This window comes from Perna viridis, chromosome 7 (genome assembly GCF_037379345.1).
Source record: "Perna viridis isolate PV_CMFRI_1.1 ecotype Kerala chromosome 7, ASM3737934v1, whole genome shotgun sequence".
Classification (NCBI taxonomy): domain Eukaryota; kingdom Metazoa; phylum Mollusca; class Bivalvia; order Mytilida; family Mytilidae; genus Perna; species Perna viridis.
This window is the reverse complement of record NC_142451.1, coordinates 41,541,604-41,600,398: the sequence shown is the minus strand read 5'-3', so window position 1 is coordinate 41,600,398 and position 58,795 is coordinate 41,541,604. Positions and strand designations below refer to the sequence as shown.

The following is a 58,795-nucleotide window of genomic DNA, read 5'->3' as shown; positions in this document are numbered from 1 at the left end:
TTACATCAACCAGTTCCTTAGTAATATCTTTATCTTGTTTAATTAACTGAATAAAGACACCTCCTGGAGTTCTTCTTCTGGAGCCATCCTTAAAAACAAAAACAAACCACATCTTCCAAAACTAACAAGTCAATTATACTACAGGCACATAACAATATGCATATAACCTTTGATACACAATGAAGAAATACTAATTACAAAGAAGTGATTCATAAACCGAAGTATTTCTTTTCTGCAGGTGGCACTCTAAATATTTCAATACAAATCAAGCATAATGACTACACAAACTAGAGGCTCTAAAGAGCCTGAATCAATTACCAGGCTTAATTAGTCATATTTTATTTTTTGTAAAAGCAGCCATGATTTTCTAGGATAAAAATTCAAAAAAATAAGCTAACCCAATCGATGTCTGGAACTGCATCACACTACAGCTGTGATTCATAGTTGCCAAGGAAAATGTGACAAAAAAAGTGTAAGGGATAGTTGTATATAACTATAGAATTACGGAACATTATTCCCATAAAAATTAGAGAATCAAAACTTCCAAAAATAATGCACAACAACAAATGGTGTTATTGCTACAAGCCAAGTTTTATGAAATTCCGTTCCTCAGTTTTAGAGGAGATGTGATGACAAGCTGATTTATTATGATTCATGGTAAATTTCTAAGTTCAAAGGAAATAACTCCCATAAATATTAGAGAATCAAAATTTCCTGAGAATGTGCACAACTCGTATATTGTGTGGTGTTTTTGTTACATACTAAGTTTCCCGAATTTCTGTAGAGTAATTTTAGAGGAGTGGTCTTGACAAGCTGATACATGATGATTTATGGTAAATTTCTAAGCTCAAATGGGGCATAGCTCCCATAAACACTTGATGATTAAATTCAATGATGCACAACTTGCTACATACCACTTTTTATGAAATTCTGTAGGGTAGTTTCAGAGGAGATGTGATGACAAGCTGATACGTGATGATTTAAGGTTAATTTTTAAGTTCAAAGGGGCATAACTCCTATACAAATAAGAGAATCATAATTTCCTGATAATATGCACAACTACATATGGTGTTCTTGCTACATACTAAGTTTCAGGAATTTCTGTTTAAAAGTTTCAAAGGAGTTGCAATGACAAGCTGAAGTGTTATGGATGAACAGAAAGACAGACAGATGGATGGAAGAAATGAACCAACTCCTAGACCTGCTTCCACCTTTGGCAATGCAGGTAAAAATCAATCATATCAACATTCATTGAATTCTATCCAGTATGTTCACTAGAGAAGATTTTCAAAGTAAAAACATCAAAAATAGCACAAAAAATCTCAAACAAAAGGTTTTTAGTTCCAACATGGGTGAACAGATTTTCATGAAGATTTGGCCTCAGATAAATCTCATCTGAACATTTTAATCCCATGTCAGAATTCGGCTGAACCTTACAGTTGCTGAGATTTATCTGAAAAACTGCTGTCTGACCCCTATTTTTTTTAAATACGGCATGAGTGGTAAGGCAAAGAAAGAAATAATGGTAAAACAAGAATAATAAGATGCCATTATCATAAACTTGTTAGCACATATACATCTTCAATATATGCATAAACATATGAAGAGCTTTGTGGAGCACAGCATGATACAACTGCAGCATGCTTAACTCTGTTCATTTGGGACAAGTGTGGACATAATACCAGTTTTAAAGCATATGGACTTACAGTTCATTATGGACACAACAACCAACTGGTTTGGTCACAATATAGCACACAATTTGAAATTCAATAAAAAATTTTCAAAATTGGACCAAAAATAAAAAAGTCTTTTTTTTATTGTGGGCCCTTTGGCATCTTATAACTAGAAAACTGTGAGAGATTGAAAAATGCAGGCAGGGATTTTAATATGGAATCCAATAAATGTTCAAAATCCATTAATTTTTTCTGTCATGGCCCAATTTGTACCTCTTCAAACCCTAAACTGTTACAGATAAGCCTACCCTGTAAAAATTTTCAAAACAGAATTTCGTAAGAAATAGACTGTCATCTGAATCATAGAAATTGGAATATCGGAGTACTTACGATCGTTTGACACGTGTTTACAACAAGAGAAACAACTTCATTGTTCATTATAATACATGTATACAGAACGACTCCTGCCTGACAATCCAGAAAAAAAAGGACATCCAATAACCCCCCCCCCCCCAAAAAAAAAAAAAAAAAATCTCAGTCACAACGTTTTCAAACAGTCGGTTGCATGCGGGAATAAAAGGAATTTTTAATTTTGGCCTAACACATATTTTAACATGAGAACAACCAGTAAAGAAGAAATGTTTTTATATAATTTTAAATGACTATTTTAATATGTTATCCTAAAGTAGGGTAAGACAACTGATAAACCATGACAAATGTAAAAAAATAGATGGTCAAAGTTGCAATATCATAAATTGTATTTTGTCAACGTTTTGTTTTAACTCTTCTGAATCTCACTCTAGTTGTAGGAGAGTTTACAGGTCTGCATTTACAATAAAATTTTCTACTTGCAGATTCTACATCTCTTTCAGACTTCTGGCCATCACAGAGATGTCAATTTGTAACTCTAGACTCAGATTAGATCTGCGATCTATTATCAAATCCCACTGATCAAAATAATGAAATTTAATGTGCACTGAAAGTGTATGCAGTAGACTGATTTCATAAGCAACTGATTAAATGTGCATTGAAAGTGTGTATATCTACAGGCAGGAACTTCTGATTCTCTGTCTGGCCCAACTGACTTTCGGTGCATGAAGTTTGGACTTATAAATGTCCTAATATGCCCTATAGGTTTAGACCTAGAATGTCATTGCTGCTGATTCACAACTAAGGATTTTGTTTAGATACTGATGAATTTAACTCTTTGTATTCCTTCTCTCGCCTAGCAAATGTCTCTGCAATTACCAATGGAAATATCAATGTAGCCTCTCCATACACCTAAAAAATGTACATATGAGTTGAATACTGTGAAAGTACTTTTATTTGTGGAAACCAATTTTTGTGGATTAGGGATGAAATATAATTTCGTGCATTCTTGAATTTGTGGTTTTGAGGTTTTCACTATACACATTAACGGGAATCTCCTTTTTGTTGGAAATGATATTTTGTGGTCTACCCTATCCACAAAAACCACAAAAATTGGTTCCCCATGAACAATAGTACTTTCATAGTATGTGTACCAAAACTTTATAACAATCAATGAACGAAACTAAGCTGTTGCTCAGGATTCTATTGACTACAGTCAACAACATCAGAGTAGCCAAAACAACAATACAAAACATAACCAACATTTTGTAATAAGATTCCTGACATATTTTTCAAATAAAACCTAAATTTGCATCACCATTAAATGTAGATCACATGTAAATCATGGTAAAAAATTTTGAATTTAGATGAATCAGAAAATAAATTGTCAAACTTGAAACAGGCAATTATGAACTCGTCATCAAATAGCCTGACAACTTTCTTGTTTCAGATGATAGTGGTATGCTTGACACAATAAATTTAGAACATAGTGTATATTGTATAAGACATGTTTTAGATATCCACCAAATAATTTTTAAGCCTATAATTTTCTATAAATGTTCTTATTCCTAGAAAATTATGAGGATTTTGATGTTTCATGATAAAAAACTGTTTATAAACTGAATGATACAATGTAAAATACTTGGGGTTTTTACAGCAAGTTGAGAAGGACCAGTCCCAATTTCAAAACAAATCTTGGTAGGCTACTTAGTAGTTTAAATAGCTCTCTAGGTAGAAATCTGCCCTACATTATACCAATGTGTCCTACTTAACTACTTCAGAACACCTGTGTGACCTATTGGACACTGTCTTTTAAGTTTGAATAGCTGTCAATTATTATGAGCTTAACCTCTAAATGTCAAGTAAATACAACTCACTGAGGCCATTTAAATCATTGTTTAATTTTCAAAACTGGTACATTTTCAAGTTTATATCTTATAAAAACACTGTAAACCAAAAAAAAACCAAAAATTTAAAATGATACTAGTATTTACAATCACTTTACAAGATTTCTGTACTGATTTTTTGTAACTGTTTAATATTAAGAAGGTCGTTAAAAGGACTGGTGCATGCATTTATATTGCAAACTGAAAACATGGCCATTTTGCAAAAGAGTAATGAATGTTACCATAACTTTAAGTTCTTAAAACTACTCCAGCTAGAAAGAATCTCAGTTAAACAATGTGTGAGCATCAAATTCTTTATAAAAGAAATTTAAGCATTCAGTCCAATAAAGTAATTGAAACTAAAAATAGGCTTGGTCTATGAATATTTAAATAAAATTAACAGTGTCATCAAATCAGAAACAAGTAAATCACTTGTATATAGAGTACAAGCTACCTAAACACAGTAATGGATGGCATTATATAGAGGTTAAGGTCATCATAATTGACAGCTATTCAAACTTAAATGTATCCAAAAGGTCATACAGGTGTTCTGAAGTAGTTAGGACAGACTGGTATAATTTATGGCAGATGTCTACCTAGAGAGCTATTTAAACTACTTAGTAGCCTACCAAGATTTGTATTGAAATTGGGACTGGTCCTTTTCAACTCGCTGTAACAGAACTGTAAATTGGGACTGGTCCATTTCAACTCGCTGTAACAGAACTGTAAATTATGTAATTATATTAAATCTCTCGATTGCAATATTTTAAAACTTGATAATTAATTGGAAAGAGTGAATAACCAAAATATGATTAAAAGTACCAAAGTAAGCACAGATTTAACAAGTGTGTGAAACTTGCATATGCTTGATCTTAATGCGTTCTTGGTACAAGTGTTTATACTTTTGGTTATTGACAATAACAAATTGATTATTCTATTTATCATATAGATTTTTGCCATAATTTATTGCTGTATTGCAACATAAATTTTCAATTTTGTGATCAAGGATTGATATTGTGTTGTTTTGGTAGAAGAAAGTCTGAGAATGAAATTTATTTCACAGTGTGAATTACCAAAATTTTTACACAGGGAACATTTGATAAATCACTGCTATCTGTATGAAATAAATATGTAAATCTTTAAATTAAATTATTCTTATTGCAAGCATCTGTCATTTTGATCTTGCTTCAAGCATATTGAAACTGATGCCAAACCTTAGTTTATTATGTCTTATCAAATTCCAATGAACAATTTCAAGAGGAGTTGCACTTACAAGTTATATGGACAGATAAGCTGGAAAGACAAACATGGTGATTTTTTTTATTGGAGTATCAACAATTTCATTGGGGAAGCTACAAACCTTGACAGGTGAGGCATTCCTTCTTATCTTTCCCCAAGAGATGGCTTCGTCAGGTCTAGCTCCTGAGTCACTCCCGTCAAACTCGGAGGCAGTATTGATAAACACACTAAAATCTGCACCATTTCTCTGCAACATATCAGATATATGATTATGTTATCAGTTCACTATTCAGTTTATTTTTTCAAGTACTGGTGCACAAGGTTTTCTCTTGATTCTACAACATTTTAAATTGAACCCTTTTGAACTATAGAATGTGCTTGGTTTAAACAGGTGTTTTATTAACACCTGTTCAAAATATAATTAAGTAGCAGTCTTTATAAAAATCAGACAGAAGGTGATTCATACATGTCAAAAACCCACCAATCTCACTTTTATTTCTTGTTCAGAAACAGTTACTGATCACATAACCAGTCTTTAGTCTTACATTTGGTTGTTACGCTTTTGGTTCATTTGGTTGATATTAGTGGGAGATGAATGTATGATCTTCTAAAAAGTGCAGATCTGAATGCAGAAATGATTATTGTTATGTGAAAGTACAGCATATGTAGACTGAAAAAGCATTGTTTGTTTAGTGAGTCTTTCTTCACCATGAATCACTACCATTGGCAGTGTCTGAATTTCATGTGGACTGGTACTTAAATGACACAAAAGGATTCAAAAGGTCTCTGCTATAGACAGGTTTTCAAATTATTTAGGTCTAAATTTGGACAGATTTTTACTGTAACTGTATTGTAGAAACAAAACTTAATACCTTTGAAGTTGTATTATGCAAAGTTGATTTTGCACTTGAAAATACAGACAATAACATGTGTAGTAATAATTCTGTTTTTGAAAAAATACACATAGTTTTATGGTCTCAATTGCCCATCATACATCAAGAAATATATTAAATCTTTAAAAATAAAGTATACGTTTCATTTTAAATTATTATAATGTTTTTTATGTACATGCACTGTAAGCCTGTGAACCAAATTTTTCATTGACTTCAAGTTTCATTTTTCGACATGTCAGCTAAACAAACAAAAACAAATATTATGAGTATTTAGCGTTACACCAACCCCTTGCCCAAAATAACTGTTGTCATCAACTTACCATCAAATTAGCATTACATATATGATGCTTCATAACCCCTCCTCCGATAATAATCATTCCAGAATTAAGTGCATATACAGCTTGGTTGTTCATTCTGCGGATATCTACAAATATTGAAAAAAAATTTTATATATGGGATTGTTGTATCATTTTTTTCACAAGAACATTTTTTCTTTAATTCTCTACATGGGGAATTTTTAGTTCAAACATAGTTTAATGGCATACACCAAGTTGAAATTAAAATATTCATCCATTTTCAGAAAATCACAGAAATTGAAATGTACAAATTACAGTTCTTTTACTGACATTTAGTGGTTTTAATTCATACAGAGAAATTCATAAAAGCTAAGACTTCTTTAATCAACTTCAAATTTCAAAAACCATATACATGAAAATTCCTTTGAGTGACATTTTGGAATTTTATCTATAACTGTGATACACAATAAAATGAAAGTTCAACGATCTGGAAGCATCAAAAATCAAACATGCTTTGAAGTCCACAAAACCCAATCTCTCTGAATTTTAACAAGACTTTTTTTACGAAACATACATTTGTAACCAGATCTTTAAAACTGAACAGGTTTAATTTGGTCAAGTGTTTGTACAATCCTAAAAGTAGTGTTTAATACCTTCCACCAGATCTATGACAAGGCCCGGATTTTTATATGAATGAAAGTAGATCATATCTCCAAGTGAACCATCAGTCAAGGCAGGACAGAATACAGGTATATTGTTCTACAACAAAGAAAATACATTATGAAAAATAAATAAACAAATTCTACAAAAAAATATTTTTTTATTCTAAGTCGGTGATTCAATTTCATAGAGGTTTCCTGCCATTTTACACTTTGCAAGTTTCCATCACATTTCTTGGGAGAAAGCCTATTCCAGATATTTAACATTTCTTTTATCTTTATAGTAAAATTAATATCTTAACATGGTTGCTGAAGCTCCCAAATAGAAAACCTAAATTTTATTATATCATTATGAGAAATAATTTAAAGAACTCATTATTGAAGGAAAATCTATAAATCTTCAAAATTAGAAATAAAATTAGTATGCATTTTTTTTTAATTTGTTATTCTACATAATTTGAACTGGTAGAAGAAAAATTTATTCCACCGTGTGTGATTTTTAATCCTTTGATATTTTTTCAGGGAATGTATCTTTTCAATACCAATAAAATTTCAGGGAGTTCCTATACAAAATGACGACACTATGCACAAATGACACTTTTGAAAAACAATCATGTATACTTATACCTTGTGTGTCCAGTAATAAACAGATTCAGGGTTGTCAATCTCCTTTCCAAGTCTAGCTATAACCTTTGACGGTGTCCAATTTGTACCCTGAAATTATGATGTAATTTTTTTCCATGATAAAGGTAAAGTTATCTCCATTTTAATATGTTTGATAGTCAAGTCTATATTTCTTATTTTTTTAATATTTTTTTGAGATTTTCTGGAGTTTTTTTGCTTCATTCAAATATAAATATTGTAAATATTCAAAGGATTAAAGATAGGAAGATATGACAAGATAAAAAAGGAAAGACAGGGAAACAAGCAGTACATCTTGATGCCCCTGAAGTTGATAAGACAATAATTGTTAAGTAGCACTCTAGATAAGAATCGTACAAAATGTGCTTCATGGTTGGAAAGCCTACTTATTTTTATTTTTTAATTTTGTTTAAAATGTTATAGTAAACCAAAATTAATCTGAGGCTTTTCATATAACCCTTGTTCTTTGGAGATTAAAATTATATAGACTGTACTGTAGAATTCAAAATTAAGGGAGATAACTCTGTAAATGACGCTAAAATACAATAGAAACTGTTGGATTTTTCAATGTGGATTATCTCCCCATAGCAGACAGATTGGAGTGAATAATTATACATTTCATCATATAGACCTATTAAGCAACTTAGTAACAAAAATGAAAATATGTAACCTTTTTAGGGTTTTATCACATATTACAGAATGTGCATGATTCTTAGTAAGACTGCTACTTAAATACTGTATCGATATGTTTCAAATGGCAACAATGTTTATGTTTTACTTCATATGTTCAGTTTTTGACAGAGTAAGAGCTATTCATTTATTCTTTATTTTTTGTGTGTATTCTTCAGTTTGACAGTTGATATATTTTATTTATGGTATTTTGTTTGTTTTCTTGACCTAGTTTTTATCTCCAGATCATGAATATTAATAGGATAATTAATTGGAAAGACTGAATAACTAAAATATTATCATGAGTGCCAAAGAACACCTAGATTTAAAGAGTGTGTGAACTTATTCCATGCACGGGTAAATCCTCAAGTGTTCTTGACATGAGTGATCATATTTTGGTTATTCACGATAACCAATTGATTATCCTATTTATTATATAGATTTTCTTCATAATTTATCGATATTTTCAACATGAACTTTATATTCTGTGATTGGCGGATTGATATCGAAGTTGTGACATTTGGCGGGAGAAATGCCACAGTGAAATTACTGAATTTATTTCAGAGTGTGAATTATCAAAATTTATTACACAGGAAACATTTGATAAAACACTGCTATCTATATAATAATATCCTATTGCTTCATTCTTAAGATAGTTGTCTTACTTTTAATTCCTTTTAAAAAGGTAGTGAAAATAATCATGTGCAGAAATATCCTTTCCTCAATATAAAACTGACCTCTGTTTTCTGTTCCTCTAACATCTTGTCAAGGATAGGTATCACCCAGTCTTCAAATTTACAATAGTTGTCATTGGGAACTAGGAGATTACCTATCCTGTTTATTCCCCTGCCTCGTAAATCTGCTCCTTTATACTTGTGAAAGTCACCAATATAAGTAGGTGCCAAGCACTTGATGATATCTTCCTCTACACCACCAGCAGTAGTAACCAAGCAGTCGATCTGTAAGAAAACTAAAACTACCAGCAGGTTCATGACAATACACCTGCTTCTCCTTGTATTATCTCCCTTTCAAAGCATCAGGCAAATAAATCAAATTACTAAATGCAAAATTATAGTCCATTTGACTTCTATTTAAAAAAAAATCTTTAACAATTAGATTTGCATCTGAATTTATTAAAATTTTGGCAAAGACATTTCTAACATCATATGAACTCAGAAAACATTTATTGAAAAAAAAAAAAACATCATAAAATAAAAAAGTTTCTCATTACCCCTAATGCAAAATTTTAAGCTAATATTACCATGTTCATTATAGCTTTTGAGCTCAGATACTGTGTATTCGTGGATACCAATTTTTGAGGATCAAGAAAGAAATACAGTATTGTGGGATCTTGAATTCGTGGTTTTGAAGTTTTTGAATGGGAATTTCTTATTCATTGGAAACCAAATTTTGTTGTTTAATCTACCTAAAAAAACCACAAAGTTTTGTACACAACGAACAATAGTACTTTCACAGTAAATGTAAACAAAAATTGAAACCATGTGCTTTTTTATGGTCGTCATCATGAACTCGTTTGTCTACCCTGGACTTGACTTTTTGATGAGCAAGTCGGCGGGTGTTTCTAGAAAAGCAGAGGACGCTTACCCTACCGGTGCACCTGGTCCATGCTCCCAGTTTTTAGTGGAGTCCGAGTTGCTCATTTGCTTTTGTTACTTTGTATGTATGATTTTAGTTACTTTATGTTCTTCCTTGTGTATGTCTGTTTTCCATGTCTGGTCTTTGTCCCTGGATTACATTCTTTTGATTACCGCTTTAACCTTGGTTCCCTTCATTACTCTTTTGATATATTTTTGTGTTCAATCTGATATATACATGTAAAATACATGTAGGTAATCACAGTTCATGCTTAAAATAGACCAAAAGCACATGGCTTTGTTTTTATTTATATTCAAATTACTATTATATTTACCTGGTCACTCCTACAAAATATATGGACATTTTAATTGGAAATTTTGCATAAGGGGTAATAGGGAACTCTTTTATTTTTACATGAACATTTTTGGTAATTGCTTCATGAGTTTGTACAATATTGTAAATATGTTAGCCTAATTAAAAAAAAAAGACAATACATGTACATACATGCATGACACCCAACCTTCAAATAAAGTTTGGTAAAAGATTCTTGTACATATTAGGTAGGTTTAGGTTTTAGGGTACTTTAAAAACTGATGGACATGGTGAATTTTCTTAGTTTTGTTTGCAAGGAATAAGAAAAAATGCTTCACTATTGCTTAACTATAACTACATGTACATGTACCTGGTCAGAATATACCATATACATGTATTTATAGAAGACCATATCCTATAGTAATGGTGAAAATACATGACTGTATCAGGGTAAAAGATCATGCCATCCAATCACTATTTTTAGAAATTATCCACAACAGTAAACCCTAATCTTTGTCATGATGGCAGTATACATGTAGGCCGTTACTACTCATGTCAGTGTCACCATCAATTTGCCTATTTTTTTTATATGGAGATTAAAATTTTAAGAAAGGAGCTACTTTAAAACACAAACAGAATGAGCCTTCTTAAGCATTCTTTGTAAAAATTAGACATTTTCAGCTGGAATGTGCTAAATGAATCTAGACCCACCTATCACCAATTTTTTTTAAAAAAGTTATAATTTTAAGATCATATCTTACCATATTATGCTCTGCTAGATATCTCAGCATCTCTCTAATACCTGCAGAGATCATATTGGAGGTGAAACCTAAGAAGATGGTACAATTACTTCTTTCTCTACCACATGGATTCATATTAATGTCATCTGCCTTGTCTTCAGGAATTCTTTCCATTTTCTTGTCTATCTGCCAATGAAAAATGTGCTTCAATTCTTCCATTCTTTCATTCCAAAATATAAAGTTCAAACTTTGTTAAATGGATGTGATAAAGATTCTTATAAAGAAAAACATGTAAAATTGAACAAAATGTGTTTTTTTGTTTGTTTTATTTGTTTGGTTTTTGTTCAGATTATCATTTCAATTTACTGATATATATTATTACCATTCTATTAATTTCTTCTACTGCCTTGCCAAAGTTAGTGGCTTGAAACCCACACTTTGTGTAGGACTGAAGTAATTCATGGTAGTTGATTCCATTGTTGAAGTCATAGCCTTTTACTTTCTCTGCACCATCAGGAATTCCTTCACTCTTTGCCAATACAGCTTCAGCTGCAACTTGGGGCAATTTTCCATCCATTCTTACTTCCCAATGCTCTGGCCCTGTACTGAGTGTACCAAAAATAGGAGATATTACTTAAGAATTCATTAAGTTCATTAAGTAAATATCTTTTATAACAACTTCAGTGGTGAACTTGCACTGAACTGTTGAAGTAACTATAGACTCAACATTCAAGTTTGATATAGCTCTGAACTTGTATTTTGATTAAATGTTAGAAAGATCAAAGGTTTCTGACACAGAATAAATGTGATCAAAGAACTTTGAAAAATTTGAAGTTAGAAATCTACCTACAGGTACATGTAAAGTTATTAAAATTAGTACATTGTTAGATTTAGTCTAAGCCTTCTGAAAAAGAATTTTACAATTTGTCATTTCCAATGTAATATGCTCAATAAAAAATTACTTAAAATTACTATATTGCAAAAGCTTAGTAGGTTTATACAAGTAAACAAAAGGATGGTCTGTTAAAATGGAAGTTTGTTTAAATCCTACCAATACCATTAGTCCATTCCCTTGTTTTTACGATTTAAATTTACACAAACTCCTGCAAAATCTTGACATCATGCTAGTCCCAAAAGGATTACACAAATGTAGCATTTCAAGAGTGGTCAAAACATATTCAGCGTCAAATCCCAAAATATTTCAAAGCTTTTGAAATTTGAACTGGATGAAACTCAAACACATACAAACAAATTAAGATAAGATTTAATAGGACGAAGCAGGACAGTGACGTATGTCACTTCAGGATTTTATGTTTCATTTATCTCTTTACAGCTGAGCATAACTTAAGTTAAGGTTAGCTCAAGATTGGGTCGAGTTGTCATGGCTCTGTTTGTGCAGGTACGAGAACACAATTAATTCCCCTTGGTTTTCGTTGTATACAAATATAGTTCCAACTTTGGTAGTAGGTACCAGTCAGTTCATTTGTCATGTTTACCCCATCTCCGAATTATATGTATTAATTTCAGAAAATGATGGTAAAATTTTCTACAATTTATATATAAAATCCTGTTTGTACATATCTTTAGGCCAGAGAAGTTTTATTCAGTTTGCGCTGGTGGAATTTTTAAAATCTGCTCAAATGTGTATATTATTGAAATGCACTTGAAAATTAATTGCGGTCTCGTGCCTGCAGATGAGCTCGAGGTGAACAACCCCCCCCCCCCATTTTGACAAAGGCATAACATATACTTGCGTGATTATTACCGTCAAAACAGGTGTGAATATCAATAAAGACAATAACAGCTGATAATTGTTTGAACAACGTGCTCTTGTGCAATATAAACAATCAATGTTGATTGGATCACGCCGGATTAAAGATTTGCTACATGGGTTCAAAACGTCGTCGTGATCATGAGTCAAATATAGTCTCCATTCGAAAGAATTTTTTGAGAAAATAAATTAACTTGTTTCTACAGCTTTATAACTTAATGCATAATGTAAAATTAATAATTTTTACTTCAAAAATAAAAAAATTAGGATAGATTTCCCAAGATAAAAAAAAACGGATTTCCATAATGTAACCACACAAACATAAAGATGTCGGCTACTGACTTGCTGCCGACTATGGACGAGAATGAAAAGAAAATTGTGAATGAATTTTGTCATGTTCTCGAGAAATCTAAACAGTTGTTTAATGGCCTTAGGTAAATATTGTTGTTGTGATATATCTGCACCTCTTGTTTTCTCAAATGCATGTTCATACACAGTTTTTTTATGAGACGTTCCAGGTTCAGATGTTGTGTTTTTCAGTTTACATGTATTTCGAGTCCATGAAAAATCTCTTTTTAATGTCATTATGTGCATTACTTGTTATAAATGTGACTAATCATACCATCATCGTCAGTTGAAAGGGTAGTATGTTTTGTGTTTTTTGTTACTGTCCGAGTTTCTTCGAGAAATACATGTTAAGTGCAGAAAAAAATGTACATTGTATTAATATAATATATGTAATATGGGGTAGGCATTGCCGAAATCAGCCAGCACCGTGAGCTTTATCGTACATATATACCGCCTGTGTGGGACTCGTAAAAATAATAAAGGACATTGCAAATGGGGAGGGGGGTGTTGATCTGCATGAAAATTTTTGCTTCGAAAATGGAATATTTTTATTATTTTTTAAGCAGCAAGCAAAGTAAATATTTTTTATTAAAAGATCTGCCTTGTTAATTGATAGGGGAGTTTTTTTTCAGTGAATGAATAACTTTTGAGAAAACGGTTTTTTAATTTTTTTTTTCTCCAAAATTCCAACCCCATACCCCCCTTTCCCCATGCTCAGACCCATCGAAATTTTTTTAAGCACATCTGACATTCGGTCAGACACAAGGTGATGACTTGTCTGACCGAACGACAATTTGTCTGACCGAAAAAAACTCTGAACAATTTATCGACACGCTAACATTTTTGATGGGGGGTGGGAATCTCCAAGTACATTTTATTATCAAGCTGATTTTAAAACTACTGGGTATGGGCTCTTGAATTTGTTAATTTGTCACCATTATTCATTTTGGCTAGAGTGTATCTGATGAGTCTTCATAAATGAAACATGTGTACTTTGTTTTGAGTTCTTTGTATTATATATTGTTGATTTTTTAAATTTGAAATAAAGTATTGTTATTAAATTATAAAATCTATTCTCAATCTCTGGCATAATACATAATCATTTCAAAATTCAACATTTCATCTTGATAGTCAAAACATTCACTGTCTTCATAATCATCATCATTGTCAAATGAAAATTTGTTTTATCAGATGTTCAATTATTAATCTTTATCAATTTCGATGTAAAAGAAATATACTTTATTATTTTTTTCATTATTATTTTGACAATATAATGACCGCATGTTTCACATGTAAACGAGTAGTGAGACAACGGAAGGGACAATATATCAAAGGACGAAATGACGTGTAGCGAATGAACCGGAAGTTGCATATTATTGTTTACAATCAAATTGATTGACTATCTCGCTAGACAGTAGACTAATTCACGTAATTATTAAAACGTTCTAGTTTTATTATTCACAAAAACCACTTCAGTTTTGAGAAAATCTTCTTTAAAGTAAGAAAAAAACATCGGACACCCGGGCCGACAAGCAACGTGTATTTACCGGACCCGGGACAATTTTACCGGACAGGTCCGACGGTCCGGCAGGTTTCGATGGGTCTGCTTGCTGTCAAAATGGTCTGTAACTTAATAGCTCTTTGCTATACTTAACATATTTTATCCCTTAGGGCATCTCTAGGTACATCCCTTTTAGTTTTGGTCCATCATATCAATCTGTACAGATATCGGAAATATTACAGTCTCCACAGATGGTGGGAATATTTTACACGTATCATGTGACGTAATCAAAATTCAGACAATAGCTGCTAATTCCAAGCAAGAAAAATGATTGCCTTTCCTAACTTAGAAAAGCTGTGCTTCAATTTGGATAACACAATCAGAGTTATGTTTTTCCCAAGGCAGGTTAGGTTCTTGACAACAGCGACAGTGGAACAGCTAAGATACGTACACGTACATCCACATGTTTCCCAATCTTTTTAAAAACATCATATTCACTTCTTTTAATTACTAAAAAAAAAAGAGAAAGACTCCAAAACTATCAGAAAAGATAAATTTATTTTTACTGAAACATAATCTTAACCTATATATTTTTATTTGTTTAATGTAAGGTAGTGAATAATTTTCTCTGTAAGGACAGTCACTTTTTGTTACTTCCGGGACATGTTTTTTTTCCCGTTAGTATATTGGGGAACCTTAAGGGAAATTTAGATAGTACATGTAATAATGGTAGAACTCACACCGGTTTGCTGTGCTTGCTATTAATATAATATGGAGTAGACATTGCCTATGAAAGCAAGCACCTTAAGCTTAAAAATATATAAATAGGGGTAGTCCTAATAACTATGCTGTCTTGGGAAGCTAATTTTTATTTTGCTTGGATGCGAGGCATAAAAGATAAACGTCGGATTAAAATAACATCAAAATTATTAGGATAACCTTATGGCAAGGATTTATATATATTATTATCTATGTTTAACTCCTTGCTTATTGGCAGCTCCAGGAACATCCTTTAATTTTAGCTGGTCTGATTAATTTGTACTGATTCCAGAAGTATTACAGTTTTCTACGGATGGTGGGAATATTTTATTCATAGGCATGACCTGTGACGTGCGCCAGATGACACAACTGACCGCATGCAAATTTAAAAAAGAAATGGATTGACTTCTCTATCTTAGAAAAGCTTCAATTTGAATAATACAATAAGATCTGTGTTTTTCCTGGAGGTAGGTTTGGTTCTGGACAACAGCAATAGAACAGTGGAGAAAGGTACATAAGTACAGTAAATCCAACTTTTCCTGAACTTTTAAACAGATCATATTCACTTCTTTATTAAAAAAAAAAAAAAATAGAAAAGACTGGACTAACAGAAAAGATGAAGTTATTTTTACTGAAATGTTATCTTCAACTACATGTATATTTTATTTGTTTGATTTAAGAAAATGTAAAATTTTCTCTGTAAGGACAGTCGATTTTGTGTTACTTCCAAGACATGACTTTTTTGTGTTGGTATAATGGAGAACCTGTAGTGAAATTAAAATAAATGTTACAACCAAAAAGCTCGTACCATTTTGCTTTGCTCGCTATGAAAATAATAACATTTAAATTCAAAGAAAAAATGAGTGAGGCATTCTTACCCATTTACATGTAAGCTTAAGGTTGCTGTGTCCTTTCAATTTCAGCACTTTTGTCATCTTTTGGTTGGACATTTCACTGAAGGTAAAAGTTGCTTCACTCTGACCATGCTGTTTGTTTGTCCGTTGGTCAGTCTCACATTTGAGTACCTACATTGTACTTCGAAAATCCATTATCAAAAATACATTATTCATGCAATATATTTGCACAGTGTTTATATTATATACTGATTGAAGATGTGTCTCACAAATTATCTTCAAGGGTTTTAATTAAATACTGATGACCAATGATTTTCAACTTTCTACTACTGTTGTTTCAAAGATTGAAAGAAATACAGTGTATATTATGCATTAAAATTTTGACAGAAGTCTTCAATCGTGATGTTTATTGTTATACAGGTCATTTTTTGTCATATGTACATATATAAACAAACTAGGAACCCAAAAAGTATAGAACCATTATTACTATGCACAGTGTTTATATACATAAAAAAATGTGCACCTCATAATATGGAGAAAATTTACCAATACTTCAATTTTTACCTTTTGAATTTAGTAATGTTTAACAGTTAATGATACAGGGGTGGAATAAGACAAAATGAAATAGTATGTTTATTCCCTATTACCCTCAAAATGTACCTAACCAATTTTTTGTTGTGTCTACCCTAAGCATTTTATGGCCATTTTGGCTCATATAAAATATTTTTTGGAAAAAATGAAATAATTCTCCTACTTGTACCTACTCTATTTTGTTTTGCTGGTAGCAGGCACAGGGCAATTATTTTGGGGGCCTAAAGCTAAGCACTTTCTCACAGGTGAGACAGGTTAGTCAACAGAGCTTGCCTGCTAGGCCTACTTATTTTGGGTGCTATATTTTTTCCAAGGCAACTAAAGGGCGCGTAAACTTCACCATAGGCCAATTCAGTTTCAACAAAAATTACCCATTCAATCAGATGGCACAGTGTTTTAGGATTTTTCAGAAATTGAGGTTTCCTTGGGAAAAATCTATATAAAATCAACTTTTGGACAGTCAGTGACTGCTTTCCTAACAAAACAAATCCTTACAGCATATGAAGTTTTCAACTTGCCACAGGAAAGTGTAACTAAGTACCTAACTTTCCCTGACCCAGATTTCACTTGCCCCAGGTAACAGGAAATAGGAATCCTAAAACACTGCCGGTGGACTAATTTTCTTATTTTTACCCCTATGATGTCATAAGTATATACTTTAGATAGTTTGAAACCTTCACTGTCTTCTATAGAAGATATTTGTTGACACAAACATGTACATGTGTATACATGCAAGAAACAATCATGTACATGTAGATCCAGACATGCTATTCATCTTCTTTTTTATACATCTTTGAAAAAAAAAATGCAGCTGTTGTCTTTGTTTGTCGCATGTAAACACATGATTTTCATTTTTAACTTTTAAAGTATTAAATAAATAAATCTGTATGATATCTAAATATAAGGAGCCTTGCTTTTTAAAAGAAAGGTTTGACTTAAATTTGGGTTTTACAAGTTCACGAGGAATTTTCTTAGAACTTCAGCTTGTATCATTAATAATTCACTCTAACTTGAATATTCATGTACATGTTTACATATTGTACACATTTTGCCTTCGTATATGAAAAAAAAATAACACAAAGGACAAACAAATCTACTATGAACACAAGGTTTGAATCAAGTCAAGGAGTTGGCCATGGGGTACCAGCCATTGACACTCAGGTATACTTTTGAATGGTCTAAATGAGGAATTATGATAAAACTAGGTATCAGTTGCTTATTTCTGGACAAAATTTAATAGAGAGTATATCTGAATATAAGTTATTTTCTGAACAAAAATCCAAGTTATTTGATAAAAAAAACCCTGAGAAGTCTTTATTTCGAATGACTTGATATACATGTACATGTACTTACAGTTCGTAATTGAGTCTGTTAAAAATATGTGATTATAAGGTATATATGCATCACCATAAAGTGTATTAAGACAGTGTTTGACATACACGTACAAATGTACATGTGTTTGTTCATTTAAATTTTTTTAAATTTAATTTTGATGAAACAAAATATTTGATTGGTCAAGCTTTTTTTGTTCATTTTGAAATATACACAATTTTCTGCTTAACTGTGATATTACACTTCATGTACATGTACATTGTTTGCAAAAAATTATTGTAATGTTTTTATTGTGTAATATATTAGAAATTACATGTATTAAACTTAGGAGTCATGGAGCTTATGAAAGGTTAAGTGTCCATTATTTTTGGATGTTATTCTGTTTCCAAAACAATGAATACATCAAACCCTTTATTTATGGAAACTGATTTCAACCTGTTGTCAATTGAGCAGGGTTCGACACTAACAGTAGTCCAGTAGTACTGTGCCTAACTAATTTGAGAGAGGACTCCCTTGAGATTTTAATTTGTAGCTATATGTGTACTTAAATTTATTCTTTAAATTTGATTGGTCCTAAGGACTGGACCACATAATTATTTTGAGGACTACCTAATTTATCTATCGAATAGTCCTGTGGGCTACCTAGTTAGAAAAGTTTATGTCAAACCCTGATCCACACATTGTGTGTAACTTTTGGATTCTTTCCAAATTTCAAATCATAGGATTGTTATATTTTGTATCAAGATTTAATTCTTTTTAATTTATTGTAATTTAAAATGATATGACAAAGAGATAATTATTGTTGGTGTACAATGGACATCAGCCAAGCTTGTGGTCTGGCTTGCAGTAAACTTTAAAGGGACAATGGTTTATCTTCAACAGTCATCAAGGTCAAAATTGAAAAAAAAATGTTTGTTTGCCATTTTCTTACTCGTCAAACACCTTCTGACTGAAAGTTTTCATTGATGATCTTTTATTTTCTCTTAATGCTGGAGTTTTTATAGTACTTTTTCTTCTTAAAGCTGATAGGTGTTACAACATAAACAACAAAAATGATTGTAAATTGATCCTGTCTGTCATTGCACCCATTCTTTTGGTTTCTTTGTAATAAATATGGAATCTCTCAACCAATTTTTATATGCACGTCAAAGACGGGACATATTATGGTATACCATTGTCCGTTTGTCATCTACACTTTAGTGAATTGTTCATATCTATTGACGTAAGCTCCCTTTCGATTTTTATAAATTTCAGATTTTTCGTTTTCGTGTTATGAATTTTTATACATAAAAAAAGGGAGTTTTCGTACAATTACTCAAAAAAACTTTCTCTAATTTTTATGAAACTTTGGTGAATTATACATATCCCTTCAGATTTGTATAAATATCAAATTTTAAGTTTCCGTGTTATGAAGTTTTACTCTTTAAAAAGGGCCGGAAACGGCCAAGGAAATTTCATTTCTTTGAAAAATTGTTTAAAACAGACCATTTGTTATGATGATCGACTAATAAATATAAAAGGTACTTGGTAACCTTGTCAGAAAAGTGTGTTTTAAACAAGATAGAAATGTATGGGTCAAGACAACAAACTTAGTTAAATTTGAGGTAGCCTTGATAGTGTCAAATTTTGTGTGCATTTTTTTTGGGGGGGAAGGGTATTCACAGTATTTCTAGTAACTCTGACTCCACTAAAAACTGGGAGCATGGACCAGGTGCATTGGTAGGGCAAGTGTCCTCTGCTTTTCTAGAAACACCCGCCCAGTTGCTCATAAAATGTCAAGTCAAGGGTAGACAAAAGAGGAAATGCAAACTATGGCACATTGAACAAATCAGTTTTCATGGTACAGATGGTAACAATTAACAAGCTCATGATGACAACCATAAAACTTCTATAGTGATGACTTCAATCTTGTAGCATCATAACCCTGTTACAGAAGCCTAATTTAAGAAGTCTAGCATGATACAAAAAGTCTGTGTAGCAAGCTTTGGCTTAACATATGAGTTGCGATATTAAAACTCCATACGCAGGTGCTGAAGGGATGTTGCCGCAGATGAAAGGAAAGTTGACAATTCTGAATGAAAAGTCGTCATGTTTTTCGTAAAGTTTGATCAATAGTTTTCTTTAACATCAATATCAAAGTGAAGGTCAAGATACGAGGCTGATTTCACAGTGTCTGTAGTCTCATTAATCTCAAGTTCTTTTGGGGTAGATGATCGGAATTCCGGAAACTAGGATTGTTTAACAATAATACGTCATTTATATAGCGGACACTGAGATTAAAGGATCTAGCTAAACAATGTTCTTTCTTTTGGATCTTATCAGCTATTAAGTCAGCCTCATAAGAGTGAAGGAATAGGCCAGCAAGTAGAGAAGCACAATTTGTTCCCATTGGAATGCAGACTGTTTGTTGAAAAACGTGTCCACCACACTGGACAAATATGTTGTCTGGAAGATGATATGGAATTATTTTTTACTAAGTATGAGGAATCTTTACCAAGAACTATATATTTATATCTTGGTGTACCATCTTTTTTGGAGAAACAATGATGTATTATGCTTTTGAGTCAGAATTTTAACTGAGTATGGGGAATAGAAGTATAAAGTTTTGAAACAGATTTCATCGTTCTTCTTTAATATTTATGGTGATATCCCATGGTAGAATTTCTCAGCGCTGGATTTGGCTTTCTTTCTAATCGTTGGAGTAGGAGTACATTTTCTGTATTTATGAATATTGTTCTTCCTATGTGCATACAGAAATTTACAATATTACTTCGCTATTTTATCGCCCAATCCTTTAATATATTGATACACATATTTTACCCCCAGTCTATGCAACTACATGTACCTTGTTCGTCCATTAGTGTTACTTTTCGTAACAGATTTTTTTATCTTCTATTAGAAGGAATCCTTAAATATTTGTTATATTGCTTTTGCATGATGACTTGTAGGTTTTCTTATCTTTTCTGGTTCCTTTGTCATCTACTTCCTGTTTACCGATCTTAGATATTTATTAAATTGCTTTTGTATGATGCTTTGTACAGTGTCTCCTCATTTCAGGTTCTTTGCTCATCTACTTCCTGTTTACTGATCGACTGCTTGTCTTACTTTCCCAAGTTGAGTGGGGGTATTCTTAGCATGACTTAGCGTGCTACTTCATGTTTTTTTTTCAGTTTTTCTTTAACAATCAAATTCATCACTCAATAAGGGCCAATGTGAAACTATACTTGCTTTAAAGTGATGGCATGCCCTTTTACCAACTTTGGCAATGCTTTCAGCATGAAATTTATTATGAGCCCAGCAAAACAATGTAAATTAATGCTGAAAAAGGACTTTTACATTTTTGCTACACTGGTCCTTAATTTCATACTGTAAACTGACAATCATTAGTCAATGTTTAAAATTAATCATATTCATAAAATGAGAAACAAGTCTTCTCTTACTAGTATAAAAAAAATATTTTAATTAAAATTTAAAATTTAAAAATTTAAAATGCATATTTTACTGTAATTTTGAAATGATAGGTAAAGGTGAAATTTAATCAGATTTTGTTTTCATAAATAATCCATTTAATATGGAATTGTTTGTCCAACATTCAAAGAATGTCAACAAAATTCTCTGCCTTTTGATACCTTATTTTCCAAATGTTGGCATAAGTTGATTGAACCCCCCCTTCCCCACTAAACACACCATTGTATGTGCTGTATCTAGGTCAGTGAATGAAGATATCATCCATTAGAAACATGAATCAATTAATTAATAAGCAGGTTCATAATCTAAACAGGTGTGACACAAAAATGTAAGATTGAACTGTTTATCTATTAATATAATTTGTAATTGAATATGCCTGATCATAATGAGAAAATAGTGTATTGATTTAGTTTGGTATTGACATAATTATCTGAAAATGACCTAGATATTGTTTTTTTAAGTGACATTAGTTTAAGTTAATTGTTATTATGAATATTTTAAGCCTTGGCCATTGGCACGTTTGATTTCATGGTTTGTTTATATTGTTAGATTCTAGTATTTCGTAAGTAGGACATCGGCAGATGGGTATTAAAATCAATTTAATGAAGAGGGTAGACCTAGGATAAGGGACACAACTCTTACAAATCATTAGAACATTTGTATTCAGCATTTTATATATCAATTTCGTGTAAGCATCAAAGTAATTTGGACTGATTTCATTCCATTTCAAATGAAAGCTTAATAGGCTTTGGTGAAATTGAATAGGATACAAACATATCACAGACTTCAAGAGTTATATCCCTTACCCTAGGTCTACCTCCTTATGATAAAGCTGATAATAAGTAAGGTTCAGAACTTAGATTTGTCCTGTAATCCTATATAAAATACATGTAGATGTTGATTTTGATACTAATGTACATGAACAATGTTTCATACAAGTACATGTAGATGTTCTATTTAACCCTGATTAATCTGGAAATCTGTATGAACCACACACTTTCTGAAGTCTCTTTATACATTGTACATGTACATGCACATATACACTTATCAGTATGAATGGATATCTGATCTGTATAAACTAAACTTCTGCTAAAACATGGCAGTAAAATTTAGGTCTTGTTCAAACAGGTGTTTTTTTGTATATTTACATTAAAAAAGTCTCTTGTGATGATTCTCATTTCGTCTTGATGAATTAAATCAACAATCAATCATCACTCGTCAATTTGTTCACACTTCATGATGACTGTTATAATGAACTAAAGTTTCTTGACTGAGCCTAAAGAATTTGATTTTATGACTATTGGTAGTATTAATGTGATAATCAACTGCTTCCTAGTAAGATTTTTTTTTACAAGGGAAAAAAAACCTTCGCTAGCCAAGGGTTATTGTCCTAGGACCTTAACCCTTTACTATTGAAGATTGGGAAAAAATGCTATACCAGTAAAAGAACAAAATGTCTTAGGAAAATTTCTGTAACTCAAAGTAACATATGTATTGAGTTACCAATGCCACAAGTTCCTATGTTAATCAAACTAGATGTATACCATATGCATTTATATCTTTCTTTTTTCTTTGTTGTTGTCAGAATTTACATACTTTGTTTCTATTATTTGTGTTATGACCATTTACTGTAAATGTATTAGAACAAATAAAAAATATTGAAATATTGTATTTAAGTTTCGGAACCTTCTTCAATTTATATAAATTTATTGAAATTAAAAAAAGACAAATGTCAGTCTATGGTTCCACAAAATTTGAAAAATTGTGCCTTTCTGAGAAAATTTTACTCAGTTGAATTATTAAATTCAAAGAATATGATTTGAGTTCTCATGGAAGTTTGGAATACTCTGTGACAAAGATATTTTCAAAGTTCTGTTACATCAAAACTATTTAGGCTACAACTCATATCATTTTACCACCACACATATAAGTTAGACAAACCCTTTAAATCAACATTTTTTATGTACTTTTCAGAGATCTCCCTCAGTATGGACATAAACAGTGGCAGTCATACTTTGGCAGAACATTTGATGTATATACAAAACTCTGGAAATTTCAGCAGCAACACAGGTACTGTAGACACATTTTTATACCCGGTCATGCTAAGTGGCAAGGTATTATGGGAGTTGTGTGTCCGTTTGTTCATCCCTCTGTCCATCCCCTAACAGTGTCCAGATCTTTTACAACTCGACAAAAGATCTTTTAGTTACTCTAATCAAACTCAATGGAACAACCTACCAACAACAGTAAGAAATTCCAAAAACTGCCAAATTTTTAAAAACAGATTAAGATGTTATTTACTCAGCAAACAGAGTTGATGTTTTTGTGTGACTGTATGTTAGTGTGTATTTTAAAAAAAATGTATTATTGAATTTTTGTATTTGTTTACTTATGAGGGCCTCAGGGTAGATTAGTGTATTTACTAACTGTGTTACCCTCTTCAAATAAAGTATTATTATTATTATTATTATTATTATTATCTTTTTCAAAGTTGAATCTGAAAATGATCTGTATTTTATGATATTCAATAACTATATATTGAGTATCATAAAGAATTTTGTGGATTAAAAAAAAAATAATGCAAAGCCTAAAAAATGGTTTTGTTCTTTTGTTCTTCGTCTGTATAATAACTACCTTTAAGGTTTTTGTTCATAATTCAGTCAGTAGCCAAAAGTAAAACAGGTAATTAGGAAAATTACCATTAGACGAAGACCACTTTGTATGTCCCTGGTATCTTTGAAAACAAAATAAACACACACACAATAAGATTGCTTTATTGAACATTTAGAGTTAAGTTGGACTCTGCTCTTACAAGAACATGCATAAAAAATCTCTCTGAAACCACATCCTCTAACTACAGAAAACTGTAACAAAAAGAAATATTTCCACCACCCAACAATTTCTTACTTGTACAAGAAAGTTGATATTGGTCATAAATATATATTCATTTAATATTGTTTAATTATACATGTACATGTGATTTAATGATAGAATTTTTATTTTTTATTTTATGAAACAACAAAGGTATTTGGGATATGCTGTATTTTTTTTTATTATTTTTTTTTTAATAATTTTCCATCTTTGAAAATGGGTACAATTGTACATGTATGTAAACCTTTAATGAAGAATGTTGTAGTGTGTTAGAACATTAGAAAAGATAAAAGAATGGAATGTTTTGGAAGCAAAGTCTAACACACCTCTGATAAATATACATGTATACAATTAAGGCTAAAATATATAAATTGTATGTTTCCTGTTTCATCTTCAACACATTAGTAAGGGTAGGTAGGTAAAGCATTTGATTTTACAAAAACATTTTTTCTAAATACAACTTATATGCTTTGGAGGTAGGCTCAGGAAACTGGAAACACACAATTAATTCAGTCTAACCTTATTGTTGAAAAATCTTCAATAAGATGTTTTAAATAAGAGGTAGTGTAATATATTATTCCCTGAGGGAGATTGGATATGCTGACTGGAGTTATCTTCCTCACTGACTTGAGTTATATTTATCTCCATTTCAGACAAGTTTTAGATACTAAGTATGGTCTAAAGAGATGGCAGATTGGTGAAGTAGCATCAAAGATTGGGCAGCTATATTATCATTATTAGTAAGTATTTTTTTTAGAAATGTAAAAGTTTAGTTTGTCTTCTTTAAAGAATGTGTTGGTTGACCTTACACTGGACATCTGGATCATGAGCATTCAGCATATAGTCCACACTACTTGGTATGTGAATAAAACTTGGTGGAACTTGTTTTAATTCAATAGTTGGTGAATTTATTGTATGAAAAGTCTCTGAAAACATTTTTATAAATAATTTTTCAGTTAGTTTTAGTGATGAAATCTCAGGATGTCACTGTGAATTTAGAACCAGCTAATACCATGAATGCATCATAGACATAATAAAATGCATTGAAGTACAAATTCAGTATAAAATTTCACAAATATACTCTAAGGACACCAATTTTTTAACAAACTTCTAAAAAATAGTATCAGTTTGAACATTCTCATTACGGGCTGAGTGGTCATATTCCAAGATATTGCGGGCCAAGATGTGTTGACCCCTGTCTCCCCTTATACAGTTTTTCAAATTTACTTCCAAGAGTTCAAGGTCCCGAACTTCAAGTTTTTAATCGATGGTCCACTTGTGGAAAACAGTAAGTTCTCAATAAACTGGTAAAAACAAGGGTTGAAGGTCAAGGACTTAGGTAAATAAAATTTCAAAGATCCTAGGACAGATGTTAAGGGTACTGGACCTCGGACCACCACTAATTTGAACCTTTGCACAACATTGTATGTCGGGGAAACAAATTCATTTTAGCTTGTCAGTCAGTTCATTTGTCAGTCACTCTATTTCTCATTGCAAGTCCTCTAAAACTACTCAACTGCATCTCATGGAACTAGGTAGGTATGAATGTAGAGCTCTAGGATACCATATGTACATGTAGTTTGGTGTACCATATTACCATAAAATTTTGATCCTCTAATTTTTGTGATACATGTAGATATGTAGTTTTGAACTATTACGCTCCCGAAGGGAGCGTTTATGGTTGTATTATCAACTTGGTTCTGTATACTTATGGCAAGAAAAAGCATCAATATCCAGTTTGTACCTGCATTTTCAGTAGCTGAAAAACAGCATAATGGCAGCTTCATTTGCGTATACTTGTGTATGTGCGATTGAGCGCCAAACCAGTCTCGGAAAATATTTGCTAGTTAATATCTGAGATAGGGTTGGCCTTATAGTCTACAATATGGCTCCAAGATGTTTACAAAAATTGCGTCATCAATATTACCCTTAATTCTCGGGTTATAAAAATTGTGAAACGGAAACGAACAATAACGAAACGAAAGTAATCGATAAAAGATAAAATTGAAACGAAACAATTCGATAAAATGAATCAAATCGTAATCAAAACATAATTAAACTATACTAAATGAAACAGAATGCAGTGAAACTAAATACAATAAATGAAATCTTTTAAGACGTTTCACAAATTTTAAGAATCATATTGTTAACCAATGCCGGACAATTTAACCCAAAGACATTTCGGACCATGAAAACCAATAATTCTTTATGAATGCCGGACATTTTGGCCAATAGTCATATCAGACCATGAAAACCAATAATTCTTTATGAATGCCGGACATTTTGGCCAATAGTCATATCAGACCATGACAATTAGTATAATGCTGTAGGGCAAATATATATCATTACAAAATTTACCATACCTGAAGGTATAACATATCAAATAAGAGCTGACAAAAAATTTGTTTTTATTAACGTTTCTTTGGGAGCCTTAAAAGGTTTCACCTTCATCATATTATTCAAAATATACACAGGCAACTGAGGTTGTGAATCTAACCAATAGATTCTCATGAAACTTGGTAGGTAGTAAGGTCACCAAATGTGGTTGTACAGATCACAAAACAGTTTATCCTTTAATTTTTGTGGAAGTTATGCCCTTTTGAACATTAAGATTTCCCAAATTATACATAAGAGACAGCTTGTCATTGTGATTTCTTTTGAACAGTTCAGCTGAATCCTGTTGCATTGATACCTTATTTAACTGTGCATATTGCCTTTTAATTACTAATTTGAATATCTGATTAAAAATTTTCCAGTAAAATTTCTGCTGCCTTCAGTGTATAAGGGCACATACTAAACACTTCCCTACAGAACATGTAAAAATATATACATTGTGAAAAATTTGTTGAAGACTGTTACATGTATCACAATTACATGTATTAATACCCTCTATTCTAGTATCAGGATTTTTTCTTAATATCACAATGTTTTACTGTTGCATTCTGGTCAAATTGGACTACTCAGGGATGATTTTTTTCCGCTTTTTAGTAGAATTTGTATTTCAAAGCCGGATTTTACCGTTGTTTTTTTAATGTATAATTACTTCCAATTTTGCCAATATCCACTTTGTTTGTAGACTTTGTAAAATCATTCCTGACTACTAGTCAATCACAGTAATAAAGGCGTGCATTCAATGATTCAGAATAGGTCAAGCACCCTTAATTATTAATGTAATACAATGAAACCTGTCTAAACTGAACCGGTTTTTGGACTGCAATTTTGGTCCATTTAGACAGGTATACAGTTCATCCAGGCTCAAAATATATTTGGGTTGAAGCAATAGGACTTCAAAACGTGTCTGGTTTAGACAGATTTTTGGTTTAGAAGTGTTTCACTGTACATTTACCTGGGTCCTATTTAATTGACACTTAGTTAAAAAAAATGATTTTCCTTAATTGGTTCATTGATTCAAGACTTGAAAATGTCCAGGACCTTTCAGTCTTGAAGGTGAAACCAGACATTTCTGTAGTCTTTTCATATCAAACAAGTGTATTTTGAACCATCTTTCTAAACCAGACTGATTCTTAAGTCCAGAAGGATTCGGGAATAGGTAGGTTTAAAAATACAATGAACTTAACATTCCATTCCAAGTAGTATTTTGGTGATTTAGGATATTTGTCACACTCAGTTTGGTTCACCCAGGTTCAAAATGTGTGAAAATTTGCATTTAGAATCTTCAGAACATGACATTTATTGACAGATTTCACTGTACATGTACAAAAAAAGGAATTAACAAACCACAATACACTTGTAGTACAAAGGAAATGCCCCCAGAACATATTCTGTACAACTGCACTTGAAACTGTTGGATTTTATAATCATATGTATTTCATTCATGCTAACTTCTGAAGAAATCCATTTCAAGTATTTATTTGTCTGTGCTTGCTCTAAATATAGCATTGCTGCTAATAACAAGAAAACAAAATCTGGAAATCCCACGGATATTGATGTGGGAGAGTTGAAGGCAGTTCGTTAACATAGTGTAAAGAACATTTGTTAATAACTTAAAGGAAAGGGGGTGGATTTGATGGGAATTCATAAAAATGGCTTAGTATTTACAGTGTTTCATTGGAGGTTGTCAAGGATGGGCTTTGAAAAATTGAATTAAAAAGTTCCCTGATTGGATGAATGTATTTATAATCTTTTGTAGCAGAAGGCTTTTGTTTTTTTTTTTTTTTGGTTTTGTTTTTTTTTTTGCATGACAGGACATGTGAACTTTTAATGAAGTATTGTGCAACTTGGGATTAAGAATTTTAAAAGGTAGTGGTATGTTGCCTTCAATAAATAATTAAATTTATTCTATCATGTACTTTTGCATGATGGACAAGTTTTTTAATTGATTGGTTGATTCTTTTTAAGTGTTGATTTCAGGAGGATAAAAGACAGCCACCTACGTGTGTACATATGCACAACATGCATATAGTTTGTATGCAGAGTGAATGGCCTTTAATGAGCTATTATTCACTCACCTGGCCTAAAGGGCCATGTGAGCTATCACCATCATTTGGCGTCTTATCATCGTTTACTAATGTTCAAAACTCTTCTCCTCTGACACTACTTGACAAATTTGAACCACACTTGGTTTGATTGTTCCTTAGTTTGTTCTGGATAAAATTGAAGTGGGAATTTCGTTGTTGAAAAACATGGCTGCTGTTACTACAAATAGAAGATAGGGGTTAGACAGAAGTTTTTCACATATATTTCCAAAACTGTAATGTATAGCCAAATTCTGACATGGGGTAAAATGATAAGCATGATGAGATCTATCTCATTTTAGTCTGTTAAGCCATGGTATAGCCCTTATTTGATGTTTCTTTACTGTTTTAATTATAAAACCACCGGCAAACAAAGTTCAGAGGGGTATTTGATTTCACCCTTTCTGTCTGTCCGCAACTAGTCTGTAAGCAGTTTGCAGCATTTTTATGAAACTTTATTGGATGGAATACGAACCACATGGAGATGTGCATACTGTCAAGAATTTAAGTTTGGACAAAATTGTAGAAATGGACGGTTGATTTCAGTAAAACTTTGTTTGATGCCTTGTCTGCAACTCATCCTCAACAACTTGCAAGATTATTATGAAACTAGATGGAGTGTTAAATAACCATATTTAGATCTACATATTGTCAGGAATTCATGTTTAAGCAAAAATTGTAGTAATGACAGCTGCTGAACTTTGCATATTAGGCGTTTTTCAGCAGAACCCGGACTGATACATTGTCCTCAACTCTTAGTGTATGACTTGCAGGATATGACACTTAATGGAGTGTTAAATTACCATATTGATATGTGCATATTTTCAGGATTTAATGCTTGGACAAAAATTGTAGAAATTATGCTTTTGGACTTAAGTGTTTTTCAGCAAATCTTGATTTTATATGTATTGCCCACTACTTCTCCTGGATGAATTGCAGGATTTTGTAATTAAACTCAGTGGAGTGTTAGATTAATATAGTGTGGTGTGCATATTGTCAAGAATTTGTGTTTACGGTAAATTTGCAGTCATATTCTGTTATTGTGTTGTCAACAACAACAAAAAATAGTACTGATTTTTGTTTGGAGTTGGGTGTTTTAGAATGGCAGCAAAATTGTGTGTTAAAAGTGCTTTGTCTATCCCCCATAAAATTTTGTTTAATATGAATTGTGTATCCACACTGGTCCCCAACAGGATCAACAGGGTTTAAGGGATATTAGTCCAGTTAAGGAGAATGTCTAGTTTCTTTCAAAAAATCTCCTGTGATACTACCAGACCAATGGAACCAAACTTGGTATAAATGTTCCATAGGGTTTTCTTCATATGGGTCATTCTCAAACTATGTGCAATTCCTGGGTTGGTGTTTTGAAAAAAAAAATTTTGCAAAAACGAATGGTTCTAGAGGTTTTTTTGGACTGCGGATTCCAAATATTCATCGTCCAAAATATTTCCACAGTAAGTAGTGTACAAATCGTCAAAAGTTAAGATGTGTGTTTAAATTCATCAGCAAATGTCTTTGGTATAATACAGATTGTTTTAGTCATTATAAGAAAGAAATAAGTCATATAGACCATTTTTAAACATTAGACAGTTTGCAATGTAATATAAAAATTAAAAAAAAACTATATCTAAGCTTCATGATTTTTGCTAATGGTCTTTTTCATACCCAGGTGTGAAATGTGGCTGAATTCGATCACGTAAAATCTCCAGAATTAAATGCCTTATTTCAAAATATTCTTTGAATTTCTGTTATGGCACCATAATGTAAGTGTGAAGCATTAATACAGTAACAAACATTTTAAAAAGAAATGTTTCATCATGCAATTATTGAACTTTTTAGGGGGTGTTATACTGTGGGCAAATTTGTTATACCAAGGACAATTTTCAAGAATATTGACCGCCTATCAAACACTGTAGAAACTCCTGACATTCCAATTGAATATCAATCAATTTAGATAGGGAAAGCAAAAACCCAAACACACACTGAATTCCAAATTTCATCTAGAAAAGAAAATACATCATTAATACATAAATGTCCATCGGATAACATAATAAATGTCTTTTGTGTAACAAATGTCGTCTTTGGTGTAACATAAATATTGCAAAACCCTTTTCAGTTAAAAGGAATCCTGTAAATAGTCTAGATAGAATTTTAATTCATAACTGAGAAGTTAATTGATCAAAATATTAGTTGTTTTTTTCAAGATAAGCTATACCACAAATAAAATGAATCATAAATGCATAAATGTCCATGGAATAACAAAATAATTGTTTTTGATGTAACACATTCTGTCTTCCGTGTAACAAACATTTCGTAGAACCATTTTCCTTCGAAAGTATCCCTGAGGTAGTGTTAGGAATATCTGATTCTTAAAAAAGAAATGTGTAAATTGATAAAGATATAGTTACTTTGAAAAATATAAACTTACTGATATACAAAATGGATTATTACTGCGTAAATGTCCGTGGACAAACAAAATAATTGTCTTACATATAACACAAACTAAAATAATATACAATTACTGTGATAGCTTTAGTTTTTCAATTTGTTTGGTGTTATCTATTATAAGGTCTTGTTTCTTTGTACATTTCATTTTCCATCTCTAAATATAATAATTTATAGAAAGTCTTTCTTCATATGTATTAAGTTCTTTGAGTAACGTTTTCTTGTTACACCAAGGACCGTTACACCCTCGACAAACATGAGAAAATTTCCATTCCATATTTAAATAACTGCATCCTTCATAAAAAAAATCACTTGTCATCAATTGCTATCACTTATTGTGATATTTCAGTAATAAGGATTAATTAATTTACTTTTTTATTGACTGTGTATCAATGTTATACCAAAGACCATAAAAAAAGTTACGCAGTCAGTTGTACTTGCATATTTTGACCTTAAATCATTGTAACATTTCTGCTGCAAAACATTGTCTACAATTTGATTATGTTGGATTATGGGGAAGGGGGAAAAATTATTTTTTGAGTTATTATTCAAAACAAGACAAGCCATGGCCCTCACTTTTCTTTGGTGTTATACCAAAGACAAAAAAATTAGGGACATGTTTAACGACAAAAAAAAATCAACATGTTTATAAGATATATGCATTTTTTTATGTCACAAAATCAAATTTACATATCAACACGCTAAATTATTGGCTTTATGTGTAATATTTGATGCTTTTTAAATTCCTAGACCATTGTAAAGGTTGAAAAGTGTGCCAGGGACATGCCAAAAGGGACAACACCATTGCACATTTTTTGAGAATGACCCATATAACTGATACATACCTGTTAGCCTTTTAAACCCTATTGTAGGAGATCTCCTGCAGTTCATTTTAAATTTGCAGGAGGTTTTGCATTGCACTATCTTAATTATTTTTATGTAAACAAAATACTTGTTTCATAAAAAAATGTACATTTGAATAGCATTATTTAATAACATTTATAAGATAACAAGATAGCTACTGTATTCATCAAGCCTGGGAAGAAAGCACAGCTTTCATCAGTTGCATATGGTATAGCTTTAACTTCAGTTGGGTAAGTGGCAGATACATACCACATCAAATACCATAAGTTAAGCTAATATGACCCTTGAAAGTACTGAGTTTTCTTTCCTTTCATAACTGTACAGTTATTAATTGTGACTCAATTGAATTGCCTTGACAAAGAGAGAAAGAAGGTGGCAATACTCTGGTAATCTTGCAAAGTGTGAATAGCCTTTTTAGAATACCTTTTGACATCATGAATTCCTACATATGCAACACTAAAATATGACATAGGGTAATATGTTCAGCATGATGAAATTTTCGTGTAAGTCTGTTTAGCCTTGTGGGAGTTATTGCCCTTTCTTTGACTTCTTTTTGCTATTTTAAAGTTATAACTGTAAAAAAAATATTCTCCTCAGAAACTATTGGACAGAATTTAATAAAAATTTATTTAATTGGTCCGTAGGTATGAGCGTTAGAAATTTTTACCCAAGAAAAAACATGGCACTTCTACTACAATAGAATGTTGTTTATCGTAACAGGTGAGCAATTCAGGCTCTTTGTAGCCTCTTGTTTTTAAGGACAATTTTACTGTATTGAAAATTAGGGTCATATTTTCTAGAGATGATAAATAATAACCAATTCAACATTGTTTATCTTTCCATCAAATTTTGTCACAATTATCTCGATCCGAATGGATAGATTTATTTCAAATTTGGTATGTGGCTTTACGGGTATATACATAAAGTTGGGGCTTACATTGTAAACAATTTTGGTTGCTGTTTGATATCAACTTCCTCTTATGTTAGGCTTCACCTTTATTAGCTATAAACACATATATATTCTGTATTGGTTTTTAATTTCCAGTTGCTAATTTTCACGGATTCTGTCTAGTGAACATATTTGCGAGTATTAATTTTTGCAGTTTCAAAGAATCCTTTGTGTTATTAAATGTTAAAAATCAACTTTGTGGGTACTTTTTTGCTATTGAGCATGTTTTTACCAATTTAGAGGTGCATTTCTATATCTGTATTCATTTTAGCTTGCTTTAAAGATAAAAATCATTTTTTTAACGCCAAATTCATGTTGTGTGAAATAATAGAGAGCAGTTTAATCTCGTATATCCCATTTTACAATAACATTGGAAGGACTCCAGTTATAAGGAATCTTTGCACATCTTTATGCTGATCCAGATATTCCCTAATGTCAAATTTAGTGGAATTTTTCTGTATGGGCAATTATGGTTAGTGTAACTCCTGGATAGCTGTTCTCCGTCTTGTCATAATGTAGGCACATGGTTATCAAATGATGAATTACTCTATGTCGTAAAAAGATAAGTTATATCGAATGTATATAATGACTAATTCTCACATAATTCTAACAGTTTATTGGATTTCCAATCAGAAAGGAGATAAATTTGAGAAAATTATGACGAGCCAAGTTTTCATATTGCACTTCCCCCAATGCATTAATTATAGATATCGAAATCAATAAACATCAAGAGTTGGTATCTTTGTATAGTAATTGATTTTTTCATCCAGTGGTGTTTACCCCTGACAGTTACAAATATGATATAATTATTGTGCAAATAATACATTATAAATTTACCATCTTGTGATAATTTGGTCATCATTCTATGATGGTCTAATTAGACAATAGTTTGTTTGTGTTGAGGTTTTGGAAATTGTTTGTGAATTCTTCAGGGTCTAGTGTCCTGTATTGTATAATGATATAACTAAAGACTGGAAGTCTAAAACTTTGATGACAGCAAATACAATAACTTCTATTCTAAAGGCCTGTATAGACTTGCTCTTTTTGCAGCAGTTTAATTTCTTTGAAAGCAATAAACATGATAGATAAATACACAATTTCATTAGTCATATATAATGTACAGAAGCAGTATTGTTTGATAAATGTACTTTGGTTCACTGATCTGCCTTTTTAGCTGTCTTGCTTTTTTCATTCTATATACATGGTAATTCATATATTTGAATTTATTATACCAAAGTTCAGAAAGAGATTGTATACTGTCTGATTGTTTTACTGTCTGTCTCTCTGTCTTTCTGTCCATTATATTTTTGAAACAGTTTTTTTTATGACTGCTTGCCACAGTTACAAGCTCATATGGGTAGGTCATGAAGTGAGCTTAGATTTGGAACTTTCTGGTTTCTGACTTGGTGTATGGAGAGAGAAGTCCTCATAATGGTATTTCATGCAAAATAACGTCATAGTTTGGAAGCACTGAGAGTCTGATTTCAATCTGACATGAATTCATGTTTTTTTGAGCTTCTTCACTAAAATGCATTTATTATATGAACTTCAATAACTATTTGAATTACATAAAATTCATTTTTTTCATTTTCGACATGCCATAATAGTAGGCAAAAGTCCCAAATACGAGCACTAAGTTATACTGGTCTCACTAATTAGTGACAAGAAGTGTCAAGAAGCATCAAGAAGTTACACGTACAAAAACCATCAAGATGTCTAGAAAAAACAAGAAGATTTTGAAGTATATCTATATATTCAACTTGGTCTTCTTTCACCTGCCTTATATTATATGTTCTATAAACTATCTAGCACCAAGGTAAAAAAATATAGTACCATAATACCATGATATAATGCCTCAGGGAGAATAAATTGTAAGCCAGACAAATGATAATTTTTATCTGAAAATGAGACATCCTGGCAGCTCAAAACAGCATCATGTTAATGATGTCTTAATAAAAAGTTATATAAAGTCCAGGACAGTACATTTGTTTAAAATATAACTGTATGCTGTAATTTTAGTATGACATCTCAAATAGAATAAATATACATGTATAGTGATCTTTAATTAAATTAAATAAAAAACCACTGATAAACATTCCTAAAATAAGTGTGGGTTAATTCCAATCACTTTAAACCTTTTTGTGATACAACATATCTAAACAGCAGCTTTCTACGATCCAATCTCAAATATTGAGGAACCGAGACCTTTGACCTGTGCAAATTAAAACCTGTGACACCATAGTGTTCTAGCTAGGATCTAAAAATAAAGGGTCAGAGCCTCAGAGGATGAGAGTACTTTTGCACATAGTATGCTAGATTGTAATGTAGACCCTCAGATTTGTCAAATTGTTTAATACACCTTGTACTTGAATGAAAAAGGAAGTTATTTTCAATGTTTATACACATTGCATTGTATTGAGATGTCTTTGATGACACTGTTTATTGGAAATGTCGTCAGGGTACTTGAGAGTGGGATGCAGCACTCCTCCATTTCTATCTATAGTCATACGTGTAGGCATGAACCCATTTATGTGATCATCATCTCAATTTAACTGACATGTTTTCTCTCTTTAACTCTTGGATCATTACAGTGTATCCATCTGCACCATGAAAACTGATTTATTCAATGTGTCATAGTTTTCCTTTCCTGTTTCGTCTACCCTGGACTTGACACTATGAGCAACTCGGCAGGTGTTTCTAGAAAAGCAGAGGGTCCTTACCCTACCGGTGCACCTGGTCCATGCTCCCAGTTTTTAGTGGAGTCAGAGTTGCTCATTTGCTTTCATTACTTTATGTTCTTTGTTGTGTATGTCTGTTTTCCATGTCTGGTCTTTGTCCCTGGATTGCATTCTTTTGATTACAGCTATAACCTTGGTTCCCTTGATTATACTTTAACTTTATTTTCTTGTACAGTTACTGTAAAAATGTATTATTTTCAAGTATTCTGCCATGTAGAGATATTCATGGGTATCATTTTCACAGTTTTAAAGTATGATGAGCGTCATAAAGTTTTAAAAATACATTCACAATAACTTAGAGATAATTAAGGATAGCTAAATTTAAATGATGTAACTATACAGGTTACGATATTGGTATTGTTTGTAATTCTTTTTTTTCATTTACATGCTTGACTTAGTGGGGTAATATATTTTGTTTTTTTTTTACAGTTTAAGAACCAGTGAAACCAACTACTTAAATGAGGCCTTTAGTTTTTATTCAGCAATCAGGAACAGAGGTTATTACTCTAAAGCTAACAAAGAGGAAAGGTAACTTCATGGAATTCTAGTTCACTGTACATCTCATGTCAGTTTTGCTAAGTACTGTGAAAGTACATGTACTTTAATTCATGTATATAAATTTTAAGGGAAGAAACACAAGTTCGTAGATTTTGAATTCGTGGTTTTAAGGTTTTCAATATACACATCAATGGAAATCTTCTTTTCACTAGGACCTAAATTTCCTGTTTTGGGCCCCTTTGCAGGTCTGGATGTCAAAAGAATAGGTCTGCAGCAGCGCCAAGCTTGTCATAAAAAGCGACTAAATAGTGCTTAGAAACCTAGCCATTGGCTAGGCACTCTGCTCACAGAGCAACTGGGATGTGTGCCCCAGGTGGTGGAATGGGGTACCCCTGGCATGTTACATGCTGGGGTTGTCAGGCTATAATACGGAAAACCTGACCACCAACCATAGTGGTGCACTGTGTTGGGAAACATGCCACGTTCGTCGCACGCTAAAGAACCCTGCTGTGGTATTTGATAGGAGTAGGAACCTTTGTGCTCCGCCACAGGCGGCTAAATTGCCCGACCCTACCTATCCCTCCTTTTTTTTTCTAGTGGCAATCAAAATTTGTCAACCCTATTATCTTTGTGTCCTATCATTCTATTCATTTCATCATCATCATTTCATGTTCATTTTATCATCCATTTCAATTTTCATCGCCTGCATATAGCAGAAATATTGCTGCTCGGGCGTTAAACCCCAACACTCAATCAATCCTGTTTTGGCCTACCACCGAAAACCAGTACTTTCACAGGAATTTGAATAAAAAGTAAAATACAAATGTACAGTAACAGGTGAAGGACTATTGATGGTATTTGTCCAACCACAAATTCAAGTTCCCAGTGAAATGTTCAAGACAACTAAAATACCACTACTCATAATGATTAGATCTATGAATATTATTACCCAGTAAGAGAGGGACTATCAAAATACTCTGAAGTATCACCTGTGTAAGAATCAGGCAATGGGTGGCACATCACTTTTCACAATTTGGTCTTTTTTGCCACAGTTATATTCAGTTATATATATAGAAAACAACTGAAAAGCTGTGTTTAAATTTATCCTGAAACATCTGTGATGTAGATATTTTTTGATTGCTTATATAGGGAAAATGTGAGGGAAAATTGTCTAGTCATTTTCCATTGTGCATTTTAACTCAATTTAATCTATCAATTTCTTAAAAAGACAAACTTTACAAACACTTGAATGGTTATTTCTGTTGGCTATGAGGTATAAATTCTCAAATTACTGGTTTGCAATTAAATCTCTGTGATTTTTTTGTTCATGTGCAACATTTCATGCTAATTTACCTACAGGACAACAAAGCATGACACATGCTCTTGTTTTTCTTTTTCAGATCTGATTTGATGGTGAAGAAACTCAGATTTTATGCCAGATTTATTGTTGTCTGTTTGTTGTTAAAAAGAATGAAGCTTGTTAAAGACTTAGTTAAGGTAACTAGATGTAAATACCTTATGTGAAATTCATTTATATGAAGTTTTACCAAAATCACATTATGTTCACATGATTTAACTGTGAAACTTTAATGTAAAGGCTTGTTTAGAATATATTTCATGTGATCTCAATACCAGTACTTTTTTGTTAATTTCGGGTGAAATTCTTATGGACTTCATTCCCTTAGCCAAAACTTTTTAGGAGGACTTGGAAGGGGTTCTTTAACAATATTGTTCAGACTTAAAAAGTGCTCAACAAATTTAAAGTTCATTTTTAACAGCTTTTAATGCTTTTTTGCTTCCAGGGGAGGGGGTTCTTTGTAACCCCCCTCCTTCTACCCCAACCCCACCCTTCCAGGTCTCTGACAAGTAGTATGGTCTTTTCCATGAGCAAGTCTTCTAGATTATTTAATCAAGAGAAATAAAGAGAAAATGTTCCTTGATTTTAGGAGTTACAAGCCCAGATAGAAGACTATACGTTAACATATGAACCAGAGGACCAGATGGAATGGACTCTTGTTGTTGGGGAAATCAATGCATTCTTAGAGGTAGGATTTAAAAAAATACCGAATGAAGAAAGTAGTTATGAATAGTAACCCAGTCATAGAAAAAAAAAGGACAGGTTTGTATGACACTTTCCCTTTAGAATTAGCAGGTCTTGCAGTAAAGTTTACGAGACAAAAGTGCTTGATTTGTAGGATATCTGTAGCATTTAATTTATTTAGAAATGATATTTATTAGAAATCCCATGTTTAAGTCTAGTTTTATCTTAAATAAAAATTGAAGCACTTACTGTGAAATAAAGAATCTTATTCTAAGCATCACTGGATGTTTATATGATCAATTCTTTGTGTAAATCTTGGAGCAAACAAATAGCATTGGTTACAGATTTTTTTTCCATAATAGTAAGTTATCTATTTTTATGGTTAAGTTTTTTTTAAAGTGCTAATCAAACTGGTTATATGGGTCAAATGTAAATAGTTTTACTAATTGTCTGTGACCACTTTAGTTCAAAATTAAAATATGTCTTGAACTGTTTCTAATTATTGGTGTAAATGTTAAACTGAAATATTAACTCATAGAATATTTATGTTATTTGTATATTTCTTTTGAATTTATTGTTTGTAGAATACAAGTTTTTATACCCTCGGAAAAGTTGCCTGTTTGTCCCCCAACAGATGGATCATTGATTGTTTTTTTAAATAAGCAAAATTGTTAAGTACTATAAAATACAGGTCAAGTTCCAATTTTCAGCAAAATCCAAAATGTAGTTTTCATCCCCCTTTTTTACTGTTTTGTGTATGGTAGGGTTATCATTTATGTTTCATTAATGCCCTATTTTATGGTTTTGTTGGTAGATCAAATCCCTACAAAATGAAAATTTAGATGATCAAAACTTTAAAAGTTTTCACAATTTTTACAAACCATAAAAAAAGATAGTTTCATGAAAATATCTACTTTCATTTTCAGTCTGACAACTTGTTGGATATTCATGACGTAGACCCGAACTATTTCTTACTGTCTCACAGATTGACTCCATTGAACACTCCTCCTTTGGACAAAAGTACACCTGTGTATCTCACGTTACAGGAAATTATCATTGTAGGAAACACAGCCGATCAGGTCAGGAGCTAGTTCTATTTTCAGGATACTTGTAGTGTAAACGCATCATGTTTAATATCTTAACACTATAGGTTATGTGCTGCTACACAAAATGTTTGATTTGAATTGATTGAACAAAATGCCAACCAACATACCATTCTTACTGCGCATACAATGATGATGTTCAGGGTATAGAGTTGACCTTACTTTGATTAAATGACAATTACTGAATGAACTTTCTGTAGGTAGTTAATTGGACAGTTGACAAGACGATTTATATTGTGTATCATTCCATAGGTATTTAAATCTGTGTTTAATAGAAAGTTTAAATCTCTATCTCAATTGCCCTGTTCACTAGTAAAGGCAGTTTATCTGGTAATTATCATTAATAAAGAGAAGACCCAACTCCATCACCTGAACATTGTCATTGTTTGGGCTATAAAATCCATCTTTTAACAGATCTTTTAACATGAATAATGACATACTGCTTTTTTGTTTTCTGTTGTTCACTTATTTGATCTTTCAAACAGTGTATGGCAATTCAAAGTGAATGATATAATTTTTATTTGAATGAATGTCTTTGCGGATGGATGCTTCCTTACAATTTTCATGTTTTCCTGTTTTTTTTTTATTTCAGGGTTGTGGGACTTTACCCACAAAAATTGTTGGTACCCTTTAGTGTAGCAGTTTTACTTGATCCTGACTTAGAATTTTTACTGTTTTCAGGTGAAGTTCAGTGAACTAACATTAGACATGTTCCGGGTGCTACAAACTTTAGAGAGAGAACCACAAGAAGATTTTTCAGGAACTCAGATATATGATGCCTCCCCAGCTCCTGGTCGACCACCATTTGTAAGGACCTATTCAGATTGTCATGTATATTACTGCAAATATTTTTATCTCCTTTACAACATAGAGATATACTAAATCTGATTTCTGGTGTAATTATCATTACATATATGTGTGTTGTCCAAACTGAGGTCTTTTGGTATTGTTAAATTGAAAAGATAATCCCATTTCTGTGCAATGATTAATTTTCATTGTTGATTTCTGCAAAAAGAAATTTTATACTTGTGAGCAGATTTCAAAGAATATCTTTTTTATTGTAGGAAAATGGAGAGAAGAATTCAAAGAGGGATAACCCCCACAAATATCTACTGTACAAACCAACATATAGCCAGCTGAACACATTCCTAGCCTCTGGGTTCAAAGAGCTCCCTCCAAATGGTGCAATGCTGATGTATCTGTCAGCTGATGGTAGTCTAGGAAATGCTAAACACACAGATGATGGTAAATACTGTTCTATAAATACATTTATATCAATAGAAGGTCTACTACACAAGAAATGCTAAAACTAAAGCAGCTATTACTATACTCGGCATTACAAAATCCCTGGAACATTCAAATTTAAAATAAAAGTAGGGCTAAAGTTTATTGCCACCTACCAATGCAATGTTTTAATTATTTAGAACAACTTATCCAGTCGTATAATAAAATGACGTCTTCCTAAAATTTGAATCACATTTAAATCCAGCATTTTCAGACCTGCCTTGATGCTATTACCAAGATGATTTTCAATTGTTGGTAGTTTGACTGAAAACTTACTGCTGAATTTCGTGTCTTAAAATTCTTTTGAGGGTAATCTTACCTACTAAATTTTTGCTTGATCTCAAATTTGTGAGGAAGTACATTTTTGTAGACAGAGAAATTGAAAAGTACAATGATCATCAGCGCTTTGAAAAGTACAATGATCAGTACATGTGATCAATTAGCGCTTAGCAATAAAAATGGCCGAATTACAGTGTGATTTCTTGTAAGGAATTATAAATTTCTTATTAATTTAGCATTTGAACTAATGTTTGGTTTATGTAAACAGAGAAATGCATAACAAATAAAAAGAAAGACAATTCTACCGTGATAACAGAATGATTGAAAAAAAAATATGGCTAAATCAGTAATTGGCTTAAACTAACGTCTGGTGTCATACAATTTTTTTACCCTACATAATATTGATCCCGGTGTCAAAATATCTTATTATATCTTAATTGTGGGGTTAAAATATCATATGAGATATTGACCTTCAGGATTATTTTTAACATACTAGGGGTTTAAATATTGCAGCAGGGTGGTTCAAATATCACAATGACACCATTATACTTTTTTTCATAGATTGACTCCTAGGTGGTTAGATACTTGAAATATGGCTTTCTTATTGGTCAGACTTATAAAATTGTTTTTGTCAGTGTACTTTTGCTGTAGAGTAGTCATTATATGGTGTTGTCTTTTCCAGCTGCCTATGACTTAGGAGGAGTGATATGTAACAGTAGAAAAGATGTTGACATCATCAACAAAAACAGGCGGCCAGGAATGTTGAAGGAGTCTAATTGGTAAACTGACATTTAAGGAATGCATTTTGTTGTGATTTCTGAAAACAGAAATCATGCAAGAACAAAAACAAACAACAATGCTAATATAATTACTAAAAAGAGATAACTCCAGAATAGTTCACCGTTTGTGTGTTGTCATGATGTGGAATATCTACACATCTTTAAATCAGTCATTCCTTTGTTCATATGTATTTAAGTCTGTGTGCTGTATTGGGTTTTTGCCATTTTGCCACAATGGACTTCAATAAAACTTGTATAGATGGATAAAAACTGAAGGGTACAGGCATTGTCTGTAGTTCAAAGGTCAAGGTCATGGATTTTACTTTAACAATTTGCCTGCAAATTAATTTATTTCACCTTAAAAGTAAGCATAGCTTTTCTGAAAAAAAAAACAAAACCTATTGATTTTTAGGTCATTAGCAGAGGTGTTAACTGCTACAGATTTTTTAACTTCAAATACAAACACTTTTGTTTCAGTTTACATCCAGGAGACCTTTATCCGTACACCAGAAAACCTTTGTTTTTGATAGTAGACAGTGACAATAGTTCTGCTTTCCAGGTAGGTATGCTACAATGAAACTTCTCTAAACTGAAATCATGAATAAATCAAACACCAGTCTAGATATCTTCTGAAATCTTTTTCTGTCTGTAAGTCTTGTTCGAGTTCTTTTTTCCATACAGGAATTTTCTAGGTAGAACTTACTGAAATCCGAGACTGATCTGCACTTTATTGTTTACTTCTGGGATCATGGAGCGCTGCAGCATTATAATGCAAAATCTTCTATTTATTGCCTTTTTTAGGCAGTAGATCTATGGTATATTACTCTTGAAATCAGTGATGTGTTTGTATTGTATTCAATTTCACCAAAGCCTCACAAGCTTTCATTTGAAGCAGAATGAAATCAATCCAAGTTAATAAGATGCTTACATAATATTGATGTGAAATGCTCAAAGCAAACGTTCCAGTGATCTTTAAGAGTTATGTCCCTTACCCTAGATCTCCCTCCTTAACTTCTCAGACTCAGGAAGGATATATTGTATGAGGAATGATATTCACAAATGTGTATTCAGGCTTGTTTGTCCATATATCAATACTAATGATATTTTGTCTTAATATATTCAAACAACTATTCACCTATCTTTAAGTTACTAGCTAATATAACATGAAGGGTAATACATCAGTTTCTTATTCAGAATTTCCCTACATTTTTTGACAGAACTCCCTGATTAATTAATTTGATTATCTATTACAGAACTTCCCCAATTTATTTGGACAACCAGTAGTATGTTTGATGTCACCAGAGCAGGTTCCACATGCAATGCAAGGTATGTATATCATAAATAAACATAGTTTCTATGAATATCAGCAACTGGAAGTTTTTTTCCTTTTACTGACTGATATTCTTTAGTCTTGGACTTTTGTTGTGAGGCTAAAAATTGTTGACTACAAATGTAAAAATATTGATTTTTGTGTTGTACTATTTTTGCCTATTTTCACGATGGTAAAAAATGGGTACTGGTGACATTTAATTTCCATTATGAAGCACTAATAATTTTTCATAACTGCAGAAATTGTTGTCCATAAATATGTTCATTTGAAAGGATATACAAAATTTAACAACCATTAAAATCAATTTGTTTACAGTATTATCCACAGTAAAGTCATATTGACAAAAACATAACCAATAAATTGAAATATGAAAATAGAAAATCATTAATTACAAAAACGGATCAGAAATTATTACCAGGATCACATCTATCCCAATTAGCCTCATATTACTCTGAGGATACTATCAGTCAAAGTTGATATTTAAACCTGTCGATAACTTTGATGTACATGTATTATATCAAAAATAATCTCAAACTAACCAAAGATAATGTTAGAAACACAAATGTTTTCATTATAAGAATTGCAGAAATATACACAACATAAAGAATTCTATTTGCATGTACTTCTGCAGTTCTATTATTATACATTGTACCTGCTTAACTCTGTATGCATGGAATATTCCTTTTACATGTATTAGGCTTTGTTGATACATGTATTTAATTTTTCCTTTATTTATGTTATAATATTACTTTGTTATATTGGATACCTTCATATATTTCCTAATGCATGTTTATATTTGTAGCTGATAATCATGACAATGAAATCATTATAGGTTTGTTAGTTTGCTAAAGTTCCGTTTTCTTCGTTAAAATTTGGTCCTTTCTCTTGTCCAGTATCCTAGTCTGTTAGAAGACAGGGAGGTTTACCAGTTTGTATTGAACCATAATTCAAAGATTGTGACAGAACTAATTACCTCCCTTTATCAAAAAAAAAAAAAAAAAAAGCGGAAATTTTCTTTGAGGATTTAATTTCATTTATTTTGTGGGTAAGAAATTAATAAATGATTGTACAGTATTTTATCTTGAAATGTACTGCTTAACATGGCAGTCACTTTCTTCTTAGAAAAATATGGAAATTCAGTGGAAATGTATTGGTGAAATTTATTTATAAAAATTTTGTCAAATCTTAATACTAAACTTGGATTATTTTTATATTTAAAATATTTAGTTCAACCATTTGTAGACTTAAATATGCCTCATTCTCCAATTTCATCACCTTACAAAAAAAATAGACAAAACACTGCCCTTATAATTTTATTTTCTTGCAAATAAAATATGTAAACAATACCCTTGTCTATTTTTTATCTCAAATACCCAAGGTAAGAATTCAAGTTCTCTAACTAGGCCCTGTCGAGCAAGAGAACTTTGAAATCTTACATGAAGGTGTCTGAGACTTTCTAATCTTGCAATTTCTAGCGGTATTTGATTTTTTTACTCACATACAAAATAATTTTTGTTGTGATTAATACGTCCATTCGTAAGGCTCTGCTTGCTGAAATTCCTTGATATTTACAAGATGACATGATATGTTTCATTGCGACTTCACAAGCATTGTATTATTTTATCTCACATAACTAAGATTTAGGCATATCTTTGTTGTAAGAAATGCCCCATTCTAATTAGATACATGACAGTTACTATGAGAACCAAGAAATAAAGTTATAATGGCCTTATCAATTGAATAATCCTTTTTCATATTTCCGACTTTGGCTTCATTTCTTAAGAATTTTGGCAATGGGGAGTAGCTTTCTACAAATTTGTCATCCCACAGACTGGTTTACTGTCAAATTAGAGCAATGGACAGCACTAGACTTTAAATTCAAATATTCAATTTATTAGAGCCACAGTAAGTATTTGGATACTTTTAAATAACTTATTTCCAACCATCACGGTACTTACCGAAGTGAAAAATAGTTTAAGTTTCCAAAAAAAATGTTTTCCCTTTCCCCAATTAGACCGCAAACCAGATTGTCGGGTTTTGGTGGGTTATGTCCGTTTGAAAAACAGGCTAAAAAGGCTTGCATTCCGTAAATATTACTGCTGGTTGAAGGCATTTTGTTAATAACTGGTAAATTTTCCTAAACTTCAAAAGACTTACCACTATTGTCCATAGTTCTCCTTATCTATTAGAATTTTTTGTTCTGCTACTAAATTATTACTTAGTTCCTTAGGTTGCTAATTTACCAATACTTCTGCTCTAGCTTTCTCCCTGGTTATGGGTTCACCATTTCATTTCTTACTTTCTATATAACATTCTTTTTTTACACAGGGTAAAATTGTTCACATGAAATTTAACCAAAATTATGTCTTGTTAAAAAGAATTTCAAATGAAACTAACAAGATTTTTTAAAATCATATTTCAAATTTCTTTAATCATCAGAATCAATTATGTATCTATAGTTTAACTTAAATTCTGGCTGAATTTTGTCAACATTGAAAGATATGGTTTCAATGTTAAGCATACTCTTTCTCTGTATCTACAAATGACTTTCTCTTGTTTAGTTTGGCCTGCCTTTATTGGATGTGGTCTTGCATTGAATGGAATGGCCATCATAAAATATATTTATGTGAACATATTTTCTGTGTAATTTTAATGACATTTAAAATTTACAATAAGTTTTGAATATGTGGTCATGTTGATTTTTCTTTTTTTATTTCAGAGAAAAGTATGTAAATACATGTACATTTTTTGTTTTGAAAATGAAGTGTTATGTAAATTTGTAATCGGATGGTGAATGCTCACAGTATAATTTTTGTGTAGCTTTTAACCTGATTTTTTTAAAGGCATATCTACTTTAAATCATGTTAAGTAACTCTTTGCATCAAGAATTGCGAACTAAATTCAAAATTATTATTGTACTTCTAAACTGGTTGTTAGGCCAAAAAAAAATCTTGTTTCTTCTACTCTACCTACTTTAGTTTTTTATCTCTACCCTAAATATTTTATGGACATTTTGGCCCAAGCGCTGTTGAAGTCTAGTCTCCATAAACTCAATGTAAAATGTTTTTGAAAAATAAAATAATTTCCCTGCCATCCTACCCTATTTTTTACTTGCAGGAAGCAGGAAGTAAGACAATTAGTTTTTTTGGCCTACCTTACAGGGCTGCAATTTATCCTCAAGGTTTATCACTTTTTTGCCAACTTTGGTATTGATAATGTTAAAAGAATCTTTAGAATTACCTTCCTTTTGTCACATAATTATAATGATTATAATTTTGTTCTTCACAGATATGCCAATTTTTTTGTTTTTTTTTTTACAATGAGTCCAATTTATGAGTTACCACTATTTCTGTTATGTTTAGTGTTTTGGTGGTGGTTGAGTGTATTGTATTTAGTATTGGGCTTTTATTGGATGTAATTGCTCATTTGTGTGCTTTTCAGAAGGAACACGTTTTTGCATTGATGTATTGATGCATTTGTCTTAGAACAGCTGCAGTGATAAATCATGTGTAGCTGTCTTATTTATATATAAATTAATGATCTAGATTGAGAAATTACAACTATCTGTATGAGTGGAACTTCCTTTTTGCTGATATATTTATGAAAATGAATATACGTGTAGCATTGAATCAGTTGTATATATCAGAAATAAAGTTTAAACTTTTATTTTTTCTATACTAATGATTTACAATCACTTAAGATAGTAGACCTGGGTAACCCCCAAAATTTTTCCATAATTCTATTTTCTTATTATTGGGGCTGGCTTCTTTGTTCTATAAGTTGAACCCTTTCTTGGAGTTATTTCCCTTTAACATCAGCATCACTTTGAAGCTTGCATACTAGGAGTCATTCAAACGCTCTAGTGACTAAAATTCTTTCAATTTGGATTACCTCCCTTACCCCAGGTCTACTACCTTAAGTGTATAAAATTTTATCAATGTGCCAGCTAGACAAAATTGGAGGAACACAGTATTCTGTCACCCTTTTAATTCTTCCCTCTGAAATAAAGCGGAATAGTTTGGCCATAACTGTCGTATTTCCTTTACAAAAATCCTTACATTATTTGTTTTAAACAACCTGCATTATTTTTTGAAAGACCCTGTATTTAATTTTACTTGCAATTAAATGATTTTTTTGACTTGGTTTTGTCAAATAACATCAGATAAAAACTTCACTAAATGTATGAAGTTTGCCTTTATATTTCTTGCTTAAGGTTTCTATAGTGCCCATTTTCTAAATTTGTAACTTCCTGCTCTAAATTTGTAGCTGAAGTACTGTAAATACATGCTTTACTTTCATGTTTTGTGTTGACCAAAATCCAGTTGTAATATATATTTTTAATTTTTAAAACAAAACAAAGGAACAAGATGTAATTTACCCAATAGTTCTGATTTTTTTTTATCTAAATGTATAATTTTGACATTTATACTTTTCAGATCAAAACCAGAAAGGGAAGTTATTCACATTATTTTTACATTCCCCGTTGATGGCATTCTGTCTGGTGTGTAATTACATGTCCATATCCATAGCAACTTGGGACAAATGTAATACTCTAGTCAACAAATTCATGGCGGAAGCATCTAAATTGTTTGTCAAATCAAGATCAATAGGTCAGTATAAAGATTAATTCAGATTGCTGCATTAAACAGATGATTCATTTAAAATTTAATATTTTTTATTTTTTTTTTTTTTTTGGGGGGGGGGGGATGCATGATTGAGCTAGAGTCCCATTACACCTAAAATGAATAAAATGAAGTCTACCCCAGCATTTCTATCTGTTCCTGCATCTGCACTTTGTATCATAGCAAGGGATTTTCATACTTTTTTTTTAAAAATGTTAGTTGAAAGGAATCTCTTTTTGTTTTCTATTGTTTTTTTTTTTTCAATTTCTAATTTGTGAATTATTGGACTTTAAACAACAAAAATGAGGGCATTAATGGAACTTGAAGTGATACCCCACCATGAAAAAAGGGGGATGGCAAAATTTTCAAAATGGCCTTACTTGAGAACTACATTTTGGATTTTGATGAAATTGAACTTAACAATTAACCTGGATTTTATGGTACAAAGTTTTCAAAAAACTCATTAATTTGTTCTCAATTTATCATCTAGAAACTATCAGCAGCCGGATAGATGAACAAACATGCAACTTTTCATAGGGTTTCACATTATACCTCCACACTTTTTGTGGCAGAGTATAAAAAGGAAGATTGCATATCACATGCTGCAAACCAGCTTGTATTTAAACAAATTAGGCATTATGTTTAACAATGAAATAAAAATGACATGTACAGAAAATATAATGTATTGTTTTTAAGTGCCAGTCCTTGTAAAATTGATTGATTATTAGGGTTTAATGCCCAGCATCAATATCAGGCAGTTGGTATAACATGGTATGAAAGAACCCACAATTTTGAAATTTTAATCTGACTATTTGCACCATCAGAATCAAGGAAAGACAAGATTTTCCATATCATTTTGTTAAATTGAGTTATAATTTCATTGAAATGCACTGAAAATGAACAATTCAAGGACAGATAACTCCATCATAAACCTTATTTTTCTAACATTCTGTTGAAATATTTCTGAGCAAATCCAGTGACACAGAGATCAAAGAATTGTCTTTTTTTCAAATAGAGAAAGTATCCTTGAGTGAAATTATATTCTCAGATCCATATGGTGTTGATATGCATGTTTTTTTCTCATTTTGCCTGATTTTTACACAAATTTACACTTAGGTGTTTAGTACTTCTTGTTCTCTGTGTGGTTGACAAAACTTGAAAATCAACTAAAATCACTGTAAATTTTGTCTATATCTTTACTCTTTAGATCATGCCTATATCCAGTTTTTAGGAGATGACTTTTTGCGGCTCATCATGTTGAGATTTGTTTTCTGTTACATAGTTCTCATCTTACACAGAGGTTTTAAGGTAAGAATAATAGGGTAATTAATTAGAAAGAGTAATTAAAAAAATATTATCATGAGTGCCAAAGAATGCCAAGATTTAAGACTTAATCCGTTCTTGGTATGAGTGATTATATTTTGGTTATTCATGATAATCAATTGATTATTCTATTTATTACAACATAAACTTCAAATTTTGTAAATGGTAGATTGATATTCGTGTCATGCAGTTTTACACGGGAGAAAGTCCGAGAATGGAATAAATTAATTTATTTCTCAATGTGAATTATCAAAAATAAAAATATTTATGTAGTGAAAATTCAGTAAATCACTGCTATCTGTATAATAATAACAAGGTATTTAGGTTATGATGTTTTATGTATGATAATCATGATCATATTATGGTCTTTAGAATACCAAAAAAAAATGAAATTATATTTGAGTACTTTAATCAAAACAGCTTTATATCTCTCAGTGTCAAAAACATATGGCTTTCTATCCTATAAATTATGGCATTATATTTATTAACAGTAAAAAAAATGGCATTATATATTTTAATACCAATAAAAAACTGGCATATGTTTTAATAACATTAACAAAAAGACAATTTATCTTCTTATACCAAAAACGGCATTCACCAAAAATCAATATGACATTATATCTTAACCCCAAAAACACAATGGCATTACTAGTGTATATCTCTCCAAAAAACAGTTATTATATTTTCAGGGTCCCAGTTATTACCCAATGTCTCACCCACCGTTACCTACAGAGGAGATCCTAGAACACCCGGTTTTATGTAAAATAGTCTTAGATCTGGCTACACTACTGGAATGTCGACATGTTATGTCAGAGCCTGGTGAAGTGGATATTCATGCTACAACGTAGCTGTATTCTTTGTTGACAACTCTATTTTACATTCTGTAAAATAACTTTTATTCTTGGGTGTTTGTTTTGTTTACAGATGTTGATTTATATTGAGATTTGGTTGAATACAGGAGTTACTGTTGCCATGAAGAACAAGTTGGCTATACAGATTTGCAGTTTTAGACATCACAATTATTGTGATTTGGTAGGTTGTTTTTATTCTACATTTTTGGTAGTTGGATGGTTCACTTTTGAGGATCTTGTTATCTATATCAGTCAAAAAGAAACAAGTTTTGAGATTTTAGATAATTGTCAAGATAATGATCAATAGAAATTTTGATTTTAAAGAGAATGAGGGATAATATATCAGTCTAGCATTGTGGTATGAACTAAGCAATCTAAGAAGGCTTTTTATAGGTCTGCACTTAATTCCTATTTAGCATATTTATTTTGCAAAAGGAAGATAATTCATGTTGATTCCGAAAAGTGATGGACATTTATATATTGTTTTTTTAGTGAGGTATAGTGATTTTCAAATTTTGTGCTTTTGCGAGCATGTTAAAATCAAAATTCTGATATCAAGAGAGGAGAAATATTTAGATTAAGGCTTGGCTGAAAAAGTATCAGTTTCTCCAACAAAATTGCCGAAAATTTAAGGTCAAAATGTCTTCTTTTTATTAAATTGTATGCTAAGAATCTGAGCATTCTAGCCAGTGATAAAAGAATGAAACTGACTTATCAACCTCTTGGCAGTAGCTTAATTTTGCCAAAATGTTCATGGAAGAAAGTATTCTTCTTCAGTCTGTTCTAAATTTTTAAAACTACTTTTCCATACTCTGTGGGAAAATTTAGATTGTGACGTATTTGTAAAGCTTGCTACTGAAAATTTTACATAACATATTGAGTGTAGAAGTAAATTAAATCATTTATTTCTAAAAAAAGTCTAAAAGGTTCTATATTTAAGCTAGGTTTTGAATTATGTATTGTATTATATATCAGAATTTTAACTTTAAAGCATTTGTAGGATAAAACAAAACTTATGCCCATGAATAAGAGTACATTTTTTTTAACATTCCATGTGTTCTAAAAAAAAATTGTCTCAAAGCTTCTGTGAGCTAATTTATGTTTGTAGGAGTAAAATTAATTGAGTATTGTATTTGTAATTGTTTGGAATTGATCTATTTCATTTTTTATTGCATTGAAAATCAGATTATCTGATCTTTGGAGATGATTGTTTTTTCCTTTTATTTTTTCATGGCATTTTTTTTTTTTACGACATTACTTGGGAGCCTGAATTTTGTATTAAATATATGCTTGTTACACAAAATTTTGCAAAATGTTTCCATTTTACATTTTTTTAATGAAAATTGAGTCATTTCTTTAAAGATACATTTAAAAACATTGTGTAATTCTAGCAGTTACATTGTTTGAATTTCTTTAAAGATTAGAATATTTTTGTGGTCTGATTGTGACAATATGAAAATGGATGATATACTATAAATGCATTAATTTTTGGGATTGCCGATTTTCGCGGGTTTTGTCATGTAGACATATTCACGGGTATCAATTTTTCATGATTACAAAAAATTATATTAGCATAATACAGAGTTGAAAATCAATTTCGCGGGTACTATTTTTCCCATTTTTCTGTCCACCTGAAAATTAAAATGTTTATAGTATTTATTTCATAGCACTACAACAAAACAGTGTAAAGCTGTTACATTTTCTTTGTTATGATTGTGTTTGAGTTATTTTTGTGCCATTTTGCAGTTGTATAACCTTGCTCTTTGTAAGTTACGGACAGTAAGTTTTTAAGTCGTGTGATTAGTTTGCTCCTGGTAAGGAAGCTATTTCCACCAGCAAGTAGCCTTACAGTGATGCCTGTCTAAACCAGCCCTGCCCACCTGGGCCTGAAAGTGAACCAGCTGTGCCCCCTTTGGCCTGAAAGTTATGTTCCATTTAGGCAAGTGTTCTGTTCAAACACATGGGGATTCTTAAAGATGCCTGGTTTAGACAGGTGTTTTATTTATTCAGGGTTCAGTTTAGACAGGTCTTACTGTAACGGTACACATCATTAGTTACATAGTGAAAATTAAAGTTAACTACATAAGTAATGAAACGTTTTGGAAGAAATAGTTCTTGCTGCTTAAATGAATCAAATAATTCATTGCCTTTTATGTAGAAGATACTGTAAGCTGAGAAATTTTCCCGCTGTGTTTTTTTTCACAGTTTCTGTGATCAATCTACTTTTCCACAGCTTTAAATTCTTGACTGTTCCCCAAATTGTATTATAGTTTTCTGTGAAGAATATATTTACGACGGTTTAAGTTTTGCGTAACTGATCTTACTGGGAAAATTGTTAAAATATTATTGCTGCAAAAAATTTGGCGGTTTACTGAAATTCATTATCTGTAAACAGTCCATAGTTGCTACTTATACTTTCATAAGGAGAACTACTTATTAACAGTAGACAGAAGCTTTTTATTAGGGACCATAGTTTATTTTTTGCAAAGCTTATGATCTGTTCAACTATTTTAAAGGCTACTTTTTGCCTGTAAAATATTGTATATTATTACTGTGGATAATTGCTGTAAAACAATGCAAATATCAAGTATGATATGTATTAAGTACAATGGGTCATAGCTGATATGAAACTTTTCATAAAACTTTGAAAGCCTGTTTGTCAGGAGGGAACAGTGAATTTTTTTTTCAGGAAGTTATAAAATACCAGGCCTGTCATATCACTAAACTTTAAATTTCATGATGTCTTCAGAAATATTCCAAATGTATACAGTACGAAGAATTTCATAATTGCAGATTGTACCTATAATTACTGTGAAATATGTCAAAGTTGGCACTCCAATGTTCTCCACCTGGCATTGGATATAAATATATTTTACCAATTTTCACCTGTATTAGTTATTCCCATAAATTATTATCAGTTTTTTTTTATCAGGAACTGTACTGTATATGTAACTTTCTTCTTGGTCAAACATTGCCTTTTTATTTATCAAGTGACAGCTTAAACTCATTGATATACATGTATTAGATGGGACATGTATGTTTTTAAGACACATGTATTTATTCTAATTTAAGGGGGTATCTAACATCCTCTCTAAAATTTATTTGGCTCCTTTAAATTTCTTGATATTTTATTCGCTGTTTTACTTTGATACAAGAAGCAAAATATATCAATTTTCAGAAATATTAACCACATGTTTCATTGGATTAATTTTAATGAACATATATTAGCTTCATCAACAAAACCTTTGATCACTAAGATGCTTTGAGTTTGATATCAGAATTTCACAAAATAAAACATTTTGCCGATTTTTAGAGTTATTTCCTTTAGGTGTCATGTACTCCTTTAAGGTCTGATAACAAAGGCAGATACTCTGTATCTGGTCCCAGAAATAATGGAAGTTCATATCTGTTTTTGCTCAAATGATTTACAAAATTATAAAAAAAATATATATCCAAGGGGGATAATACCCCAAACACCTTCCCCTTGTTCTGCAAATAGTTCAGATGAACATCTTTGCCATAATCTATATGTAGAGTAGGAAGATAATAAGTCTTTGGCTATTCAAGATGGTTGAGGTACTTACATGGTATTTTCAAGTGTCAGTTTACAAAAAAAGTTGTGCTGTGTGATATCTAATTACCAATTTTTTCTTGTTTTCAAGTTATGTTGTTTTTTTCTCTTGAAATTGTATTGTTGTTTTAAAAATTGTTCTTTTCATGTTTTTTTTATCTATTGTATTAATTGAATTGTATTTTTAGATTTGAAATCCATTTTTCTAAGCATAACTGGAGTTTCTTCCAGAAAATGGGCATTGTTTTCATTACCATATTGTTTTTCTGCACTACTCAAGTTTGTTGGTCTATCCTTCTGTCAAACATTATATTTTCAGATGATATTTAAAAAGAAAAAACTACTTAACCAAATCTTTTCAAACTTGCACACAATAATAATGACCATGAAATGATTATTGTGTTATTTCTGTATATTAAAGTTATGACCATTTTTTTACTTCAAAATTTTTGATTAGCTTGGAATTATGTGTACCCAGCCTTAGTGCCATAAAAAAAATTTTAAAAACTGAGGTCTGAGGATATTCTTTACTTCCGTGGTGACTCCAATTGAAGTCTTTGAAATTGATGATGTCACAATTTTCCATTAAGATGATGTTTTGGTAAAGGTTGTAAATTTGAGCACTGTATCATTAAGAAATAATCATGTTTAAAAAGAATACTCACAGAGGTAATGGGTTCTAGAGTAAAATTAGTGCAGACACAGTTTAATGTGATATTATTATCTAGTCTCATAATCTACATTCATTTCACTTTTTTTTTAATTATTGTTAATTATCATGGTTAATGTTTTTATTGACTTGTCTGTTTACCTTGTTACAATTAGCTGATTTTTTTTTGTGTGCATTTTTTTACTGAACAACAAAATTACAATATAATCAACCCAGTGAAACAGTAATATGATACGGGTATTAGAACATTATTATTGGTGTGAACAAGAAAATTTTCTGATACATGTAAGATATAGTGTAGCACCCCTTTTCACTTTTGGCAGTTTCCCATTTTTGTTCCCCCTTACTTTGCAAGGGGGGTATTTATTGAAAGGGGTGTCTGTCTGTCTGTCTTTCTGCCTGTGCTTCCATTTTGCAGGGGAGACCCATCTCTTATCCATTCTTCTCCTACATCACTGAATGGAATTGAATGAAACTTTCACATGATCTTTGTGACATGTTTTGATTAGAATCAATTTTGGGGTTTAACTTAACAAAACATGGAATTTGGTGGTCAAAATGTCCATGTCATCAAATGGAGGAGTGGGGGTATCATATTGGTGAGTAAAGTTTTTCTAGTTAATATTTTTAGACTAGGTGAAAAATTCAAAAGTGTAAACTGTTTCAAGTTCTTGTTACAACCATACCAATTACATCGTAACTCCCATCTTAGTAATTTTTACATCACATATAAAGTCAATAATTTCATTGATCATGGAAGGAATTCAAAACCTCTTACTTGGTACAACCATTAGAAGACAAAAAACCTTTTTGTTTTTCTTTATTAGTTTTTTTCTTTTAATCCATGTACATTTCTTATTAGATCGATTAATTCTGTGACTATTGACTTTTTCTTTCTCATTACTTCATACATTTAAATGTGTCTAAAGGACCATTTATTCAACTTTGTGATATTTTTGTTTTTGTTTTTGTTTTAGTTTTTTAAATATTTTTATTTAGTTATATGTACAATGGTGTTTTGTTAGATATTTGATGAAGAAAGGTATATCATGTTTGAAAATATCAATATTTGTGAAGGGATGTAAAAAGTGGAAATCTGAAAAATTCAATGTTTAGAATTCATCTCACTCATAAATTCTTTTTGTAACTGTCCATTCTGACCAAATTTCTTTCATGCTAACAGATGTGGTTATAAATCTTTAAGTGTTACAAAAGCCCACAAAATGGTAACTTTTATATTTACTTTCCCACCTTTTTGTTTGTAAATACAAAAGTTTGAAGAAACATGTAGTGACATGATAACATGACCTTAGAGTGCTCTGGATTTTAATACATTTAGTGAACTTTGATTAGTGGGAAAATGGGATAGTTTTCTTGTGCAGAAATTTAACCCTCCCTAAACCTTAAACATATATTAATTACAACTATTGATGTTTTTTATATGAAACATGTAGTCCTTCACAAAATGTAGTGTTAATCTTGCCACAAAACTAGTCCCAAGAACTATTATAAATTTAGTGCTTTTTAAAAGATTTTTACACAATTGGGTTGTATAAGATAGTGCTATTAACAGTTAATTCTATATAATTAGGATTAGAATTCAACTAAATATTTTATCATTAAAAAAGTGTGAATGCATTAGACTTTTTTGCTTTAACTGCAGAGTAGTCTATGTGCGTGTTTGATATGTACTTCAACATGGTAGGGATTGGATTAGCATGGAAGAATTTTTCTCGAAGAAGTATATATTGAGCATTCACAATGATCACTTTAAAGTTAAGACTGAAGAGTCTATTAGAAAATTAACAAGTAGCATTATAAATATAAGTAATGAAAAAGTGAAAGAATTTAAAGGTCTCTGTAAATTTCATTTTTTTTTTGTATTTATTACAGAAGTGTAGTATATTTAAATAACTTGTAAAACATATTTGAGATTTGAAACCATTGTAATTGAAAACCATTATCTCAATCACAGAACCTGGTTTAGATTAAATTTCTGAAGATTGTTTTAACAGTTTGTGTGCAGTTCTAGCACTTTTTTCTCTCCATTTTCTAAAACGAGTTTATATAGCACTCTGTGTTGAAGAGATGAGTTTTGGAGTTCTCCCAAAACTATGACATCTCATATAGTTGTGTTAGACTTAGGATTTTTATCTCATATGTTTATAAAATTTTTGTTTATCTTTTAATAGACCGTACAATTTATTTATCAGACACTCAAGTGTTAAGTCCTGCTCTTGCTGCCAATATTATTGAAAAATTATTAATTTATTATGTCACATTTTCTTGGCTAGTCATGTTTAAAATTTACTTGCCTTGTTTAATTTAAGGTAGATCATACCTATTACCAGTATATGAAGCATTTTGTCCTGTTATCTTGCAAAATCATACAAAAGAATGTATTTTCAATGAGCAAATTGTATTTGAAATGATGTAGAAATATTATCTTTAAATTATTCAAAAAGATTTTTTTTTACATCAAACTGTTTAATAAAATTTCAAACATTTATTTTAAAAAGTATGTTTAAAGATGGAGAAAATTGGTGGGAAAATATTCCATAGAAAAGTAATGGGGATTTCAGTATTTTAGTAGCTCTCCAGATAAGAATCATGCAAAATGTGATTCATGGTTGGAAAGTTAACACATTTTAATTTTTTTTTTTATATTTTGTTTAAAATGTTATAGTAAACAGAAAGTAACTAGTGGTTTTTCATATAATCCTTGTTCTTGGGAGATAAAAATTATATGGAATGTATTGTAGAATTCTAAATTAAGGGAGACAACTCTGTAAATGACACTGAAATACAATAGAAACTATTGAATTTTCTATGTGAATTATCTCCTAATTATACATTTCATACCACTGACCTATAATCCAACTTAATAACAAATATAAAAACAGGTAACCTTTTTGGGGTGTATCACATATTACAGAATTTGCATGATTCTTACAAAGACTGCTACTTAAATATTATAGGAATAAAAGTTAGGTTAACCACAATTTTGGTTTTGAAATACATGTATGTAAGAATGCCAGATAAATGTTCTTTTTTTATTAAAATACTACGGTGTGTTCATTCAAAGTCTTATCTGAGAAAAAATTAGGAAAAAAAAATAGATATACAAGAGTTTCCTATGATCTACCTTAATTAAGTAAATAGTTTGATTTTCTAAATTTAGCACTTGGCATATTGCCATTACATATAATCTTGTTTTACGTTTATTTCTAAACTTGCAAGTATTAGCAAGACTTATTTTCTACTTTGAAAAAAATGTAGTCTTATTGCTATAGAGTAGTTGCAGAGTTATACAGTTTTAAGCCGTGTATTTTTTTGTTAAGTTTGTTATTTTTTTTGCAGCAAACTGATGTTATTAAGTGTGAAATGTGATTTTATTTTACATGTTGGGCAAATGCTCACATTGTCATTTATATTATTACATGCACACATAAAATCAATCAAAAAGATTTGTTTGTATTCTGATTTGGAACTTTCATTATCTTAATATTTTTGGGTCTTTTTTTTTTTGTTGCATTACCTACAAGGCTGATCAGGGAAAGATCCCAAGATTTTATGAGGGGGTTTCAGGCAAATATTTGCTCATTTTTGCCCATATTTTGCATTAAAAAATTCAAAAAATGGGTTCCACCTACCCCCTAGACTCCTGACCCTGGATCCACCACTGGCTAATGTATATTAAGTTCTTCGTCTGTTTTCTTAATTATTTGTATATTTTTACAGTTGGATTTAGGCATGTTGATTATGTAATAACAGTTGAGGTATAAAAGGCCAGGAGCTATATTCTAATATACACTCCCTGAAAAGGCTAATAGTTACAGCGGGTCTTTTGAAAGCAAATCTGATAAAGGGTTTATAGTGAAAAAAAAATATTGGGAAAATAGTGAAAAAAAATATTGGGAAAATGTCCATCATATAACAACCTTGTAGATAAAATTTGTTTTATTAAAGGACAAGAAGAAGAAATGGGCTACAGGTTTACACAGAGTATTTTTTAAAATTGATATCTGGTTCCCTCCCTATCTTTTCTATTATAGGTTATGAAAGCAAGCAAGACAACCATTACAAATTTCTTGTGTAGTGAAGTGCTAACTCGCGGTTTAGGGGTTCTATCAAACCATGAATTTTACTTTTAATATGAAAAGAATATTCTAGGGTTACTGTGAGCAAGCACACAAAGTGTTCAATTGCTTTTTTAGTTCCCAGACATTATTTTTTTTCCTTTATACTCATCATCATGCCCAACTTTCGTGTAAAATGTTATCAAAATCCCCTGAATGGTAAACTGGGAGTTGCACTTATGGGGTTTTATTATTTAAAACCATTCAGTTGGATTATCTCCCGTTTAGAATCTCCCGACGTATTCGGTTAAGGAAGTGTTGCGCTATAAGAAGTGCAGATCGACCGACGGGATGGCTCCTATATACCTTTTACCTTTGTCGCGAGTGTATTGAAAACAAAAATGTTCTATTGAAATCCACGAACT

The 58,795-nt window shown here is 31.3% G+C and overlaps 2 protein-coding genes across 5 annotated transcripts; one reads left to right on the top strand and one right to left on the bottom strand.

Annotated features, from left to right (window-relative positions):
* Window positions 1-2,314: 2,314 nt before the first annotated feature.
* On the bottom strand, window positions 2,315-12,852 carry LOC148612746 (putative deoxyhypusine synthase). Of its 3 annotated transcripts, none has more exons than XM_088594449.1 (9): window positions 12,729-12,852; window positions 11,357-11,579; window positions 10,996-11,160; window positions 9,064-9,285; window positions 7,643-7,729; window positions 7,010-7,115; window positions 6,381-6,484; window positions 5,289-5,414; window positions 2,315-2,954 (listed from the first exon to the last, which is right to left on the bottom strand). In XM_088594449.1, exons 2-9 carry the CDS (start codon window positions 11,549-11,551, stop codon window positions 2,844-2,846), a joined length of 1,116 nt encoding a protein of 371 aa, XP_088450575.1. In that variant the 5' UTR covers window positions 11,552-11,579; window positions 12,729-12,852; the 3' UTR covers window positions 2,315-2,843. The 3 variants fall into 3 exon arrangements, with proteins under 3 accessions (XP_088450575.1, XP_088450573.1, XP_088450574.1); XM_088594447.1 differs by having other exon boundaries at window positions 12,740-12,848; XM_088594448.1 differs by having other exon boundaries at window positions 12,725-12,822.
* Window positions 12,853-13,064: 212 nt separating this feature from the next.
* On the top strand, window positions 13,065-50,313 carry LOC148612745 (protein SCAI-like). Of its 2 annotated transcripts, XM_088594445.1 has the most exons (16): window positions 13,066-13,179; window positions 23,573-23,668; window positions 25,123-25,209; window positions 36,370-36,468; window positions 37,839-37,935; window positions 38,385-38,483; window positions 39,406-39,558; window positions 40,264-40,389; window positions 40,647-40,827; window positions 41,828-41,924; window positions 42,402-42,483; window positions 43,178-43,250; window positions 44,057-44,086; window positions 47,691-47,864; window positions 49,084-49,184; window positions 49,889-50,189. In XM_088594445.1, exons 1-16 carry the CDS (start codon window positions 13,073-13,075, stop codon window positions 50,045-50,047), a joined length of 1,761 nt encoding a protein of 586 aa, XP_088450571.1. In that variant the 5' UTR covers window positions 13,066-13,072; the 3' UTR covers window positions 50,048-50,189. The 2 variants fall into 2 exon arrangements, with proteins under 2 accessions (XP_088450572.1, XP_088450571.1); XM_088594446.1 differs by lacking the exon at window positions 44,057-44,086 and having other exon boundaries at window positions 13,065-13,179; window positions 49,889-50,313.
* Window positions 50,314-58,795: the final 8,482 nt, after the last annotated feature.

What these genes read in the sequence shown, in the direction of transcription:
- LOC148612746 (XM_088594449.1), bottom strand. Translation starts at nt 11,551, where the DNA reads ATGGATGGAAAATTGCCCCAAGTTGCAGCTGAAGCTGTATTGGCAAAG. An exon ending in ATCTAGCAGAGCATAATATG is followed by an intron (nt 9,286 to 10,995) that starts GTAAGATATGAT and finishes GTTTTCTTACAG; the next exon opens with ATCGACTGCTTGGTTACTAC. An exon ending in TAGAGGAACAGAAAACAGAG is followed by an intron (nt 7,730 to 9,063) that starts GTCAGTTTTATA and finishes TCATAATTTCAG; the next exon opens with GGTACAAATTGGACACCGTC.
- LOC148612745 (XM_088594445.1), top strand. Translation starts at nt 13,073, where the DNA reads ATGTCGGCTACTGACTTGCTGCCGACTATGGACGAGAATGAAAAGAAA. An exon ending in ACAATAGTTCTGCTTTCCAG is followed by an intron (nt 42,484 to 43,177) that starts GTAGGTATGCTA and finishes TATCTATTACAG; the next exon opens with AACTTCCCCAATTTATTTGG. An exon ending in GGTTCCACATGCAATGCAAG is followed by an intron (nt 43,251 to 44,056) that starts GTATGTATATCA and finishes TTATATTTGTAG; the next exon opens with CTGATAATCATGACAATGAA.